Below are 72,089 nucleotides of genomic sequence, written 5' to 3' on the forward strand. Positions count from 1 at the left end.
CAAGACTATTGTTTATAGGAGTAGAAAGTCCAGTCTTTCTCCTGCTAGTGATTTTGAACTGCTGACCTTGTGATTTAAATCCCAATGCATGACCACCACATCAACAGGGATCCCCTATCTGCATGTAAAATACATGACAGTGTATTCATATAATGGAATATTGTTGTTGTTGTCAGCTGCTGGGCAGTGGCTTCTAGCTCGTGGAGAACCCTGTTGTGTTTAGTAGAGCAGCTTCATACGGTTTCCAGGGCTGTGTCCTATCAGAAGATCACCAGTCCTGTCTTCTGAGGTGTCTTTGAAATTGTCAATCTTTCAGCTAGTGGTCAAGGGCATCAGGGTGCCCACCAGGAGCTCTCAGTAGGAAATTATGTAACTGATATTTTTACATGACAATTTCTCTTCGTAATTTGCAACATTTCTAAGAAGAAAGTTGTGAAATAGTATTATGAGACCATTTGTATAATTACAAAAGGATAATTTAAGCATATAGTACTCTGGGATGACAACTATGAAGAATAAGAGGATTGTCACCATACTGAGTGTAAGATTCAGGATGGCATATGGGTAGCATTAAGGTGATGAATTCACCCGCCCTGCCAAAAATTTCTCTTTTGCACAGGGAGAGCAAGGATGGAGACCGTGGTGGGGGCGTCAGGTACAGGCACGCCACAGCAAGGGTCTCTGACCAAAGTTGCCGTGGAAGCCTCCTACTTTCCTTCTCCGACGGCCATCACCCCTACTCCAGGCCCCGCTTCACCGTTGACTGTCTCCAGGCCTCCCACTCCCCCACACCGACATGTGGGCCTGCACACCCGCACACCGCGCATTGCTATTTTTTCAATGATCATGTTTTATCCGGTAAATCCATATTTCATTTTATAAAATAACAATTTTATATACCAAAGAAAACCCCAAAGCAAGCTCATTGCCATAGAGTTGATGCAGATTCATAATGACTGACCATAGGGCAGTGTAAAACTGCCCCGTGAGTTTCCAAGACTGTAATTGTGTAAGGGAGTAGAAAGCCCCGTCTTTCTCCTGCGGAGACCTGGTGATTTCAAATCTCAGTCCAACATGTAACCATTCTGATACCAGGGGTTCTATATACCAGATAACAAGTTAAAAACGCTTAAACATTTTAGGCAAAAATTGGAGCTTCCAAATTAGTTGACAATCTGCATTTTGTCATTGGAGCAATACTTATTTTAGTATAATTTTACTTCTGGAAGATTTTGAGTCTCTCTACAAACTCCTCCTAATCAGATTACTTCCTTGTATGTTCATCGCAACAAATGTCTAGGCTCCCTGTTTTTTGAAAGTGTCAGTTGCTTACAATATTGTCAATACTGAAAGGCAGAAATTATAGAAAAAAATGGATATCCTAAATTATGGCGTTAAGTATGTATGGGCTGTATTAAAGAGATTTATAAATATTTTGCTATTTCATACAAAAATTTCAAATTATAATTGTGTCCTTTTCCTTAGTTTTTTTTGGTTTTTAAAAAATCATTTTATAGGTCTGGGAGGCTGGCCCCAGCACCAAAAAATTAAGTGGCTTCCTGCCCCTCCCCCTAAAAGAATTTGTTTCAAAGGACGACATTGATTCTAAAGCTTCGGGAGATGGACATATCTGATCAGAGCACATGGGAGCAGATGAAGGGGCAGGAGAAGAGAGTGGAGCACAGCCTGGCCCACCAGGCCGTGAGGATGAGGTTCCTGAGTAGAGCAGCCAGTCCACAGAGAGAACAACATGGCTGGCCCCACTATGAGACATGATGCCCCTCAGTGACTAAGGGCGATACAGGGGACAGCACCGGAGACACAGTGTGGGAATTGCACCTGACCTGATCCCACCACACTGAGGCAAAGCACTGGGGGAGTGCAGCGGAACAGCAAGGGAATGGAGTGGCAAGGTCCCCAGGGAATGCTGAAAGTGGACTTTGGGGCCAGGGCGTGGTGCCCCAACAGACTGGACTGGAAAACGCTCCTAAGGGCCAGCAAACGATCCCTGAACTAACTACAAGCTTTTCTCTTGTGAACTGTTTTGTTTTGTTCTTTGTCAGTGGTTTGTTTTTGTTGTTTTGTTGTCTGGTTGTATACTGTTGCTTTGTTTTCCTCTGTCTTGTTTTCGTGCATGTTAGTGTCTCCGCAGGTCTGTCTGAATAGGACAGGCTGGATGAACTATCTGGAGGAAAAACAATGGGACCGACAGTTCCGGGGGTTTTTTGGGTGGGGGCGGTTAGGGGGGTAAGGAAGTGGTGTCAACAAACACAGGGACAAGGGAACAACATGGTACCAAAAATGGTAGTGAGGGGGGAATGGCAGGCCTGGTGGGGAATGATCAAGGGTAAGGTTGCGTAGAGAAGAGGTATAGCTGTAGACCAGGTGGTGACGGAGCATGGTAGTACGGCAGGAGGAAAGTCAAGGGAGATGGAGGAAAGAGCTAGGAGTCAAGGGGAATTTATGGAGGTCTAGACAAAGACATGTACATGCAAATATATATATGAGGATGGGGAAATAGATATTTGTGTCTATACTTATAGGTTCAGTATTAAGGTGGTGGAAGGACCTTGGGCCTCTACTCAAGCACTCCCTCAATGCATGAATACTTTCTTTTATTAAATTGGCACTCTACGATGCTCACCCTCCTGACACAACTGCTGAAGCCAAAGTGGGTGAACAAGTAAATGTGGTGAAGAAAGCTGATGGTGCCCAGCTATCAAAAGAGATAGTGACTGGGGTCTTAAAGGCTTGAAGATAAACAAGCAGCCATCTAGCTCAGAAGCAACAAAGCCCACATGGAAGAACACACCAGCCTGTGTGATCGCGTGGTCCCGAAGGGATCAGTTATCAGGCATCAAAGAACAAAAAATCATGTCATTGGCTGCACACCTCCATGATACGATCGCTGAAGACAAACGGGTGCATAAGCAAATGTGGCGAAGAAAGCTGAAGGTGCCCGGCTATCAAAAGAGATAGTGTCTGGGGTCTTAAAGGCTTGAAGGTGAACAAGCAGCCATCTAGCTCAGAAGCAACAAAGCCCACATGGAAGAAGCACACCACACCAGCCGGTGCGATCACGAGGTGCCAAAGGGACCAGGTATAAGGCATCATGCAAAAAAAAAAATATATATATATATATGTGTGTGTGTGTATACCATAGTGAATGAAGGGGGGAGTGCAGAGTGGAGACCCAAGGCCCAAGTGTCCGCCACTGGAGATCCCCTCATAGAGGGGTTTAGGAGAAGAGATGGGTCAGTCAGGGTGTGATGTAGTACTGATGAAGAACACAGCTTTCCCCCAGATCCTGGATGCTTCCTCCCCCCAACTAGCATGATCCGAATTCTACCTTGCAGGACTGGATAGGGCAGAGGTTGTACACTGGTGCATATGGGAGCTGGAGGCACAGGGAATGATACCTCCGGGACCAGGTGGATGATACTTCCAGGTGGATGATACCTCCGGGACCAGGGGTGTGAGGGGCGATGCTGGGCGAGTAGAGGGTGAGTGGGTTGGAAAGGGGGAACTGATTACAAGGATCCACATGTGACCTCCTCCCTGGGAGATGGACGGCAGAGAAGGGGGGGAAGGGAGACTCCGGATAGGGCAAGATGTGACAAAGTAACAATCTATAAATTACCAAGGGCTCACGAGGGAGGGGGGAGCCGGGAGAGAGGGGGGAAAAAAAAGAGGACCTGATGCAAAGGGCTTTGGTGGAGAGCAGATGCTTTGAAAATTATAAGGGCAAAGAATGTATGGATGTCCTTTATACAATTGATGTATGTATATGTATGGATTTTATTAAGAGTTGTATGAGCCCCTAATAACATGTAAAAAAAAAGAAAGAAAATGATTAGGGCAAGGAATGTACAGATGTGCTTTATACAATTGATGTATGTATATGTATGGATTGTGATAAGAGTTGTATGAGCCCCTAATAAAATGTTTAAAAAATCATTTTATTTGGGGCTTGTACAACTTTTATCACAATCCATCCATCCTCCATCCATTGTGTTAAGGTGACCAGATTTTAACATTGGTAAAGCGGGACACCATTGATAAAACTCATATCCGGGTAAAATAGCCACATGGCAGTCAAAAACTGTATACCCTAGCTTGTTGTGCATTCTTTCAAAAAATCGGAACTTTTAAAAAATGCCGTGGGACGTAGGAAAAATTGGTAAAAATCGGGGCTGTCCCGCCAAAAGCGGGATATCTGGTCACATTTGTACACATGTTGCCATCATCATTCTCAAAGTATTTTCTTTCTACTTGAGTCCTTGGTATTAGCTTCTCATTTTTCCCCTTCCACCTGCTCCTTCCCTCACAAACCCTTGATAAGTTATAAATTATTGTTGTTTTTGATGTCTTACACTGCCTGATGTCTCCCTTCACCCACTTTTCTGTTGTCTGTCCCCCAGGGAGGGGGTTATATGTAGATTGTTGTGATCTGCTTCCTTTCTCCCCCCGCTTCCCCTTCCCCTCCTGATATTGCTACTCTCATTATTGGTCCTGAGGGGTTTATCTGTTCTGGGTTCCCTGTGCTTCCAGCTCCTATCTGTACCTGTGTACATCCTCTGGTCTACCCAGATTTGTAAGGTAGGATTGGGATCATAATAGTGGGGGTGTATGTAAGAAAGCATTAAAGAATTAAGAGGAAAGTTGTATGTTTCATCAGTGCTACACTGAACCCTAACTGGTTCATCTCCTCCCCGAGACCCTTCTGTAAGGGGATGTCCAGTTGTCTACAGATGGGCTTTGTGTCTCCACTCCGCACTCCTCCTCATTCACAATGATATGACTTTTTGTTCTTTGATGCCTGATACCTGATCCAATTGACACCTCATGATTCACCATTAGTTTTTATTGCTGTATCTATCCCATTTTTCTTCAATCCACATCAATTATCCCCTCAGTTATCAAATTATTGTACATTACTATGGCCCTGGCATTCATTTTTTTGTTCTGCTACAATGCCACCAAAGTCTTGGTTCGATGGCTGTCATTCTAGCTGAGTGACCATGCAGGCCCCTCTCCATGTGCACAGTCAGATTAGGCAGGCTGTGGTTCTGGTCAGCCATTGGCGAAAAAGCCATTTGTGAATTTTGCATAAGGCACTATAAGTCCCTATGTCAGGTAGTAGGCTCCTGAGTGGATGAATTCTAGGACTGTGGGCCCTAGTGTATGTTTGGGTAGTTAAATGCAAGTAGATACTCCAAACCAAACTCACTGCCATCAAGTCAATGCTGTCTGTGTGATCCTCGCTGGGTTTCTGCGACTGTAACTGTTTATAGGAGTAGAAAGCCCAGTCTTTCTCCCACGGAGCTGCTGGCGGTTTCGGGCTGATGACCAAACAGATCGCAGTTCAACTCATAACCACTGCACCACCAGAGCTCCTTAATAAAGATGACTAATCTTTACTAATGTTATCACTTCTCTTAGGATTGTCTTGCATGTGACAAGCGCCCTCTAGTGAATAAAGGGACTTATCAATAGTGAGGATGGCCCAGGCGGGGCAGTGTCTCCTTCTGCTGAACCAACTCTATGGCACCTAACAAAAACAACATAGAAGGACACAGGTCGCATACGTGTTGAGTTACTAACCACAATGTCAGTGGTTCAAACCTACCAGCTGCTCTGTAGGAGACAGATGGGGTTGTCTGCTTCTATAAAGATTCTATGAATCTCAGAAATCCAAAGGATCAGTTCCACTCTGTCCTACTGGGTCATAATGAGTCGGAATGAGTTGGAATCAACTCAATCACAGTGAGTGAGTGAATGTAGAAGGGCAGGCTGAGGAAAGATCTGAAGCCATTTAAACAATCTTCGACTGTATTAACATGCAAAGGTCCCGAGGTCTTGTGCATATGTGTGCAGGTAGGGTTGTTGATTTGTTCCCTTCTAAACAAAATCCAGTTTTCTATATTGCGGAAGTGGCAGTCAAATTTGTAGGTGAAGTTCAAATTAATCTCAACTTTGCAGTTGATCAAGGTCAATGGTGGGTCCTTGATCTTCATCCACTCTCTAAATGGGGAGACTTGATCTAATCTTTCATAATTACCAAAAGCTATCTGATACCCAAATTTGAAAATTCATAATTTCAATTCAGGAAACTTTCTTATGAGTGAAGTATTTGATATAGTTATAACTTCCTTCTGGGGGGTTAATTTTAAGAATAGAGCATTTTAAACATGATGGTTGCTTGAGTGATACAGGAAATCAGTTACTCTAAACTACCCTTTTGTCTCCCTACACTACCAGCCACTAACAGCAGTGCATATATCCCCTGAAAAGTATAAATTATAATCTACCAATAGATATTTATAGCCCTGGGTCCTCTTCAAAGAATCAGTAACCATTCTTATCCTCTAGGATGCTTCCCACATAAAATAGAGCCAAAGAATATATAAGCAAGCCAATTAAAAATTAAAAGTCACTATTTACATTAATCACAGAGTGTCAGAGGGCAGAAGCAACAACACACCTGATCAGTGACTTATAAGTGCAGCACCCTAAACCAACAAATAGAGAAAAGGTGAACAAATAGGTGACGAGATTAAACAAGAAGTAGGCAACATGATTAAAAAAATGAATAGGTGAAAGATTATATTGGACTAGTTTGTTTTATGTAAAGAACCATCAAAGAGTGAATTGTATCAAAATAATTTTTTAACATCTCAAAGTATTTTGAGGTTTCCTCTCCAGCCTAGGTTGCTTTTTGTCTCCGTTTAGATTCTGAACCCCTACATCGCCTGATTTAGCAAAATTACGTGGCTTTGATTTTATGTATATTGCACCGACAGAACACATTCAATTATTTGTTCATTTGTTAATGCGTACTTCAAAATCTGGTCTCCATTACTATTTGGAGGACAAACGTCCATTCAGCTATTTAGGTGGGTAACTCGCCTTGTGATGATGGAAGCATGCGTGCCTGCGGTTGGAGGCAGCACGAACACAGGGTTACGAAGGCGAATGACAGCTGTGGCCACGCAAGCTCCCTTCTCCCCTCTTCCGTTTCCTCGCACACATCCAGGTGGATGCACACATCCAGGTGGGAAGACAGCTTACGCCTCCGCAGGGCCCCGTGCTTGGCAGCAAGGCGGAGGGGCAGGAGGAGGAGGCTGGGGAGGTTGACCCTGAAAGGCAGCCAGGAGGACTCAGGTGGCCGGCTCCCGGGCGGAGGGCCGGGAGGAGGGGCTCGCGCCCGCCCGTCTCCCACCTGCCTTGCCCGCAGCATCCCTGCGCAACTGCGCGCGGACGCGCGGGCGGGGGGAGGGCCGTGCCCGCCCCCCGCCCCCCGCCCCCGCGCGCGGCCACGTGACGCCGGCGGAGGGGATTGGAGCGGCGGCGGCGCGAGGCGGCAGAGAGCTGCAGCGCCCGGTGCGCACGGCGAGACCTCCTCCTCCTCTCGGCATCCTGGACCAGCCCTTCTGCCTGGCCCGGCCTCTGGACGCCGCCACATCCCTGCCGCGGCAGCGCCCGGAGGAGGAGGAGGAGCAGGGGGAGGACCACGGCGACGACGAGAGGACACAGCCGCCGCCGTTAGAGGGGTCCCTGGCTCCCGCTCGACCCGCAGCCGTCGCCTCCGAAGCCGGCTCTCCGCGTTCCGCTCCCGTCGCCGCGCAGACCTGCCACTGCCGGGATGGGGCTCTTGGACTCGCAGCCGGGCAGCATCTTGGACGTGATGTCCACGGCGCTCAACGACACCGTGGAGCTATACCGCTGGACCTGGACGGTCACAGGTAAAGCGTCCGGCGTCCCCATGGCCGCCTAGCTTTGCGGGCCGCCGGGAGCGGGCAGCCGCCGGTCCCCAGCATGGGAGCGCCCAGGCCTGGGCACGGCCGGGCCGGCCGCGACGTGCGGCTGTGCGGATGCCGTGGGTCGGAGGAGGTGCCCGGGTGCGGGCCCGCGGTCGGCGCTGGCTGATCTGAGCTGAACGTTGAGCTCCGCCCGCCTCCCCCCTCCCCGCTCCCCCATTGCCACACGCAGGGTTTCCCCATCTCCCACCATCTCGTCGGATGCGGGAGCTGACGGATGAGACGCAGCCCAAAGCGCCCTGCCGGAGCCGCCCCATCACCTCCACGCCCACAGCTGCTCGCACCCACAGTTGCCCCTTATGGCCTGGCTTGTTTTTAACACGAGGAGCGCTCCCTCTGGCAAGCTGCCAGAGGGTGACTCTGGAGGTAGCTGTCATATTGTACAAGGCGAACACACCTCATTTTACTTCTTTAGTTTTCTGATTTCATGGACATTACCCGAGTGTCCCCCCCCCCCCCGATCTAGCTGATCTATTTATAGTTTAATTTGGAAAGAAAAGTAACACGGCCATTGTTTGGCTCCATACACGTTGACGGATGGTCGCTGTGAGGCTTTTTAACAGGGACTGTATTCGGAGTGATTGTCTGTAAGGGCTTGGCGCACTGCAGTGCAGTCCGGGGGAGGGGCAGGTTAAGCGCCAGGTAAGAAAGAAGTCGTCTCTAGGAAGGAATTGTCTGCAACAGCACCCAGAGGTTGTCCCCGAAGCCTACGTGTATATATAGTTTCCCGAAATGGGCAAACTTTTCTTTTTATAGCTTTTGTCCTTTATCTGGGGTGGGGGAGGGGGGCTGTTAATGAGTTGTCCTTTGTGCTGTTGTGGCACTCTGCTGTTTTGGGGTTTTCTCGTTTACTTTGTTACTTGCTTTGTTGCCTTTAGTTTCAAAGCGTTTTACATCCTCTGACCAAAATGAGGTGAAAGGGGTTTTAGAAACGATTTTATGATTTACATTTTCTAGTTCTGTTTCAACAGGACACTGTATTCCCGTAGAGGAATTTGATATTTCACATTACTTTACCTTTTACAAGCTACTCCCTTCATGGAAATACATCTCTCCTCCCCCAGCTTGTGTGTTTGTTGGTGTTAACAGTACATTAGACAGGGGTTACAGCATGAATACAGTAGGGTCCATGGAATATATGTTAGGAAGAAAAGGGTTTGCTGGGAATATTTTTCTTTCTTTCTTCTTTTGGGGGTGGGTGGGAGACAGCATGATTCTTTGACACTGATGTGGCTTTGACTTCGGCAGAGAGAAATGCTGTTTTATAGATGATCTCAAGTTTGGCACTCTGGGGAATAAGCATGTTAGGGAACCATTGCTGTTGAAATTCTAACATGGCAGTCTTTCATAGAGCCTTCCCTTTGAAAGTTTTCTCCATACCTCCTTTTAAATGGTTACACTGACTTTATGTTGTACCAACAAAACCTGGTAAGGATGCACCCTACCCTGCATCTCTGGCACATTGGCTCTTTACACATTACATCAGGGTTTCCCATTGCACAATGGTGCAACACTGAACATCAGACCAGCTCTTTGACAAGTAATTACACTTCGCATACTTTGGAGTTCAGGCGTTGTAAAGTCCTGCAATCTCCACATCACCAGAGTCACACCCAGGACTTCTCAGTCCGGTCATTCCCCTCCTCTCCCGGAGCTTTCCCCATCTTTTGAGTCCCAGAAAGAAAAATTGAAGGCAGAGGTAGAATATGCTTCTTCAGTGTTGGTTCATTCCAGTCTAATGATGTTGGTGTATAAATACCATGAATGGAATAGGGAAATGTGTGTAGTTGCCTTATGCTACTAGCCTTTAAAAGGCATATAAAATAATAAAATATGGGTCCCAAGGAGAAGAGAAATAGCCATTGGAACAAGTGGCCTCTCAGTAGCAGGGCAGAGGGAAGGTAGCTGCCCATTCTTTGGCTATCCACTTACGAAACCCGAGACTGCTTCCTTGCTTTCTGTAATGAGCTACCTGGGGTAGGCAGATGGTGTTTCTTAACCAGCCTAGAAGCTTAGTGGGATATAGTCTGTTCTCTACAAGGAGGACTATTTTCTAGGTTCAGGAAGAAAAGACCCGAAGCCTGTAATGTCTCTTTATCTCTCACCGCTTTCTGTGTTTTGTTAGTTTTTCTGATGTATTCCTTCTTCTCCTAAGTAAGAGAATCCTCTCCAGCTGCATATTTCACAAAAATCGGAATGTGGGCAATCAAAGAAGGAAAAGGAGCTTGTCAGAGGAGGTTGAGGTACAGTTGGTGAGTCAGATGTTTGGAAAGAGAGAGAAATAAGAATAGGTGGAGAGAAAATGGTCTTGAGACATCCTGGTGCGTGTGGTGACAGAAAGGATGCAAATGATTCAGGGAGAGCAAGAATTGAGCTAGCCTCCATGCCATAAGGGCTCTTGTTCCCAGGACTGTGGCTTCACGCTTCTCTCTCCTTGTTTGTTGATTAAATACTTTTCCCCACTCTAGCATCTTTGTCCACCTCAGTGTAAATAAACTGTACATTGCAGTATTATAACAGAAATACCTTTGTAGATTATGTTTAGTGGTCCAGGGGATACTGCTCTAGGGCTCACGGTATCTGGATAAGTTTAATTTTGCCATGTCACATCAGGCACCTGGTGCTATTTAATAATAATAAATACCCCAAGCAATATATGAAAACCTACAAACCATGGCTCATAGGGTATTAATACTGAAAGTGTTACTTTATCATTAACATAGTGTACATTGGAAATCACACGTTGAAGAGCTGAACTTTTAGAAGAGTACCAACCATTTTCAACTTTCCTAAATGAATTTTTTAGCACTTTAAACAAGTAAATTAATCTTTCAAAAAATTTATATAGGAAAATATAGAGAGATTGATGGGTGACTTTATACTGGCTGTTAGGCAGAAGGGCTCTGACGTCATTGTGCACATGTGTGGTTTGTAAGTACGTTAAGGCGAGCGTACTAGAATCAAAGTATATTTCTAATCCAGAAAAGTTACATATGAGTGTTTAAAACTCTTGACTATAAATATTCCCTAACCCATATATACCGAGTTACCACCATGATCCATGGTATTCATTTTCATTCCTTAAAACAGTGATTAGTATCAGTTTTATGTAACGTTTTGTGCAGAAACATCCTGGACCGTAGCCAGCACACTCACAGGGAGGCAGGTGTCTCTTGGACCACCATAGTTTCTTTCTTGATGGGCAGGTTTTAAACACCCACTGCTCTTAAGGGGTGTATGTGAGAGAGATAGAAACCGAGAGGGAGACGCTGTCAAGATTGTTTTTCATCTGCGATGTTATCTAAGGTAGATTTCTTTTTGTTTGTTTGGCTTGGCCTGGGATCCCTGTGACCATTGGAACTATTCCTTTGAGAAAAGATGTTCTTAGTACTAAAGAGCTCATTGGAAAGAAAGACGCCTTATCAGATCTTAAGGTGTGAGCTTGCTTGGTCGGTAATTTCAGTGAGGTTCTAGTTAACCCTCCTCTCAATGGTCCCAAAGCCAAGTTGGCCAGTGGTCCAAGTTGGCCATCTTTTGAGGGGTGGCTGACTTTTGACTTGTTTCTCTTGTTCTTCACTGCAGTCTGTGTTTTGGTGGCAGGTTCCAGGACCGGAAGGACAAGAGCATCCTCTTGTTCATTTCCTAAGACCAGCATGTAGCAAAAGATCCTGGTGCAGGTAAACACTGCCGATTCTGAAGAGCTAACTAGGGTCCGAACACGGGGTTTGTAGAGTGAGATTCTTGGGCTTAATAAGGGAGACAGGGCTTTTCAAAATTATTATTATTATTATTAAATCATTTTATTGGGGGCTCTTACAACAATCCATACATGAATTGTATGAAACACATTTGTTCATAGGTTGCAATCATCATTTAAAAAACATTTTCTTTCTCCTTGGTCCCTTGGCATCAGCTCCTCTTTTTTCCTTTCCTACCCTTCCAACCTTTATAAATCATTATTATTTTCATATTTTACACCATCCGCTGTCTCCTTTTGCCCACATTTCTGTTGTTCATTCTCTCCCCTGCCCCAGGGGGATGGGGGTGTTTTATGTTGGTAATTATAGTTGGTTCTCCATCTCTCCCCTTTCTTCCCCCATCTTCCCCCTACCTTCATGGTATCATGACCCTAATTACCACTGTGGAGGGGCTTATCTCTCCTGGATGGGAGACAAGGTTTTAAGAATCCTAAAGGTAATTATGTCAGACTCTTTTTGTGTGTGTGATCTTAAGGACCACAAAGTAGTTGCTCGTCCCTTTACATTTCAATTTATTTGTTTATTTTCCCCCCAGATGATGTGATAACATCACCTGTGTTGTGAATGAGTTAGCCCTATTAACAAAAGTACCTTTTAAAACAATTTATTGAGCCACATGTCATTTTAGAACTAGACCTATATTTGCAAATATAGAAGAGTTGTGTAAACAAGATCTGTCTTTTCTCGTTAAGGCTTTCTAACAAATCAAGATGCTATGTTTTTACTTTCCTGTGGAAGAGAATATATTGAAGGAAACACTATTAAGGCTTTGGACTTTTGGTAAAGGAGAGGGGAGGGACTACAGGGCCTTTTAAAGTCTGGCTCCACATCACCTTTCTCATTAGATCCGGCTGCATTCGTCTGCCTACAGACCTACCGCTCTGGCCAGCTTGCCAACTCATTGAGCCTTGCTTGAGCAAAACGTGTGCACATGTACCTTCGTGTTTCCCATTGCTCTGTGCCTTTATTGTTAGTGTCCTCGCCCCTCTCCATCTGCCTTTCCAGAGAGCTCTCGCCAGCACCCAGGACAGTCTCCTCCTCACAAAGCTTTCTGCGGCCTCTGTACCCTGGCGTAATTCAGCCCCTCTCTGAACCCAGTTACTAGTTAACTGCCTGGAACAACTCTTCCCTTTTGCCTGTGCATCTCTTCTGTGACTATTGTCTTGAACTATTTAAACTGTTATTATTATTTTCCTTTCACTTCTTTGTGCTTATCTCCCCCAGACTAGGGATGTTGTTACATATATTTGTTGATTTGATATATATCAAGAGATGACTCCTTTAATCTTGCAGACATTTCAAATGGTGACAATTCTGATTGCTACATACTAATGAGGTTCTGGACACTCTTTAAACTACATTTACAGGGAATATTTTGTAATGATCCTGTGATCACTTGATCATACATTTAATCCGTGCATATGCAATGAAGTTGGTTAAATGTAATGAAGAAATCAAACTGAAATCACTTATTAGCATAAGGTAGTTGCTTTCCAATGAGGTCAAAGACAAATAGAATTTTTTTTCTTTCTCCTGTTTGCAAAAGCACTGGGAGGGTGTGAAGGTGAGGAGGGCAGTGTGGTACGGTGAATGCAGAGCACACAAGTCCCCCAAATTAGTAGCTTGAGGCTGCGACTAATTAGCTGTAAGAGCTTGGAAAAGTCATTTACTGTGCCAAGCTCTCAATTTCATGTTCTCAATTTCATTTTATTTTTTTAATCCAAAATGTAAGAGGGCTGCATTAAGTAACTGGTTAGGTCCCATATGGCTCTAAAATTTTGGATATGTGCAACTTTGTTTCTGTTTGGGGTAGGTAGACCCAGTTCCAGCTAGAATTCAAAGGTTTCATTCTCTCACAACAGTTCAGATCAGTTCCATGAGCACTGTTGCCGGCGCTGCTCACACAGCACAAATAGCACATTAAGCAGGGCACGTATTTAACCCTTTTCCCTTCCGCCCCACACAAGTCGGTAGAGGGTAGAAGGTAAGGCTAGCGCTGTGTGAGCAGCTGCGTTGAAACAGCCCTGCCGCTGCCGTAGGACTCAGCATCCTTAGTGATCCACATATGCCTCGAAGAACCCAAATTGGCCATTTTGTCAAAAATGATGCCAGCAACATAAAAGCATAAAGTTTTATGTACTGTATGTACATTTTTAATGTAACATATAACTTTTAAGAATAGCTTGGTGTGTGGCTTTAGGTAAGTTATTCATGACTCCAAGAGGGTTGGATTATATGATATTCAAGGAGGCCATCTTATTAAATCCTTGTACTTCTTAACTCAATGGCTTAGAGGCCAGTCTGATCTTATTTGCTTGAATTGGTTTTCTTTGACAGAGAGTACAATATTTTATTATTTACATCATTACAAAAGATTTTCAGCTGCAGGATTTTTAAAATTAAGAAATCATTTTATTGGGGGTTCTTACAGCTCTTATAACACTCCATATATCAATTGTTTCAAACACATTTGTACATATGATGCCATCATCATTTTAAAAACATTTTCTTTCTGCTTAAACCCTTGGTATCAGCTCTGCTTTTTCCCCTCTCTCCCCACCCCACCCTTGTGATCCCTTGATAAATGATAAATTATTATTATTTTCATATCTTACACTGTCCACTGTTTCTCCATGCCCACATTTCAGTTGTTCATTCCTCTGGTGTGTGTGTGTGTGTGTGTGTGTGTTATATGTTGATCATTATAGTCGGTTCCCCTTTTTTCCTCCTTCTTCTCCCACATTTCCCCTACCCTCATGGTATCGCCACTCCCATGACTTCCTCTAAGGATTTATCTGTCTTGGATTCTGTGTGTCAAGAGCTCTTATCTATACAGTGCACATGCTCTGGTCTAGCCGGATTTGTAAGGAAGAACTGGGGTCATGATCGTGGGTGGGGAGAAAGCATTAAAGAACTAGAGAACTATTGTGTGTTCTGTCGTGCTGTGCTGGATAATGGCTGTCTTGTTCTTTCTTGTGATCATTCTGTGAGGGAATGTCTAATTGTCTACATATGGGCTTTGGGTCTCCACTCTGACTCCCATCATTTGCATCGCTGTATCTGTTTGTTTTGGGTCTTGTGATGCCTGATACCTGATCCTGTCGACACCTTTTGATCACACAGGCTGGTGTGCTTCTTCCATGTGGGCTTTGTTGCTTCCCTGCTAGATGGCTGCTTGTATAACTTCAAGCCTTAAGACCCCAGGCACTGTATCTTTTAATAGCTAGGCACCATCAGCTTTCTTCACCACATTTGCTTATGCACCCATACCCATTTTGATTTCAGTAATCTTGTTGGGAAGGTGAGCATCGCAAAATGCCAGGTTATTAGAACAAAGTGTTCTTGCATTGAGGGAGTACTTACGAAGAGATCCAATGCCTGTCTGCTACCTTAATACTTAACATTTAAATATATGTACACAGACCTATATCTCTATTGTTATATATTAATATATTTACCCATATCCATGCCTATATTTACACTTCTGGAAATGTCTTTTGCCTCCCAATTCTTTCCTGTATTTCTTTTTACTTCCTATTCCACTATCATGTTTGACTTTCATTCGCCACTCAGTACTTTGTCTCAGCTACATTGCACTTGATCAAACCCCATCAGGCATTCTTTGCCCTCCTTGTCATCGATTTTAGATCTCTTATTCTTCACTTGTCCCTAGATTTATTGGACCCCCCTCCCTTTCTCCCATTTCCTCCTCTCCCATGTCTCCCAGAGACATTGGCCCCATTGTTTTCTCCTTGGGATTGTCCTGCCTACCCTATATGGATAGACATGAAAAATAGGGGACGGGGTGGGGGGGGGAAGCCTATAAATAGTTCCAGGTCTGTGTGCTGACCCTTCTGAATGTTTTCCAATAGGATCTGGTGAAGTTCCATGCCCTTCCCACTGATTCCAAGGTCGATTTTCAGGATTCCTCCAATACTTCTATGCTTTGTTCTCCTTATTGCCCTGTTGTGCTCTCCTTCGTGTTTCGCTCTGGTGTAGAGGGTCAGACAGGGCACACTGCCCACACTGTCTTTCCACTGCTGTCCCCTGTACCCCTGTGGGTCAGTGAGGGAGTGACCTGTCTCGTGGTGGGGCCAGTTCCACGGTGCTCTCTGTGCATTGGCATCCTTGAGGCTTGGTGGGCTAGGATGCGGTTCTCTCTCCCTCTGGGAATGCATGCATTTGGTGGCTTTCCCTCTATGCCCCTGTGCTTTTTATTTTTTTAAGCTCACCTCAGTGGACTTGTGTTGTACTTGTCCTTTTGTGCTTGATTTACTTCACTTAGCATTATTTCCTCCAACTCTTTCCATGTGTCAATATGTCTTATGAGTTTATCACTGGTTTTTAGGGATGTGTAGTACTCCATTGTGTGTGTGTGTGTGTGTATTTAGAGTTTTTTAATCCATCAGTTGATGGAAATTTAGCCTGTTTCCAATTCTTTGCAATTGTGCATTGCACTGTGATGAACCAGCTACAGGCATTTTAACCTGGAGCATTTCTCATTTAAATGTGAAAGGATGGCTTAAAAGCTTAATGAAATGGCTAAGAAAACATGCTGGTCTTACAATAAGGGGCAAACCACAGCAATGTAATGGTCTTGGGCTAAATATGTTCCTATATAAAATATTAATTTTTAAAATCTTATTTTATCATACATTTGAATAGCTAATGCATTCTCAAACAAATGTTTTAACATAGTATTCTATATGTGATTAAATTTCCATTAGAGTGTAAGTCTTGGGATTCAAAAGGTAAATTTACTGAGGGCCTCATTTATAGTCAGATGTAATCACATAAAGGGATTGGGGATTTGAACTGGAGCATTTGGTCAACATTTGTTTTCCTGTTATTTGTTTGTTAAAGGAGGCGCACAGGTAGCTGCGAGTTGAACTGCTGACCTCAACACCAGCAGTTGGAGCCTCCCCGCCTCTCGGTAGAAAGCTGAGACTGTCTACTTCTGTAAAGTAGTCCCGTCTTAGAAACCCAAAGGGGCAGCTCTCCTCTGTCCTGTAGGGCCACTCGTGAGTCAAAATCGACTTGATGGCAGTGAGTTTGGCTTATCAAACTTGGGTCCAACTATGTATTGCTCACGAATTTTATATTTTAAAATTAATACAAGAACATCTCTAGAAAGGATCTACCTTTTGTGTTCAATAGTAACACAATTTACTCATTTATATTTTTATCTTTGTAATGAAATGAATGGATTTATAAAGACACTGCATATGTTACTTTTAAAAAAAGTATCCAAGTAGCTAGAATAAGGAAGACAAACTTGCCATCGCATTTTGTTGTACAGTTTTCACAAGAACTTCCCAACAACCCTGGAAGACAGGCCCGGTAGGCCTTGCTGCCCCCATGCATTTAGACATCACTGAAAATCACAGCAGTTAAATCACTTGCTGATGGTCACTCTAGTGGAAAATGGTCTATCCTCTTGTCCCGCCTCTTCCCATAGTGTTCTTGTCTCCCCATCACACAAGCCAAGAAAGAAAGCAATAACCAGGTCTCTGGTCTGTGTCTTCTCTTATTTTACCTTACCACACACTGTCTTATTCATAGAGTGCCACTGTTTAGAATGTTGGAACTAGAGAACTCTGGTAGACAATCTTCAGAAAGATGTGTGAGGCTGTTGTATGAGAATCAACAAAACGGATATGTATTCATACAAATGTGTAGATTTTATGCCTTGTACATACAAGTATATATATTTAATAAATATATTTAGCCTAGGTAGGTGAAGTTGACCTACTGGTATATGAGGTCAATTAAAAAAGTACACTCAAAGTTAATTATGAAAGGGTATCTCAAATATCACCATACAAGCACTAGAAACTGTCATTAGTAAAACAGATCATTAATTCAGGATTGGGAGTATTTACTTGAGGGTCAAATACTGGCAAAATCAAGAAAAGGTTTTGACCCAAATCACCATTAAAAACATGCACACTCCAGTGGATTTTTCATCAGTCTCTTTTGCTAAAGGTAAACCTCCTTAGAATTTTCAGAAAGCCTTTACATCATTGGGAGTATTAAGCAGATGTTTGACTTTGAACCTCCAAGCTTTGAATAGGGGCATGTTTTAGACTCACATTTGTTTTTCTTGAGAAGCCCAGCAACGTGTGGAGATTGGGCAGGAAGGGAATGACCTGTTTTGTGATCTTGCCTTTCAGAATATGAGGAACCAGTCTGGTGTGTGTGTGTGTGTGTGTGTGTGTGTGTGTGTGTGTGTGTGTGTTATTTCTCTCACCCAGCCAAAGCCCGCCTGTTGGTCCCTGCCTCTTTTGGGTTTGCTTCTCTTTCCCCTATGAATACATATGACTATAAACTCTGTAAACACTGTAATATGCGTTTTACATACTTTATATTATTTAATCTTCATAGAATCCCCATAGGAATCGCTTAGCCATTCTATAGATGTAGAAGTAGACCTAAAGCTGCACAGCGGGAAAGTAACTGCCGGCATCGAACAAGGTCTCTCTCATTCCCACGTCGTAGCCTTTTCATGGAGCGCAGCCTACCCATTACTTCAACAAAGGTTCTTCTACTGTCAGTAATAACAGGGAACAGTTATTGGAAGCTTACTACATAGCAGGTATTGTGCCTAATGTTTTATCATATTTAATTCTCCTATTCCTTTGTGCCGGGAACTATTATTACCTCCATTTCCCAGGTGAGTAGATGGACTTTACCTGGTTCGCATCCATCTAGTACTGATCCTCTCTAGTTCAACCTAGAGTAACCAGCTTTCAGCTGGAGTCACATATCGATTCACTTTGAAGGAATCTTTATTACTTTCTTTTCTGCCTTGCAGTTTCTGAATCCATCCGTGTTTATCTACTTGCTGTGATAAGCTTTCTGATTTCTTTCACGTCCTACTTTTAATAGCACCTCCATTCCAGCAAACTTGTAACAAAGATATTTCTGTCTCTTTAGAAGCACTCTATGCTTTAGACTCTGGGGGAACTTTTACACTCTTGGGTAGGGAAAACAAGTTTATCTTCTGCCCGGGTCTGACTGCTGCCAGTCTGCTTGTCCCTGCATACCTGTAGACATGCTTTCCCTTGCTGTTGAAGTCGTTGTTTTCTTCTGTCTGGACATCACATGCTGGCCTCGTGGTCATTTTTAGCCCAGCCTCTGTCTGGTTCTCTTCTTGATTTTTCAGGAGCTGTTTTTTCCTTCTGTCACTCTGATGAGGGCAGCCTGGTGGTACAGTGCATGTGCATGGGTGTGTGTGTGTGAAAGGCTTCTAATTGCGAGATTGGTGGTTCAGAACTACCAGTCCCCATCTTTCTCAACCCCCCCCCCCCCAGAGGAGGAAGATGAGGCTGTCTGATTCTACAAAAATTTACTATCATGGAATCGCGACTACTCTGTCCTATAGAGTTGCTATGAATTTACTGTATAGCAGTGGGTTTGGGGTCTCTCGATGTTGCTTTTGTTCTGTTCAAAGTTTACACTAATTTTCCTTTTGGCAAATGATGGTAAGAGTAGAAGCTTAGACTACTTGGGGAAGAAAGTCCATTCTGACTGGTGAAAAGACTGAGTTATAAATACCTGAAAAGTAATCCATCTCGGGGCGAGGGGGAGGAGTGGGAAAAAGCCATTAGAAATTTTTAAGAAAGTTGCTATAATAAAGATAGGAAGAATTTGAAGTAAGTAATAATGACAGTTGTTTATATATAAATACATAGATGTATCTAAAGGACTTGGGTTACTAGAAAACTACTGGATGACAAGTACTTTATTCTCTAGTAAGTTATGGTTTATATTATCTACCAAAATATTTTAAGTTAAAAACTTAGTGGGAAGAAAGTTTTGATCTGATTTTACAACATATTTTTTGTCTTTCCAGTACAAGCTTTTCTCCTAGGTCTGATTGCTATTTTTCTTGAACCAATTCATTTTATCCTCATTATCTACAGAATAGATTCCAGCTCCCTCAGCCTGGTTTGTAACACCCTCCTGGGTCTGATTTGATTTATCAACCACCAGAGCCATTTCTTCCCCTCTCAGTATGTGGGAACTCTAAAAAGTGTGTGGCAAAATTCTAATCCCAGGTGTCCATAAACTTCTTTGAAGCCCCCTGATATATCCTCTGTCTTAAGTCCGCTTAGTTTCCTAAATAAGTTCCTTATTTCTTGCTTTCAAACTGTCTTACACAAAGAGTCCTCTCTGCTTATTTTCCTGTCAGTCTGCTTGGCAAACTTCTTTCTTAGAGAATCAGTTCAACAATTTGCTCTACGAAGTCTGCCCAAAGCCCCTTCTCCTACTGTCCTTCTCGCCATGTTGTACAGCAGTTGGGTTTTCATGTTCGCCCTCCTCCAATTGATTGTAAGCTTAGAGACAGTAGAGATCCAGTAATCTGCCCAAGATCACTTCACTCCACAAGCAGTAGTGTCTTTCTTCAGCGTCTCTCCCGCTGTTCCGCCATGCTCTGTGATCTGAAGATTCAACTCAGAACAGCTACTAAAAGACACAGGCCTTTATTCCGCTGCCGTTGGCAAGTCTCTTGAAGACACGGGCATCATTTCTAGCATTTAATACTCTACGGTTATAGTTTAGTTGAATGTTTACATGAGAATATAAAGGTTTAAAATACATTCATACGTAGGCTCAAAATAAAAACGAAATCTTTAAAGCATCAATGCATAAATATTAAATTAATAGTGAAAATATGACAGTAGTTTTTTAAATGTACTACCTTTATACCATTATTAATTCTTCCCCCTCCCAATACAGCTTTTTAAAAGCAATAACATGCAAGAATGCTAAGTGAAACCCATTTGAATTTGGTACTCTTTGAGGACAGGGTTTTACGTAAGTAGTGGTAGTAGGAAGGACAGAATTCTAATAGTTATTTTGGTTGTTTTCCCCCCTAATAAATTCATGGATTATAGAGTCCCAGGCATAACTCTATAGGATTAGGATACTAGGATTTTAGGAACATACTATAAATGTATCTTTTGTTATTCTCATATATGATCTACATTATAACCCAAGTCAAGAGGGTTTAATTTAGCTTTGAAATAGGCTTATTCAAACATTTGACTTAATGAAAATCTGGAGGTTTTATTATTGTAACATATTTGGAAGTTACTTGGAATATATGAAGCTTCATTCAGTAATCATGATTGCCCTGTACTGTGTATTAATCCCCTTATATTTTTGGCTCAAGATATGGGGGGGACCTGTCAATAATTGACTTGATGGCAGCAGATTATTTAAGTGTATAGGATGTGTACTCAGTCCTTCTTAATGGCAGAGGAAACACAAAAAAGAAATGTACGATATTTGAACCTCGTCAGGGCATTAGGAGACTATCATGTAAATAAATACCGAAAGATTCAAATAACTGACAAAATAATATTACAGAAGCTATTATCTTGTCGCTCAACTGCTAGAAATTACCTAAACTTTCAAAAATGATTACAGGAGGATAGAAGGTGACATTGTTGAGAGGTCTCTGACTCTTATGAGCTGGAAGAGCTAATTCAAGAAGAATATGGTGTGAACTGTGCATTTTATACAGACCGAAAGCCTAGGGGTTTGTGAAGTGGTGGCGGACTGAGTCTGTGGATTGAATTGTTGGGACAGTAGGGATTTTTCTCTGGGGAAAGCAGTGGTATACAGGACAATCGAGCCTTTTACGTGGTGCGCAGGCGTTCACAAGCTACGGGACGAACACGTCGTTTGCTCGAGGCTGTGGCTTGACGCCGGCACTGGAAGGCCTGGGACGAGCAGCAGGAGAGTGTCGCTAACCTCCGCAGAAGGCTTTGAACCAGCAAGAGTGCACGCTTGGACTCCGCTGAGGGGACCAGAGAGTGAAGGGCAAATGCGAAAAACGATCTATATTTAAAATAAATGTTTAGCCCAATGATGGACCTTCTCATGCAAAGTGGAAAGGTCCAGCCCTGCCTTCGAGGAGGTTGTCCTTAAGGGTGGTCTCAGGACATTGTGAGGAGCATGGTACCAGACTAGAGACAAGATCAAGTACTGTGGCAGCGCCAAACAGGCCCTTGGCCAGTTAAAATGGCTTATTTTCATCATCGTAGTCTTTCTCAGCTTCCTAATTTTTTAAAGGAATAAATGTTTGTTTAAGCTTAAGAAAACCATTGGGGATTATGTTGTTTCTGGCTGTTCATGGAGCAGTGCAAGGGAGACTGGCCTGGCATCAGTGGGAGCAGCATCTCCCTAGAAATGGACCATGCCTGCCTGTTGATTCTCTCTCCAGGTGGTTCTCTGGCTAATTAAAGTTAAAGCAGCGTTCATCCAATGTACCCTCTTCTTTCACGTTTTCGGGATGAAAAAAGTAAGATTGCGTCCTGGAAGCCCTGCCTAGGCACAGTAGCAGAGATGGCATTTGGAAGGTGCCAGTTACTTCGTACCGGAGTCCTGGTGGCGTGGTGCCTTCCAACCATCAGCCGCTCTGGGAGAAGGCGGACGGAGGCTTTCCACTCCCTTAAAGAACAATCTTGGAAACCCAAAGGGTGCCGTCGCCCTGCCCTGGAGGGTTACTGTGAGTCAGCAGGGACTCAGTGACGTAGTGTACTTCATAATCGAGTTTAGCATGTTTCCTCGTATGCCTCGATTATTTCTTACGTACCCCTCCCCACCTTTTCCGTCTTCTAGCTTAGTTTTGCATGCCCTAAGTTCTCCAGTTTCTTACTGTGTGTCCCTTGTTAGTCCTCTGTTAAATTTCGCTGAGGAATTAGAGTGGTGCTGGGCACCACACTCTACATCCACATTTGTTTTTAATCTCTGCAAAAATTTGGGACTGATTTCTCTTACTTGCCATTCAGAAGCTCCTTTCAAATCAATAGGAATTACATATGTGTTGAGGGTAGGAAATAATTCATGATGTTGGGAACGAGAATCTCCTTACAGAGTTATTTTATGTTTCTTTATTTTTGCGTAGATTTCCCCCATTAATTGAGTACTTTTGCTCTCGTGTCAAACTCACAGGGAGACGGGGGTTTGCTCTACAGCTTACAGTGGGCGAGACTAGATGTAAAATGCGTTAGCTTTATTTAGTTTGCCTTAAATCTTTTACTGCAATACAGAAAACGAAGGATCTAAGATAAAGCAGCTCCTGTTTTCTTGGGGGGACTTTGAAATAGAGAGGGAGCCATGGTGGCCTAGGGTTATCTGTTGAGCTGCGATCCGTGTGCTGCGGAAGACTGGGAAAGACTGGGCTTTCTACTCCAGGGAAACAGTTACAGTTTCTGTAACCCATGGGGGCTCCCAAGGCGTCACCAGTGACTTAGATGACAGCGAGTTTGGGGTGTTTTTTTTTTGGTTTTTAAAGTACAACAATGTCAATATGATCTAAAGTTGTCATACTTGTATTTTTGACTCTTATTTTCTATTGGCAGCATATGGAAATAGATTAATCCATTTGTAAATAAGTTACTTTAAAACATTGACCGTTCTGCTTATATGACTTTAGTAAAGATGACTGTGTAATTAGCAATTAAGTTAAATTCACTTAGGCAAGGTTCCAAATAGGCTAAAAGTTAAGTGTGCGTATGTACACCTCTGTGTGCGTGTGTGTCGAGATCTTTCTTTATTTTGAAAGTACATTATCATTTCCCTGAACTAGGACAATAGGGACATTTTTCACAGTCAAGAATAATCTAAACACTAGATTCTGAACCTTCAACCTTCAAATGTTGTTTAATTTTTAGAATCATTAACACCTTTAGTGTATTAAGATGTGATTTTTGTTAATCTCTTATTTTATTATCTTTCTTTTAGAATTGTTCTACTTGTGGTAAAGTTATTTTATAGAATTCACTCAGGTTTACATATTTGAATGTTAAAAGCAATTCATTTAACTGAAGTAATTTATTGTAACATATATATTTGTATGTAGGAAAAATGATATTTAGATTTAGACAATAACATGCAAACTGGCTATAAAATAAAAATAATAGGCTGATGTTCTGAAGGAAAAGGTTAGGAAAATGTTTTTAATATAGTGGCTATTTACGTAGACTATAGAATTATAGTAATCTCCAACTTACTCCCCAAATAAAACTGTCTGCTACATAGTTCTTTTCCGCTTCAGGCATGGCCAGGGAGCAGTGTCTCCTTCAAATGTTTGCGTTTCTGTTAGTGAACTCTTTCTTTCACTTTTCATCTCAAGCTTCTCTTCTGCATCATTAATGAGCTTTATTTCCTATCTTTGTTCCGTATGTTCTCTGTAAAATGATGCACAGCTTACGTGGTGAAAATGAATTTCCCCAAGCTGCTCTCAGTAATCAAAGCCCTGTGTCTTTGACCACTTGTCCCATGTGTCTTTATTAGAAACTCAAAGACTAGTGATCTGTGTTTGGTTAAAATAGAAAATTAGGTTCAAACGTGGTAATTCCCACCATTTCATTTCATAAAGTGCTTTCCTATGTCATAAGTCTCGTGTAATTTGGTTCTCTGCAGATAAACGTGTGGAAGACTGGCCTCTGATGCAATCCCCATGGCCGACACTCGGTATAAGTACGCTCTATCTCCTGTTTGTGTGGCTCGGTCCCAAATGGATGAAGGACCGAGAACCCTTTCCGATGCGCTTAGTGCTCATTCTCTATAATTTCGGCATGGTTTTGCTTAACTTGTTTATCTTCAGAGAGGTAAGTTTGAGGTCACAATGTAGTAATTTTCCGGGGTTATAGACTATAAAATTATAATGTATAATATGTAAAAGTTGTTCTTGAAATATTGTATTCCAAGGTAACAGTTTTGAACTCCCAAACCGGCAGCCATCGAGTTGACTTTGCCTCATCCTGGCCCTCTAGGACAGAGCTCAACCAGCCCGTAGGGTTTCCAGTGCTCTAATCCTTACAAAAGCCGGCTGGTCATCTCTCTCCCAGGGCTGGCTGCTGGGCTTGAGCTGCTTTTTGGCTGGCAGCTGAAGGCTTTAGCGACTGTACGTCCATCCAGTACTCCGTCCTTGTATGTCTGTCGATGTATACACGCACCCACGCGTATAAAAAGGGATTTGTAAAAGCATACATAAAGTCTACGACAGTTTAAAATAGAATTTTGAAACAAACATAGACCCTTGTTTTTTTTTTTTTAACTTTTCTCAAACTCACTTTCCTCCTTGTAAAATGGACATATAATCTACCTTCACGGTTTTTAGGGCTCCCTGGTGGCATTTGGTGGGTCATAAGGCTGCTAATCCCAAGGTCAGCAGTCGTAACCCATCAGTCACTCTGTGGGAGGAAAATTAGCCTGTCTGTCCCTATGAAGATTTGCAGCCACACAAGCCCCATGAAGGAATTTTACTCTGCTCTTTAGAGTCAGTATGGGTTGGACTCAACTTGGTGGCAGTGAATTACTACTATTAAAGTTAAGTTCCCATGAAACTTTTGTGCTGAGATATCAACTCTACCTCATACTGAGAGAGACTGATGACCGTGACATACATCTGGGAGTCACCCTGCTTTCGCTGGTTCCTGTTAATGACCCAGAGTGGCCTGCATCTAGCAAACTGAATTAAAGTAGTCACATAAATTACAGTTTTTAAAAAATGAAGTACTGTCAGCTAAATCATCAAAGTTGTGCTTTGTTTTGTTTTTTGAAAGAGAGTCCCTGCTTATTTTCCTAACATTGTTGTTCTGTTCTCTGGGGCCATACAAAATTCCAAACTCTCTTCATGGATAATTTGCTAGGACCCAGAAAGCGCCTCAGTCAAATGGTGCCTAATTGTCTAACTTATTTCATTTTAATCCCAAACAAAATGCAATGACATTATGTAAGAGGATTTAACTTTTTAGCTGCATATTTTGATTAGTAAGCCAATCATCACAGTGCTGATCAAAAATTATAAATAAATTGGTTTTACTGTTAATTATTGAGTTATTTAATATGTGCCAAACATGATGCAAAAATTATCCTAAACTTTCAGAAATTTGGGTGCATTTAATTATGTTTGATGATTTGGAATTCTTATTCTTCAGAACATTAGGTGTTGGTTTGAGAAAATGCTGACTTTATAATATTTTGACAGTGAGTGCAAGGAAGAAGTAAAAATTCTAAAATTGTGGTAATGATTGTACCTCTCTTCTTGATGATTGAACTATTGAATTGTATGATATATGTGATTATGTGCCAATAAAATGATTTTAAAAAGAATAATTTGAAAGCATACATATTGTAATTTTTATTTCAATGCTGCATCTGTTAAAGCTTTAAATTTCTCCCCTCCCCCCAGTTATTTATGGGATCCTATAATGCAGGATACAGCTATGTTTGCCAGAGTGTGGACTACTCGGATAATGTCCATGAAGTCAGGGTAAGTGTGTTAGCAACATTGTTAATGATGTGAAATGGACTTAGTTTTAGAGGTGCCGTTTTGTGAATACATAAATGTTCTTTCATGGCACTGAAATTATACTGGGTTGTTTAGAGCCAACAAAGTTGTGTTTTACTTTAAAAATATACAATTGAGAATATGCTTTTATACTTCCGATATAATCTATCATTTTTCATTCGGGAAGTGTAAGAGTGAATGTGTGTCTGGTTACTAGAATGAAGTCCTTTTTAAAGCAGGGTAGATATTCAGCATATAGGTATTTTAGATGTTTGGTTTTCTTTTCGTTTTTTAAGCAAAGAACCCTATAAAGAGAGTCCAGTTTAAGGAATGGTAACTGGTTATCCACTATATAAGCTATAGTCAATTAAAGATAGCAAACTTTGTGTAGGTCTGAACTCAGAGGGTGTTTATGAGATTCTCTTGACATGTATATGTCAAATGCAAAATAGAATGTTAGTAGCCTTCTTTGGAAAAATAGCTCTTTGTCAAGAGCTAGCCAATATAAATAAGAGTATTCATAAGATTCAAGATAAAGTTGTGTGAATATATTCAATATTGTATGCCCATAGCTTCAATCCTTATTAGAAGAATTTTGTGCCGATGAAAAGCCCCCCCTTTGGTTATCACATTGGCTCCCCCTCTTCGCCAGATGTGGCTAAAGCCTCTTCCCTATGCCGATTCTGAGAGTCACTAGAGACACCGGTGAAAAGCCAGAGCCCCTCCCAGCTTTCACGGGCCTATGTTCTTGTGTAAGGAGAGGAGTAGACCATAGTCACGTGGCAGACGGTGAAGAAGAAAATAAAAGCTGGGCTGTGGTGAAGAGCCGGAGCCCTGGGGGCCTGGTGCTTATGGGTTGGGCTGCAGTTCAAAACCACCAGCCGCGTCTAGGGAGGAAGCAGGCGTTCTATCCCTTGAACAGCTGATCTGGGAAGCACACAGGGACAGCTCTCCCCTGCCTGTGGGGGCCTTGAGTCAGAATTGAGTCCATGACAGTGAGCTTTGGGTTGAGTGAGCGAGAGAGCAGGAGAGTACTTTGCTATTTAAATTGGTTGATGAGAAAATTTTTTTCTCCTAATAATCTGTGTTGCCAGAGAACCTCATTAGTGCAGAGCTGACTTCTGTGGTCTTGCCTGATTTAAGGGAGAAGGGAGGAGAGTTTGCTTTCAGGAAGGCATGTGCTTAGAGAAACGTTTACCCTCAGTTACAATGATAAATTATTATATATTTTTTTGGATAAAGACTTAAAAATAACATCAAAATCTCAGCAGCACTGCTTTCTTTATGCACCACTCTTAGGAGCCCTGGTAGGCAGTGGCTACGAGTTAGGCTGTTAAATATGAGTCGGAATCGAATCAGTGCAGTGTTTGGTTTGGTTACACTGTTCTTCACTGTGAACCTGCTTCCATGATCTATCTAAACTCTCAGTTCTTGAAAAAAAAATTAGATACTGTGAGTGCTATATGCTAGGATAAGAAAGAGCCTGAACTTAGCAGCAGATCAGATTGAAATCTTTTGTTCTCTCTTCTTCCCCAACTCTCCTTCTTCATCGCAACTCGCTCAGGGTGCGTCTATCCGCTCAAACTATACTCCATTTTGAGCAGCTCAGTCAATTAGGGTGTACCACATCTGATGAATTGCACCCTAATGGAGCTGATGAACTAAGATTTATAAGTTTAGCTAGTGGATTTATAATGTTGTCTTTATGAGCAAGATGGAGACTTTTGGAACATCATCATCTAATCACTAAAGAGTTATGCTATTGCATGATAGTTAGTTCTTGGTAAACCAAGTCGTGAAGGATGCATTTTATAGACATTTGTGTGCATAATCTCATTTTCTCATAATGCTTTAATTACAAATCAATAATGCCTCAGTTATGTTCAAATATTTTCCTCAATCTAAGTAAGATGTTATCTTACTAATAAAAATTTAAATACCTTATCATATTTCAAACCTATCAAAATAAATAAGTAAATATTAATAATGGATATTCCATAATATGCATTTAATCCCGCCCTCCTCTTTTTCCATGAAAATCTCTCAACAAACCCAAAGCTCCATTTTTCTGAATGAAAATTAACCAGAAACTATTTAAAGTAAAAGGATAGGGACAAGGCATGTCAGAAGTTCATTCCCTCTCCACTTTTCTGATGCAGTAAGAATGAGCAGTTCTAGAACGTTTCTTTCTGTTTGTTTTCATTTTAATAGGGTGCCTAAAGTTAGACAATAGAGATTTTGGTGAAATGTAGCCACAATTAATGTACCATGCACTCACACCGAATAAACAGTAGTCCTATTCAATTTTTTTCAGGATAGTTCCTTTTTTTTTTGCCCTAATCATTTTCTTATTTTACATTTTATTAGGGGCTCATACAACTCTTATCACAATCCACACATAAGAAGTAGAAGTGTGCTAATATCATGAAGTATTCAGTTTCAGAATAGAATTTAGTTTTTCAAAATGCTAATAATTATAATATTGCTTAGAGGTGGTAGAATGCATATTGTGTGTCAGGAATCTCTTATTTTTCATTCATCCCCTGTGTCACTTAATCACTTTCATGTATGTATCTCTTCTCATATATATAAGGTAGTTTCTAACATTAGGAAAATCATTTTAAGATATTATCTCTTTTGTCCAAGACCTTATCTGTCACTTTCTAGATATCATTTATTATGCTAAAATGGTTAGCATTACTTTATTTTTAAGTAGTAATAATAGTAGTTAATAATAAATGCATTGCTGTGAGTAGCAAACTATTTTATACCTGTTGTCATTTACTACTTGCAACAATATTATTCAAGTAAATAATTCTCAACTTTTTCTCGTTCCTCTTTACCCACACTTTAAAATCACAATCTTGTTTAAAACAACAACAAGCAGAGCAAAAGAAAAACTCACGACATCCAACAGATGTAGATAGAAAATAAGGAAGGCCTTTTTCAACTCTGAAACACCTAAGCCTGCCTTTTAATGAATCTGTGTCAAGCTCCTGGCACACAAAGATGTATAAAGGGGTTTCTGTAATTCTACCTCATTTGTTATTTGTTTGAACCTGGGGGTTTGTCATATAAAACATCGGGTATTAAAAAAAATAAGTTTAGGTTACTGTTAATAGTAGACTTCTTTCAAAATACTTGAAAACTTATCTCAGAGGTCACCTCTCCTGGACTCCTAATCTCAGAATGCAGTGTAATCTTTCTTAGCATCTGGCGTCTTAATGAGAGCCCAGGCCAAGAAAAGACTTAGGCATGTAAGCAGGATTATATTTATGACCTGGGAGTACCCAAACCAAACGCACTGCCGCCCAGGCGAGGCAGTCTCATAGCTACCCGACAGGGTAGGACTGGCCCTGTAGATTTCCAAGACTAACTCTCTACAGGAGTCGAAAGCCTCATCTTTCTCCCTTGACCTAGGAATAGCAAATCTTGAGTATTTTTGTTTGTTTGTTTTAATTTATCATCTTAAAGATTGTACCACTTAATACAAGTTGCTGCTGCGCCTGGCTTGCCAAATACTTTAAAGTGAGAAAGGGACAGACATGAACAGAGACCAGGTGCTGCATACATTTACCTGATGTTGTATCTCCAGTGTAATGTATACTAGGCATGAACCGCTAAAGTGTTTTTCTACAATAAACATCTCGGTTTTCCCACCAAATTGAAAGACATAGCAATACAAATGTGTTTACGAAAGACATAGCAACAGGAATGTGTTTACAAGTCTGTTTTTATTATTTTGAAATTATGTGATGCCTAGCTATTTCTCTGGATCATTGCCACCGTGTAAAGCTCTTCCTTTCCCATCTCTCCTTGCAGGTAGGTAATTGAGTTTCAAACCTACTTAGCCAGAAATGATTCCATTCTATGCCTTGTACATTTTGTACAATGAAGATAATTTTGGACTTCTTTACAGCGTGTAGAAAAACATGAGCGTAGCCTGGTGCTTACAGTGTGCCTTTCTTTTCTTTTTCTTTGCAGATAGCTGCTGCTTTGTGGTGGTACTTTGTATCTAAAGGAGTTGAATATTTGGACACAGTGTTTTTTATCCTGAGGAAGAAAAACAACCAAGTGTCTTTCCTTCATGTATATCATCACTGTACAATGTTTACATTGTGGTGGATTGGAATTAAGTGGGTGGCAGGGGGACAAGGTGAGTGCTCTCAGGACACGCTTGCTTGCATTAAAGTATGTAATAAACATATTGGGGAGAGTAATGGGAATCTAGGAATCTGACTGGTTCGGCCATTTAGCTTTTGTAGTTAACTATACTGATTCATTTCATCTATTTTTTTAATTTAAAGAAATCAAAACATTAGCTTTCAGCCTCTGACTGCCTCAATATTTAAAGATGTATGTCAGCAATGAGTGAAACTCAAATGTAAATAAGTGAGCAATATTGTGCTGTGGAGCAGTTCTGGGAATTCTGATCCCAGAGGGTACCAAGACACAGCCCTTAGTGTGCAGACTCCATCTGTAGTCCAAGCCCAGAGCCCCTCTCCTCCCAAAGAGGTCTCAGATGATCCTGCGGCTTCTCCTTCAAAGGGATCTCACAAAGCCCTGTGAATGCCAGAGAGGGTCTAAATCTACTGCTTGGCCTACCTGTGCTCCCACTGTTTCCAGGTGCCAATAATTTGAGAATAATTCACAAGAGTGAGCCACAAAAAAAAAAAATTCTCATGGGAACCCATGGAACAAGTCATATAGTATAATTCACCTTAGCCAGTGTCATATTATGGTAATTGGCAATTTAAGATTTCACACGAACAGATTATTATTCACTGCCATCGAGTTGATGCTGCCTCAGCGACCCGCTCGGAGAGCAGAACTGGCCCCCGTGAGTTGCCAAGGCGACTTTTCACGGCAGTGGAATGCCCATCGCGCCCCTGAGGAGCAGGTGGCCCTTCCACACTGCAAACCTGGCTTTTTGCAGTCCCCTCCCTTCGCCCCCCGCCCCCAGACCACTCTGCCACCAGCACTCCCAATAGACGATTCCTGGGACTCCAATGGAAAGTCACACAGTTGAACTCGTTTTAAAAAGAGAATTAGTAAATCTGAACTGACCTTTAAAATCACTTTATGACAAGGTTTATTTTTAGTATAACTGTATTTTGATATAACTCTTACTCACAAAAAAAAAGAATTCCATTGACTTAGGCTGACTGGACTATCTGAGTAAATTTGTATATACCAAATGAATCATTCTAAAAAAAATTAATTCAATTAAATAAAGCGCTAAGCAGAGCCCATTACTGTCAAGTTGATGCAGACTCTTCATGGCCCAATAGAGAGGGCCGAGTCGAGCTGCCCCACAGGATTTTGGTGGCTCTCCATCTCTAAGATGCACCCGTCACAACTGGTGCCATACCGGGGTCTTCAAACCCACCAGCCTCTCGGTTAGCATCAGTTAAAGACCTATTGTTGCTATTGTTGTAAATATGTATATTGACTCAGCTAAAGGCAGTAATGGAATAGTTACAAATCTACTTGGATGGTTACATGTTTGAAGATGACATTCAAACCCGCCCCCCATCCCCAACACAGACACACACACACACACACACACACGCACACACACGGATAGTGGAAGTGAAGGCAATATTGCAGTAGTTCTAGTATTAGCATCTACTTAAGTTCACTAGCACGTGCCCTTTAAAAGCTTGAAGCTTGTCACCTTGAAGGGCCTTTCTGTTTGAAAGACATGTGCTCTCTTGTCTGTATGATTGAAACATCTAAAGTTTTTTAAGCACCTCATTTGGTCTGAAGAGAAGGTTTGCTCATTAGTACTAGCTCCTTAATTCCATATCAATATTAAAGAGTAAATGTTAGAAAATTATGTAGATTCATTTCTTTCAGCCCACAAGGTTTAGGGTTTCAAACATTTTTCTGTATTTTGCAATCATCTACAGCATTTTTTGGCGCTCAGCTAAATTCCTTTATCCACGTGATCATGTACTCGTACTACGGGCTAACTGCATTTGGCCCATGGATCCAGAAGTACCTCTGGTGGAAGCGATACCTGACCATGTTGCAGCTGGTGAGTTAACTACCTTTAGAGATTTTTCTGGTGAAACACTAAAAATGCTTTCTGCTTAGCAACGGGGAAATCTTAAGTCATTTTATTTCGTTTTCTGTAACACCGTTAGCATTCTCTAGCCGTTTCTCTAGCTTTAGCGGTTGCGGTTGCATCGCTGTGTTAACCTACCTACTCATGGCTCTGAGTGGTCTGAGCCGCTTCCTTCTTTCAATGCCTGACTGCACACAGCACTTACCCTTCAAAGAGAAAAATTCTTTTCATCAGTCTGTGAAACGGATAATTAATTCCCAAAGTTCACTACAAAGCACATACATAGATCCATATAAAACTAGGGGCGGGGGACGACTATGTTTTTTACTCAGGTGATTTTTTTCTCAATCCTAAATTTTTTTTTTTCCAAAACCATTTTATTGGGAGCTCATAGAGATGTCATGTCATTCCCTGGTTCAATCACCTCAGGCAGTATTATACAATGGCTACCACACTCGGTTCCAAAATATTCTCTTCTTTGAATTCCTTGATATCGGATCCCTTTACCCCCTTCACTGTACACGCCCAGGGACCCTTATTCTGCTTGTTGTCGCTATAGATTCATACACCAAACCCAGGAAAACATATCAGAGATAAACCCCAATGTGAATAAAACAAAACAAAAAGAAAAACCCAGAAAATGTTGAAAACCTGATGGGTATTAGTGACAAGGTTTGAACCATTCAAGTCAGGTTGAACATTTTAATCCCTTACAGCCATGTCTCCAATCCTCTCCGTTGGGTAACCAGTTTCTTCCCATCCTCCATTATGGGAAGAGGGAAATCACTGGAGGCTTATTTTCTGTGTAGATCTCACAAATCTATCCTGGGCTTCCACTGTAGCCGTAGCCTTCCGTGAACCAGAATCTCACAGTTTAGGCTCTGATAACTATTTCTTCCTTTGACTTGGGACTACATGATTTATAATCCTGGGTCACGGATGTTGGTGTGCCTCTTCCATGTGAGTTGACATCGCACTTAGATGGCTGCTTGTTTGGAAGCAAGTCTTTAAAACACCAGGATGCTATTCTATCTGATATCTGGGAAGCATCCAGTTTCTTCACTACACTTTGCTATATAGCACTCGTGTCTTCTGTGTTCCCTTACTGAGCAAGGCCATTATGCAAAAACCAATTGCTCTATTTTTTAAAACGAATTGTTCCTAAGTTGGAGCTATAAATTCTAAAATTTTTATTATGATCTCTCTTCATCTTCTACCTGTTTAAATGTTTTGTGGTTTCATTTCTGTTTTTCAGTCCTCAACAGGTCCTCAATGTTTAGACGGTCAAACTTGAAAAGAAAGCACAGGGCCAAGCAGACAGTGATTCAAAGGGAGGGAAATGAGGACCAGAGAACTCTTCAATTTCCTAAACCCAGGCCTTACAGAGCAGCGTTAGGAATTCGAAAATGCTTATATTCAGACCAGACCATCTTCAGCACATCCTCCTCGTAGGGCTTCTTGTAGAACTCGGGCGTGTCAGTGTAACATTCAGAGATAGGCAGGCACAAGCCTATAATCAAACTGAAACATCTAAAAACAACCTGGTAGCTATTCTTCAAGACTAGGAATTTAATTTACCTTAATCATAGTGTGTACATAGCTTTATCAGTAGAGTCGCATTTGGAAATATTATTCATCTCTTGTTTTAAGTTGCTAAACAGCTGGCCAACCAAACAGGAGACACAACTTTTGTGGAATGCTGGGTGTGAATGATTCATTAGTAACTAAGATGCTACTGGATGCTTTCTTCACTTTTTTGTGCAAGTTGTTTATACAGTTGTGTAATCCATTTTCCCTGTTGATTAGTAACTAACCACAAGGGAAGAGATGCCCGAAATTATGTGAGTCATTTATATCTATTATTTTGAGAGCTTGTTCCTGGCTCTTCTGGAGCAATTCCCATACTCAATCTTATCCTCTTTTATAATGAAGTGCGTTCTAAGAACCATTGTGAAGCCAAGCATTTTTAAAAATCTGTATTTTGCCTTGGGAAATTAAAAAAATTATGTATCCTGATATAAATTTCTGCTTACATAGAATACATTATTTTAAAAATAATATTTAATATAGCAATTGATGTTGATAATACAGTCCTCAAAGAGAACTCAGTTCTCTGCTACAAGAATGATGTTGCTCTGACGAGGAAGCCAACTGGTTGTCAATGGGCTGATTCTTGCTCATGGTGACTCCCCCCATCCCGACTCCCCCCCTCCATGTGTCAGCGTGGAACCACCCTCACCCCAGGGTTTTGAGTGGATGTTTGTTCAGAAGTAAGCCAGTAGGTCTTTCTTCAGCAGTACAGGTGGTCTCCATCCTCCCGCTTTTACTTTCTCTTGACCGTTGATACTGTCCATCTTTAGAGAACATTGCTCAATAAATATCAATGGCGGCCAGACACTGTGCTGGAAACTTGGGAGTCAGCAGTGACCAAGGCTAAGCCCTGTCCTCTGGTGTTAACATTCTACTGGAAAAATGGGTAGTAAACAAATATAAAAACAATTTCAGATAACCATGACTATTCAGATCAAAGGAGAAAAACCACAAGAAGGCGCTTTGTTTCATTGGGATAAAGAGCGGGCCGTTTGCATAGAGCCTGGTGGTCAGGAAACCCTGGCCTGGGAGATTGCCTTGGGACTGGGGTCCCAGCGAGGAGGCTGGCCAGCCACGAGAGCCACTGTGCGAACCCGGGCAGTGTGGCACGTCTGGGCTTGGTCGATGAGCAGACGCTTCTGTCGTTCGGACAGTTACGTTGTGTCCGGTTAAGTGTGCCCGGTGGTTTTGTTTTTCAGGTTCAGTTCCATGTGACCATCGGACACACAGCGCTGTCTCTGTGGAATGACTGCCCCTTCCCCAAGTGGATGCACTGGGCTCTCATTGTCTATGCCATCAGCTTCATCTTCCTCTTCCTCAACTTCTACGCTCGGACATACAACGTGCCTAAGAAGTCCAAACCTGGAAAAACCGCCGTGAATGGCATTTCAGCCAACGGTGTGAACCAATCAGAAAAGCAGCTGGCGATAGAGAATGGAAAACAGCAGAAAAACGGAAAAGCAAAGGGAGAGTAAATTGAACTGGGCCTTACCCGTTGCTGCCAGTGAGGAACCTCCCATTTCATATCAATTTCAGGGAAGACAGAAGCAAATGAGGGCTTAGGGGTGGGGAGAGAAGGCACTGTGCTCTTTGTGCTGGGGCCTGCAGAGCGAGTCCGGTGTTAGCTACAATACCCGGGGGTTTTATTTATGAAGGTTTTATTTTAAACTTAATTTTTTTTTATGACGTTAGCCTTGATGTTGTCCAGACCAAAGCAATCATCATGTGACTTTGGACACTCACCCTCTCTGCTCCCGTCCATTTGTGTAATGGATGCGATTTTCCATGGGTTTTAGTACACATCCATTCTCCAGTCTGAATCTTAGACGATCACAGAAACAGTCATTAAGAATATTTTTGGCTAGATTACTCACTACCTATTCATTAAAATCATTTATATTACATGTTCTGGTCCAGAGCGGGAAACACGATCTTTAAGATGTATACTTTTCAATTCACTTGCTGGCCAGCATGGTTGACTCGCTCCACCTCTTGTCTGAATATACCCTATTGATTGTAATAGAAAACTTTTAAAATCTGCTCATCTCTGTAGATGCTTAGAGGTTTGATGATGATGGTATTGGTGAAAGTGAGGAAAAATAACAGTAAAATCCCGTCTGGTGAACAAAAAGTCACCATGACTCATGGCACAGATCACTGTGGGAACCAATTTTTATGATGAAATCTTGAGTAGCCTCGAGTACGCCTATGACTATCAGAAATATATTATGAAAAGTACGATTATTGTCTGATGGGAATATGAAACAGCTCCGGTCTTCATTGGTAACATCATAAGATAGGGACATCTATGTGCTGTTAGCAGAGAGTATGTTGATTTTTATCAGGCTTTCCTTGTTTTGATTTGTGTCTGTTATTAACTTTTCATTTGTGGAAATATACCTACCTCTTATGTTGGAAAGAACATCTAAAATTAAATAAATTTTCATTTTAAAAAAATCAAGGAGTCCTATAATGTAAATTTCAGTTGTATTTCACTGGAGTGCATTGGGGGGTGGTCTGTTCCGATTTGGTCTCATTTTGAAAATAGCACACACCCAACTTTTCTGTGAAGCCCTCCTTCCCTTTCAGCCGTTTCGTTTTGGAATGCTGCTTGCATTGTGACTGAGTTACAAGGACCGTATTTATTAACCGCGTATGAAGTGTAAGCCCGTTGTCGCGCAGTGTTCTTGACTCCTTGGTGCTAAAGACCGTCGAATTCAGTGCTTGACGTTACAAGTTGTGGAAACACAGAAATGACTAAAAGCGAAAGTGGTCAGAATGATAAAATTAACTTTGCAAATTCCCAAATGAAGTATTTCATGTAGTACTTGTAACACGTATGTGGGCACAACCAGATGACCGCTAAGGAAGAGAATCCGTACTGTGCTAACCTAGGATAACTCGCTAGACGATGCTGCCAGGGGTCACTATGGAAACAGAAAATGTGACCAAAAAGAAGCATGACTATTTCTAACTTTTTCTTGACAATATGATAAAAACTGCATGTACAGGATGGATGCTGTTTGTGCAGACACTCTCAAAAATTTTGTAAACTATAGAAATGTATTGTGCGTTGAAACTAAACAACTTTTCCCAAAGGCATGCGGCCGCAAGAACTGTGCAGAAACGTGCAGTGCCCACCGTAGGTTGGCATAAGAGGATCCACCACCTTTGTTTTTGCGGCTGAGTGTATAATAACTAGACATTTGTAAATCTTTGTGAACATTCTGTACTGGTTTCCGAGTGATTCATCCCCTGCTACCTGATTCAGCACAATAAATATTTGACTGTTGTGGGAAAAAAAAGATTTTTTTTATTAATCCGTTTCTTATTTAAATTGTCTGTGAGAAGAGTGTTTGAAGTGGTTGTTATATAATTCTGACTTTCTGTTACCAGTTTTCCTTTGTCGAAAAGACATGAAACTAGAACGTGAGTTTTTATAATTTCCTGGGAAAAGCAGATTTTTAATGGTAGCACAGTTTACTTGGAAAACCAGTTGTCTTGGGAGCAGATTTGGGACTCGGACGTAGCACATACATTTTCTTCAATAGCATTCTTACACGTGTCATTTCAAATGTGACCTCAGGTACAGTTTACTGCTGTGCTTTTTTTGGGGTGGGGTGGGAGTGGTGGCTGTCCCCAGACTAAAGCATGAGGAGCACATGTGCTCTTACATTTAGACCATTCCGTCCTTACTATGCTTTCAGGTTCTTTATCAAAGGTCGTTTGTAGATGGGATAAAGACAGCCTTTCCCACCAGCACTCTTAACGTCTCAAACATTACATCTACAGTGCATGCTTCAGATAGACAATCAGTGGCTGAGGATTATTTTGGGTACAGCTTTATAAGTAAAGTCATTTTTTCTTATTTATGAGCCAGGCAAGTCCTTGACTGTCTGCAATGGTGAGGGATGCGTGAGGCACACACTTCATTTTCCAGGTCACTCTGTGGCGCGTCCAGCTCACCTTCCTTCTCTTCCTGACACTCGCAAGTCCGTTCTACAGGTGGGACCCAAAAGACGATTAGGGTCAGTCTTAACGTTTTAAATCTCCTACTGTCTCGTCACACACTCTAGGCATTGAAATATTTGAATACACGGCACTCACATTTTCGAAGAGGAAAGCCAGCAGTACTGGGTATTTGTTAGGGATATTTCTAATACCTGGTTTCTTCCAAATCTGCAGTTTGGTTACTCTGAGGGGGAGTAACTGAGAATACCAGAAGGTGGACATGAGTTTTGCTACGTTATATCTATTTGCTCATATGACGACAATTCGGGCACCATCTAGGGACAACTAAGAGGGGGCTGAACCTTTTGATACCATCCTCATTAGAATGCGACAGATCCCACTGAGCTGTTTACACGCTGCCATGTGGCCTCGGGGAAAGCAGCTTGTCAACAGCCTTCATCTCCGTGATCTGTATTTGGAACACTTGAGAAAAACGACCACACATGGTGGGATATCCAGGGTCTTGCTCATGACAGACCTGCTGGCTTAGACTTAAGTGTCCTGCTGGGTGGGAAATAGGGCGGCAGAGTCCGAGAGGGAGACTCAGCACCCAATCAGAAACTGAACCTGCTTAAGGAGGTGGGTCCCCTGGCACTCAGCTCTTGTCGAGTGATTGTGACAAGAGGCCTTGGAAAGCAGCCCTTAATAATGGTATCTCTTAGGATCCATGTTTAGTCTTCTAGGTTGATAACTTTTGAGTGAGAAGAAACACAAAATCATTGATGAAAAATACCATCAATCACGGAGTTTCCTAATTCCAAGTACAGAGGAAAGGTAACGGCTGTGTGACTTGAATGGCACAGGATGTTTGTTTTGTTTTTTTAAGTAGACCGAAGAGATTTAAAGGTCTAACTGGGAAATTATAATTGGTACATCTACTACCAGATGAGAATTACAGGATTCTATCTTGCTAAAAGAGCCCTGTGATTTATGAAGGAAGTGGTTCATAGCTGTCATTAGACGGTTAAATAAAAGCCATTCTAGGTGGGCAAGTGATGGTTTGAGATAGCTCGTGGTATCTTGCTATCTCTTACACTTACAGGCCATGACCTGTGAGAAATGAAACACTTTCTACCTGACGGTTTTTAAAATACAAACAAGCCAAAACATTTGTTGGTTTTTTTTGAGAGGAGGGGAGTCACTTCCATTTTACTGTAGAAAAGCATGCATGCATGCTTACTCATAAGAAAACATTTTCCTTTGAATCTCCGCTCCGTGGAGAGCTGGTCTGAAATGAAACTTCACAGACATTTATGAATGTTTCCATTCCATTCTCAATAGGGAGGGTTTCTCAGAGAGCATTCTTTAGTCTTAGAACCTTTGAGAATGCTTGCTGAAACACAGCGCTTGAAGCCTATCCTGCATTGAATTGAGACACCTCCTCCCCACCCACTTACAAAAGATGGGTCACCTTAATTAGGCCATGATTAGCAGTGGTTTGGCAGTTAGTGATGTAATAACCATCCCCCATGATCTGATCTGACGTTTTTTAGCCAATTGGTTTTATGGAAAACAAGGTGGACCTCAACACTCTTCTACTCAGGTTCCAGCGCTGATCTGATGTGGAAAAGGTGCCCGGGCCTTTGAATTGCCTTTTATCTCAGAGAAGGCGAAACTGATTGCCGCCAAGACAGTCAGGAGGGAAGCATAGTCTTTGGATTCAGGGTCCCTAAGCTGAGACTCTCTCTTTTTAATCGTTTTATTGGGAGCTCTTACAGCTCCTATCACAATTCTTGCATATATCCCTTGTGTCAAGCACACCTGTACAAATGTTGCCATCACCATTTTCTTTTTTTAAATCCTTTTACTGGGGGCGCATACAGCTCTTATCCCAATACATACATACTTACCTTGTGTCAAGCACATTTATGCATTTGTTGCCATCATTTTCAAAACATTTTCTTTCTGCTTGAGCCCTTGGTATTAGCTCCTCATTCCCCCCCGCCCGCCTCCCTCCCTCCCTCATGGACTCTTGATAATTTATCATTGCCTTTTTCATGTCTTACACTGACCGATGGAAGCCTTCTTCAACTCTGGAAAGTTGGATGTTAACACACACAGGGAGATTTCCAAGTGATGCCAGGCCAACAGGTGTTGAAAGGAAACAAAGCCCCTCCTCCCAGAACCTAGAGCTGACAGAAAGCCTTCCCTGAGAGCTGACAGTCTGAATTTAGAATCCCCTCCTCCTTAGACCGGGAGGGGAGAACAATTCTGCTAAAACCTGCACTCTGGCATTTCTGTTACAGCAGTGCTAGATTACTAAGACATGGCCCATTGAGCCAATTAAAATAATCTCACGTGGCAATCTCTCATTGCACAGCCTCTTGTGAATCTGGTGTGCGTTTCTGGCAGCCTCTGTCAGTGTAATCTGACTAGCATTATCGGTTACTTCTCCACAAAATTTTACTTACAGGTGTTATTAATGATAATTTTTCTATAATTTTCATAGTTTTTGGTTGACCTTTCTTTGGAATCTGTACAAATACAGATCTCTTCCAGTCAGTTGGCCAACTAGCTGTCTTCCAAATTTTTGGCATAAACTAGGGAGTTAGTTCTTCCAGTGCTTCATCAGCTTGTTGAAACATTTTTTAAAAATCACTTTATTGGGGGCTCATACCCCTCTTATCACAGTCCATCCATCCATCCATGCATCCATCCATGTGCTAAGCACATTTGTACATGTTGCCATCATCATTCTCAAAACATTTGCTTTCTACTTGAGCCCTTCCTATCAGCTCCTCATTTTCCCCCTCCCTCCCCCAAGTTCCCTCTCTCCCTCCTGAACCCTTGATAATTTACAATTTTGGGGGAAACATTTCTGTTGACATTCCATCAAATTCCTTGTTTTTGGCTAATGCTTTCAGTGCAGCCTGGACAGATTTCATCAGTACCAGTGGTGCTTTATAATATGCTACTTCTTGAGCATGGGTGAGTGCTGACTAGTTGTTTTTTAATAAATCATTTTATTGGGGGTGCTTACAACTCATAGTAATCCATACAGCAGTTGTGTCAAGCACATTTGTAATATGTTGCCATCATCATTTCAAAACATTTTCTTTCTACTTGAGCCCTTGGTATCAGCTCCTCTTTTTCTCCTCCCTCCCCAACCCTCCCATCCTGTAAACCATTGATAATTTATTTATTTTCATATTTTGCACTGCTCTCTCCCGTTACCCATGTTTCTGTTGTTCATCCCTCCTTGGTTGGGGTATGTATGTTGTTGTACATTGATCATTGAGATCGATTCCCCCCTTTCCCCCTTCTCCCCCCACCTTACACCTACCCTCAAGGTATCGCTACTGTCATAACTGGTCTTGAAGGGTTTATTTGTCCTGATTCTGCGTGTCGAGAGCTCTTCTCTGTACCAGTGTACATGCTCTTGTCTAGCCAGATTTGTGAGGTAGAACTGGGGTCATGGTAGTGGGGGGTGGAGGGGGAGCATTAAGGAAACTAGAGGAATGTGTGTTTCGCAGGTTCGACTAGTTCTTTGGGTGCTGTGACTCTATTCATTCCATCTCCTTTGGATGTTTCCTGCATTGTTCAGTATTTTTCCCACAGACTCTTACAATACTGAAACGCAAGGCTTGCATTTTTCTCAACGTATTTCAGTTTAACACGATGTTAAGAGTGTTCTTCCTTTTTAGTTTTCTATCGCTGTCTTTGCACAACTCATTAAAAGAATTTGTCTTCTTAAGGTGCTCTTTGACGTTTTCTACTCAGTGCTTTGAAATAGTATGTCTTCCATGTTTTCCACAGATACTTTATGATTAAGAGCAAGCTGTAGTCTCTTCTGGCATCCACTTGGATCATTTGCTTTCTTGCCGTTCAAAGACCTTGTGCGCTTCCTGGATGCTCTTCCTAGTGTCATCCCATAGCTCATTGGCAGGCCTTTTGGATGTCCTCTACATTCAGGTGGGATAGACTCAAAGGTGTTATTTTGTCTCTTGCGTACTTATAATTTTCTTCAGCTTTACCTTGAACTTACATAGGAGCAGTTGATGGTCTTTTCTTACAGGTGGCCCTGACCTCCTTTTAGCTAATACTGAGCTTCTCCAGTGTCTCATCCCACAGGTGTAGTCTATTTGATTTCTGTGTGTGCTGTCTGAAGAAGTCCACATGTATAGCCACCTTTCTTGTTGAAAAAAGCTACTTGCTATGAACAAGTCATTGGTTTTGCAAAATTCTACCGTGCCGTTTCCAGCATCATATCATCAAGGCCATATTGTCCAACTTCTGCTCCTTCCTCTTTGTTTCTAACTTTTGCATTCCAATCACAAGTATCAAAGCACCTCGATTGCATGTTTGGTCAATTTTAACTGAAGATATTGGTCGACTCAGGGAATTTCTTCATCACTAGCTTTAGTGGTCGCTGTATACATTTGAATAATAGTTATACTGGCTGGATTTCCTTGTGTTCTGATAGATATTATTTTATCACAGTGGAACAACGGATATACTTGCTGATGTCATATGAATTTTGACTGAAAGAGAATACCAAAAATGTTTACTTGTGTTTCATTGACTATGGGAAAGAATTTGACTGTGTGGGCCATAATAAACCATGGATACCCCTGAGAAGAATGGGAATTCCGAACACTTCATTGTGCTCCTGCAGAACCCGTTCATGCCTTCAGAGGCAGTTAGGTGACCAGAGCAGGGGAATACGACATGGCTTAAAAGGCAGACAGCTGTGCTTCAAGGTTGTGCCCTTCCACAACACTTACTTTATACGCTGAGCAAGTAATCACAGAAACTGGATTATCTGAAGACGAATGCAGCAGCAGGATTGGAAGAAAGCTTATTAACAGAATAGGCAGATGATACAACCTTGCTTGCTGAAAGTGTCTGGACTTGAAGTGCTTGCTGATGAAGATCAAGGATTGCAGCCCTCAATATGGATTACGACACAACGAAAAGAAAGCCCAGATCTTCACAAGTAGACCAACGGATAACATCATGATAAATGGAGAAAAGATTGAAGTTGCCATGGCTTTTGTCCTGCTTGGAGCTACAGTCAGTGCTCATGGAAGCAGCAGTGAAGAGACTAAAGGACACTTTTTATTGGGTAAATCTGCACAGTATTTCTTTAAAGTGTTGAAAAGCAAAGATGCTACTTTGAGGACTAGGGTGCACTGACCCAATCCATGGTATTTTCAAGTGCCTCATATGTATGGGTGAGTTGGCCATTGGATCAGGAAGAGTGTTTAAGAATTGGTTAATTTTCATTACATTGCTAGTGAAAATTGCTGTTTAAAGCACCAAAAGACTGGACTGCCAAAGAACAAACAAATCTGTCTTGGAGCAAGTGCAGTCAGAATGCTCCCTGGAAGCAAGCATGGCAGGGCTTCTCAAGTGCCTTGGGCATGTTGTCAGGAGAGACCAGTCCATGGAGAGGGCCTGGGCCTTTAGCATGCTTGGTAAAGTGGAGGGGCAGTGAAAAAGAGGACGGCCCACGAGATAAGACAGATTGACACAGTGACTGCAACAACAGGCTCAGACGTAAAAACACTTGTGAGGCTGGACGGTCGTGTTCTGTTCTGTTATATGCATGCTCTATTGTACGAAACAGTGACTCATAGGGTCACTGTGAGTCAGAACCGAGCAGACAGCACCTAACAACAACAGCAACGCTGCAAATCAGAAGGCTACATTGTAATTGAACATCTATCCAGAGATGATATCTAACTTAAAAGACCTTTCTAAAACTTGAAAAAAAATTAGGAATATTTAACTAATATTTTTAAAAACTAGCCTGGAAATGATTGAGTGCTTCGTCATTTAAATAAAAGACTGTGATTTGGAGAGAATCTGGTCTTGCTTTTAATGAACCCATCCAGAACTGCCGTCAGTTCGAGACTGCATGAGCGTACGGCTCCATATACTTTCTAAGGATAGAAACCTTTACGGAAACAGACTGCCTCATCTTTTTCCCGAGGAGGGGCTGATGGCTTGACACCTCTCAGCCTAGCACTTAACCCACTGCACAACCAGGGATCCTTTTGTTGGAATTAACTAATATATTTCATCAGCCCATATGCATATTCCTGCCGCGACCATCAAATTCCATTCCAATTCAGAGTGTACAGGTTACAGATACACCCTGTAGGATATCTGAAGGTAAAATATGGGTGTAGACAGCCTTATCTATCTCCCTAGGAGTGGCTGGAAATTAGTATCGCTCACCTTGAGGCTAGCAGACCAGGCCTTACAGGCAGTCGCCAGGTATCCCTACATTTTTTGTGGAGTTTAAGGAACCAGCTAGTAGTTTCTTTGCTCAGGTTCATATTTTTTCTTTGTATTGTCCATAGGGACAAAGGAAAACAATCCTGTTGAGATTCATTCTTTGTCATTCATGATGCACTGTGTTTAAGCTGGGTTTCTCCTCCCTATGAGGAAACTGTCCTGAGAACCAGTCTTTCAAGAATAACGATTATCTAGCTATTTTATAATGAGAGGGTGGGTAGGTCATGAGTTTTGCATGGCATGTAGCATGTGTTAGGGACATTCTTAACCTTTGACTGTGATGAGTATTTTGAATTATATTGGTTGTACAACATTTAAGTTTCAATAAAGGTAAGATAGTATCAGTTGCACACACACATGAGTACAGTTGGATATCAAAGTTTTTCCATATTGTTTTCATAGTGAAAGACTTTTAAAGATGGTATATGATTATAAAACAACCACTTTTCAAAGTCATATTTTAAAATGTTGTTTTTAATATGTTTGAGTTACTACTGTCAGCCCTGGTAAGAGCGGTATCTGTTTTTCCCCCCAGCAATAAAAGGAATATGGAATTTTATTAAGCAAAACAGTATCCAGAGGAATTTGGGGAATATATTGCTGTTATCATTAGACATTAGACTTGAGACTTGTTTACATACCAGAGGATGTTCTAATTATTAATTATTTCAGAAATCCAGAGCCACTTTTAGGTTAGTTTGCCAGGTGTTTATTGATGATTCACACCTTTCTCTTTTTTATAGGTAATTATATTTTATTGATTGTTAAGATAATATGTGTGTTAGTATGGGTACATTAGAGAAACAAATCCACAGAAAATCATATGTACATAAGAGAGAGTTTTATATAAAGGGTAAGTGCACATTAAGAAAGCATCCTAACCCAGTGCTGTCCAAATCCATAAGTCCAACATTAGCCCATATGTCCAACATTGATCTACAAAGCCTTCCTCAATCTCACAAAACACATGCAATGATACCGACTGCAGGAGGAAAGCCAAATCAGCGAGTGTGTATGCATCTCAGTGCTGGCAGGGGTCTCTATGCAGCTGCTCCAGCACCCAGGACTGCATGATGGTAGGTTCATGTGGCTTCCCCTCCGGGATGTCTTGAAGGAAGTGAGCCTTGCCAGCTGAAGCAGGGAACTGGCTAAGGCAGCTGCACCCTGGTCCAACCATCAGAGAGCAAGAGACCTGACTACTAGAAAGATGAACCTCACTGAGCCATTTATCTCTCTGCCCTTCAATTAATCCTACATGTGTTTATCGGCCAGGTTGGCACAATAAACTTTAACTATTTCATATGTGTGTAATTATTTTTTAGCAATTTTTGTTATTAAATACTTTAATTGGGGGCTCTTACAGCTCTTATCACAATCCATATATTCATCCATTGTATCAAGCTCATTTGTACATATGCTGTATCAACTCCTCATTTTTCCTCTCCCTCCCCCACCCACCCTTGCTCATGAACCCTTGGTAAGTTATAGATTATTATTTTTATGTCTTAAATCGTCCTCTGTCACCCTTCACCCACTTTTCTGTTGTTTTTTTTGTCCGCCTGAGAGGGGGTTATATGTTGATCCTTGTGATCGATTCCCCCTGGCTCCCCCCACCTTCCCTTTATCCCCCTGGTATCTCTATTCTCATTGTTGACCCTGAGGGCTTTATCTATCCTGGATTCCCTGTATTGCAGGCTGTTATTTGTAGCAGTGTGCATACTCTGGTCTAATCTGATTTGTAAGGTAGAATTGAGGTCATGATAGTGGGGGGAAGGAAACATTAAGGAAATAGAGGAAAGTGCTGTGTTTCATCGGTGCTGTACTGCACTGACTGGCTCATCTCTTCCTTATGACCCTTTAGTGAGGGGATGTCCAATTGTCTACAGGTGGGCTTTAGGTCTCCACTCCATGCACCACCACCCTCCCCCAACCCATTCACATTGGGTATGATTTTGTTCTGGGTCTTAGATGCCTGATACCTAATCCCATCGACACCTCATGATCACTCAGACTGATGTGCTTCTTCCATTTGGGCTTTATTGCTTCTGAGCTAGATGGCCTCTTGTTTATCTTCAAGCCTTTAAGACCCCAGACTCTATCTTTTGGTAGCTGGGCACCATCAGCTTTCTTCACCACATTTACCTATGGACCCATTTTATCTTCAGCGATCATGTCACGAAGGTGAGCATCACAGAATCCCAGATTATTAGAACAAAGGGTTCTGGTGTTGAGGAAATATTTAAGTTGAGGCCCAATGTTCATCTGCAACCTCAATTCTTAACATATCTATAAGTACATAGATCTATTCCCTTGTTATATATAAATATATTTACATATGTACATGCCTGTATTTAGACATCTATAAATGTCCTTTGCCTCCTGGTTCTTTCCTCTATTTCCTTTACTTCCCTCTTGTCCTACTATCACGTTCAACCTTCATTTGGGTTTAGCATTTGATGCTACATTGCCCTTGATTAAGCCCCACTAGGCATCCTATGCACTTCTCTCCATTGATTTTAGTTCACTTGTTCCCTTGTCCCTGGGTTGGTTCCCCCTGCCTCCCTTCCTTTCTCCCACCTCCCCTTCTTCCGTATCCACCCCCACCCACCCAAATCATCAGTCCCATTCTTTTTGTCTTCGAATTGTTTTTCCCGCCTAGATAGACATGTAGAGACATTAATAAGTGCAAAACCCAGGCAAAACCAAATAAAACAACGAAGTCAAAACCAACAAACAATAACAACAAAAAAGCAAAACCAAAATAACGATAACAAAAAGAAAGCCACTGACAAAAATGGAAAAGCCTATAAATAGTTCAAGGTCTGTTGGCTGGCCTTTCCGAGTGTTTTCCAGCCGAGGCTGATGGGGTGGCACACTCTGTCTCCAAGTCTATTTTTGGTATTCCCAGGGATTGCGTCACTTTGCTCCCCTTGCTGCTCTCTTGCATACACTTAGTGTTTCGCCCCAGTGTGATGGGGTCAGATCGGTCGTGTTGTCTCCTGTAGTGCTATGGTTCAGTGAGGGTCATGTCTCGTGGGGGGGGGGCCCTATGGTCCTCTCCGTGTATTGTCTGCTCTGAGCAGGAATATTGTCCTTGGGGCTTGGTGGCCAGGATGTGTTACCCTCCCCTCCATCCCTCTTCGTTTCTCCTGTGTGCTCTCATCAGGCGTGCCCCTCTCCCCAAGCTGTAGCTTCAGTGTTGTTCTCTGAAGTGCATTCTTAGGGGGGGTGGGGGGGGTGAGGGACACTGTCCATATCTTAGGATTGGGGTCGGCCCCACAGACCCTTCTGTTGGTTCCCTGGTAAATGCTGGTATGTTGCAGTCACGTTTTGGCACATCGGGTTGAAGCCTGGTCTCTCTCTCCCCTCCTGTGGACATATAAGCAATACCCTCCCCTTGGGTAGGTTAGCGCCCTGCTCCCCACCCCCCCCCTGCTCTTTCCTTCTTTTTCTTGCCCCTCCTATTTAGTTGGCTGCTGTATGTAACCCTGGATTGGGGTTGTCCCCTGTCATAGTACCCGGACCTCACTGCAGGAAAGTATGTATATAGCAGCATTTCCCCTTTATCCCATTTTTTAAGAGCTTCCCTCAGGATCCACACCTTTCAGATGTTCTCCCCCCCACCCCCACCCCCCTCCTTCTAGTACTAAAGAGTCTGGAAGACTCAAGTTCCTCAGATTCTTATGTGATCAGAATTCTGGATGCAAATTCAGGCTTCGCAAACATGAGGCACACATCACAATGTGGGGATTAGGTCAGTTAAATAAAGGAGTCACAGACGCAAATGTTGACAACACTTGGCGCCGCCTTTTCAAAGGCAGGCATGGGAACGGTGATATCAGTGACTGGTGACAGCTCTGTGTGCAGATACAGTCCACGTGGACTTAAAGCCAAAGCTCGGGAAGGCCCCAGACTTCCATTCCTCCACACTACCCATAATCTATCAATATCTAATTCTTTGCATTTCACCTCTTACTGTTTGAGAAAGTAGCTGTGCTGACACAACCATTAATTGACACTTGGCTGCAAACCGAAGTTTGGTCATTTGAACACACCCAGGGGCCCCCTGGGAGAAAGACATGGTGGTTTGCTTCCATAAAGATGTACAGCCAGAAAACCCATGGGTTAGCGCTACTTTCATACGAATCAGATTCCACCGGATGGCACCAACAATTGCTCGAGCATGCTGATTAGTTCTTGGTTCATGTATAAACAAATTCAGTATTTGACACCCAAATTGATGCGGAACTACATCATCCCAAGATGATAAGATAGGACTGGCTCTCTGACCTAGGCAGTAGTGATAACTTCATGACAAGTGGGAAATTGGATATCAATTCCTGTGAAACATAACTACATTATATTCATTGTTATTAATAGGATATTGTTTTATAATGTCCCAAGGAAAACCAGCCTTGGGCAGACCAAGTGACTGCTGCTAGACACTACTGTTAGGGAGATAAGGAATGCCAAGACTTGAATGGGATGCTGATTCTGATTGAGTGACATCTTTTACAGAAATAAAACTAACTCATGTTTAAAAATCTTGGCTTGGGACAAGGGCAAACCATTAGCCCTTTAAGGTATCCTTAAACCATACCCAAAGTGGGGGTGATGGTATTGCAGATGAACAGAGGTCAAGTGGCAAATCTTAAATGCCAGCAACAAAGGGAACATGGTTATAGTACTGGCAATAAATCCAGGAGGGCTAGTAAAGTCACCTGGACCTTAGGCATCTGTTGTGGTGGCTAGTTTATTGTGGTATCCCTTACGACCGAAGTTACCCTGAAACCTGCAAATGTACTGTCTGATCTGCGTCACCTACTAAGTCTGGTGAACACAAGTCTGCCTAAGTCACACCATGGAGAGACAGCCCCTCACCAATTTCCATAGCTCAGACAATTCACAGGAAGTTAAATGGGATTTAGTTATAACAATGCCACAATAATATACCTCAAATTCGTCTAGTATCCACAAAAAGAAGGAAGGAAAAAAACCAGCAGACTTTAAGAGGATTACTGGAACACAAACTGGGAACTGATGCTAATCATCCGGGTGACAGTTCAAGTCTACTGTGCAACCTGGTGGATAAATACAGGTGGGGTAAATTGAAGGGGGAGGGAGAAATGGCTCGCCTTTTGAGTTCTTGGGTCTCTTGCTTTGTGATGGTCGCACCAGGGTGCTGCTGCTTTAGCAATTCCCTGCTTCAGCTGGCAAGGCTTACTTCCTACAAGACAACCCTGAAGAGAAGCCACATGGACCTACCCCGATGCAGCCCTGGGTGCTGGAGCACCTGTGTGGAGACCCCTGCCAGAACTGAGATGCTTACACATTCACGGACTCGGCTTTCCTCCTGCAGTCGGTGTCTTTGCGTGTGTTTTGTGAGATGGAGGAGGACTTTGTGGATTGGTGTCGGACATATCGGTTAATGTTGGACTTGTGGGCTTGGACAACACTGAGTGGGGATGTTTTCTTGATGTGCACTTAACCTTTATATACATGAGTTTTATACATATACTCTTTTATACATGAGTTTCTGTGTATGTTTCTCTAAAGTACCCAGACTAGCACATCAGGAAATACAAATTGCTCCTGTCATCACCAGTTAAAGTGAAGGTTTATGAAGATGAGGAGATAAATGCAGTTTGGGCCCGAGTCTATGTCATAGCGAGCCCAATGAGTTCCTAAACCTACATTCTCCAATTTTTGAATATATAATTTAGTCAGAGCTCTTGAAAAGTGTCCTCTCCCATTTAGAGTAGACCAATGACAGTGTCTCATTTTGGAGTCCGTGTCATCATTTAATGCCACCATCAAAGATTCAGAAGTTAAAACTCTATTATATCCCTATTTAGCTCTCCTAAGGAACCCTAGTGGCACTGTGGGTTAGGCATTGGATCACTAACTGCATGATCTGTGGTTCAAACCCACCAGCTGCGCTGTCAGAGAAAGACGAGGCTCTCTTCTCTCATAAAAATTTAGTCCTGGCAGTGTAACGAATGACAAAATAATAATTTATGAATGATGAAGGCTTCATGAGGTAGGGGGAGTGGGGAGGGAGGGGGGAAATGAGCAGCACATATTAAGGGCTCAAGTAGAAGGCAGATGTTTTGAGAATGATGATGGCAACAAATGTACATATGTTCTTGACACAATGGATGGATGGATGGATGGATTGTGATAAGAATTATATGAGCCCCCAATAAAATGATTTTTAAAAATTTAGTCTTGGAAACCCTATGTAGGTTTGCTATGGTTGGAACTGACTCATTGGCAATGGGTTTCTTTTGGTTTGGTATTTGACCTAGCCAGACATTGGATGCAATTTGAATAATGACATTGGATTATGATGAACTTAACCAAGTTTCCACTACTATTTCAAATGAAGTTAATAAGGCAATAAACCAAAATAGTTTTGGCACCTGCTATTCAATTAACAATAATGTTTAGGATTGTATCCTCATTTTCGATTAAGAACTAAAAACACATTCAAGTGGTAGGGAAAGCTGTATCCCTTCCCAGTCTTACCTCAAGACAAGGTAATAATTTAGTTTTCTCTAATAATTCAGTCCACAGGGGGAGCTTACTTGTCTCATGCGGCCATAATCCATCACTGGGGTCCTTTCAGTGGGTGGCATCACGCTGACTGGATGCTGTGAGTAGAAGATGGCAATGATCATAGAGTCCCTGGTATGTGTGCCAGACGTTGTGGGGAGAACCCGACAGGATGGAAACTCAAGGGCCTACAATACTAATTAGTAAAGTGTGTGGCTGCCCAATGGCTTGCAGCTGGTTGGGATATTCCCTCGACAGTGAATACAACTACTGTGCCTTGTTCCCCAACACGATTGAAGAGGCACAAGGATTGAGAGGTTTTAGGGGACTTTTGAGACAAAATATACATATTTGAGATTGCTACTTGGACCTATTTATCCAGTAAGACTGCCAGTTCTGAGTAGAGTCCAGAGTCAGATAAGGCCTTACTACTAGTTTGGATGCAGAATAAGCTACTCAGCTATTCAGACCCTGGGAGCCAACAGATTAAACGGTGCTCAAAAGGACTGGCAGAAAGCAATCTGTGGGAAGTCTGTAGCAAGCTTTGGTCGAATCAGAGGGTTTTAGAACAAGCTATGACTTACTCTTTAAATAATTATTCTTGTAAGAAATAGATCCTGAATTCCTTCTGGGTCACGAGAGAGACTTGTATCTCTGTCGAGCCACAGAACATCAAATGACCATGCTATCTGAGTTGCCCACTTTTGACTGGGTGTTATCTGAAGTAAAAAAATCACAGCCCAGCAGCGATCTTTCATCAAGTGAGGCCGATGAAAGCACAAGGAAGTGGGATGCAGAGCCTCAGACCGCCATTGCACCTACTCTTGCTGCATTGCTGATTCTTTCTCAACTCACACCTATGGCCTCAGGGAAACTCCTTTGAAATGTTACTGAGCTTGATGTTGGTTTTGTGTTGGCATATCGCTGATCTAGTCTCTACCCCATTTCATATCCTGGGGTGGCTTTCTTCCTAGCTTGGGAATTGGGTCCAATCAATAGAAGCTACCAACAGATGCTCAAAAGAGGGATAAACAAAGAACAACAAAGCTCAAACCCTTCACCGTTGCTATTATTCCGAGCTACATGGCCCTGTTGCCCAGAGTAGAAATACGACCTAGTATTTTGAGGCTATAAATCTTTATTGGAGGGAGAAAAAAGCTTTATCTTTCTCCTATGGAGAGTCCAGTGGGTTTACATGGCTGTTTAGTGTGTAACCCAGTACACCACCAGAGCTTCTCTTGGACAAAAAGAGGGAGCAGGAGGTCCCCTCGTGTCTTCTCCTTGTTTTGGTGTTGCATTGCTGACTGACTGCTTCGCTCCGCAAGCACAGCTCCGATGGGCAGCCAGAGTTCTCATTCTAAGATTACACCTTTTACTGAGCTCCAGCAACACTGTTTCTCCCCTTCTGTTCACCACCAGAGATGATAACAGCTCACACTTTTCCTTGTTTCTAAGAACCTCATCATCCTGTTTCTTTCTTCAACTCTGCCTGTACTTAAATCACCATGCCCTTCATTAAGATATTTTTATTTTAAACCATATGGGCTCAGTTTTCATTTATGCTGGGATCCTAATTGATAAACTGAAAAAGATCTTATTAATCACTCCACATACTCTGCTAGCACCGTCTGAAACACCCTGCACAGCATCACAGCTTTACTCAGGAGGACGCCGGAAAGATGTGTGCAAGGAAAACGCTTTCAGTGTCAGAGGCTGGGTATCTGATGACCTGTTTTTCCTAGGAGGGAAAATTGCCAAAATTAGGAATTCCATCATTCTTGGCCAGCTAGTGCTGGATTGGCCAGGCTTGAATACAAGGGAAGATGTGGTGGCAAGGAGCTCTGAGAGAGTCTGAATGTGACATTGTGTTTCACGTAAATGCTCGCAAGACACACCCACTGCAGAGAGGCTTTTAATAGACAGAGGGAGATGGCCTATTCTCTGTACTAGCTATCATCTTTTTCTATTTTAATTTTATAATTCTTTTATCCCTTCTTATGTCATGCACCTTGAAGTCTCTTTTGTCAGAGATTAGCATGGCTACCACTGTTTTTTTTTTAATTGCCATTAGCTTAATGATTGTTCACCATCCTTGACTCTCAGGCTATTTTTGGCTACACATTTCAGATACATCTTTTTAAAAAAATCATTTTATTAGGGGCTCATACAACTCTTATCACAATCTATACATACAATAATTTTGTAAAGCATATTTATACATTCATTGCCCTTATCATTCTCAAAATATTTGCTCTCCACTTAAGCCCTTGGTATAAGCTCTTCATTTTCCCCTCCCTCTCTGCTCCCCCTCCCTCACAAACTCTTGATAATTTTTAAAGTTGTTTTGTTTTGTTATATCTTACACTATCCCACGTCTCCCTTCACCCACTTTTCTGTTGTCCATCCCCCAAGGAGGAGGTTATATGTAGATCCTTGTCATCGGTTCCCCCTTTCTACCCTACCCTCCCACCACCCTCCTGGTATTGCCACTCTCACCACTGGTCCTGAAGGGATCATCTGTCCTGGACTCCCTGTGTTTCCAGTTCCTATCTGTACCAGTGTACATCCTCCAGTCCAGCGGATTTGTGAGGTAGAATTGGGATCATTAGAGTGTTGGGGACGGGAGAGCATTTAGGAACTAGAGGAAAGTTGTATGTTTCATCATTGCTACACTGCACCCTGACTGGCTCATCTCCTTCCCATGACTCTTCTGTAAGGGGATGTCCAGTTGCCTAGCTATCATCTTTCCTTAGCCAATGGGTTCAAAACCCAAAGGGGTTCAAGTACAGTGTCATGGGCTGAAAGATGGTCCTAAATCTATCAGGTCCTAATTTCTGGAATATGTAAATTTTATCTTATTTGGAGAGATGATGTTTTATATAAGTTAAGAATCTTAAGATGAGAAGAAAACCCTGCATTATTTCTTTAAGAGCAAGAATGCCTAGAAGAGAGAGATGGAGATTTATCACATACACAGAGGAGAAGGTGATGTAAAGACAGGGGCAGAAATTGGAGTGTTGCGACCAAGGACTGCTGGCTGCCACAAGTAGCCGAAAAATCTAAGGAATAGATTATCCCCAAGAACCCCCAGAGGGAGTGTGGTCCTACTGAAACCTTAATTTCTGACTTCTGGCCTCTTAGAACTGAGAGAGCGTAATTTTTTGTCATTTCAAGTCATCAGTTTCGTGGTAATTTATTACAGCAGCTACAGGAAACTAGTCGCTCCAAGAGAGGTCATGTTTGAGCACAAGCACTGTGGAAGATTTAGCTAGGCTGCTCTGCCTATCACCACTATGGAGTGCCCAGCCTGGTGCCAGCAGAAAACAGCACTGACCTGGTGACGTGGAATCATGCTTGGAATAGCCAACCATTTGATACCTCCCTTTGTGTTGAGGGCATCATTCTGGTCTGCTCTTAAAAGAATAACACTTATTCTAAGTCTGATTTACTAGCAAGATCATTCAAGTGTAGTCTTTTTAAAAAAAATTAAATCATTTTTTGGGGTCTTGTACAACTCTTATCACAATCCACACATACATTCATTGTGTCAAGCACTTTTGTACATTTGTTTCCATCATCATTCTTAAAACTTTTGCTCTCCACATAAGCCCCTGTTATTCACTCCTCAATTCCTCCCTCCTTTCCTGTCCCCCTGCTCCATGAACCTGATAATTTATAAATTATTATTATTTTGTCATATCTTACACCGTCTGATGTTTCCATTCACCCACGTCTCCGCTGTCCATCCCCCAGGGAGGAGATTATACAGAGATCCTTGTAATAGGTTCCCCCTTTCTCGCTCACCTTCGCTCCACCCTCCTGGTATCACCACTCTCGCCACTGGTCCTGAGGGGTTCCTCTGTGCTGGATTCCCTGTGTTTCCAGTTCCTATCTGTACCAGTGGACATCCTCTGGTCCAGCTGGATTTGTAAGGTAGAATTGGGATCATGATAGTGGGGGAGAGGAAGCATTTAGGAACTAGAGGAAAGCTGTGTGTTTCATTGTTCCTACACCCTGACTGGCTCCTCTTCTCTCCATGGTCCTTCAGCGAGGGATGTCCAATTGCCACAGATGGGCCTGGGTCCCCACTCCGCACTCCCCCTCATTCACAATGCTATGATTTTTTCGGTCTTTGATGCCTGATACTTGATCCTTTTGATGCTTTGTGACCTCACAGGCTGGTGTGCTTCTTCCATGTGGGCTTTGTTGTTTCTCAGCTAGATGGCCGTTTGTTTATTTTCAAGCCTTTGTTGAGTGCTTTGTTTAACTCCAGGATATGCATATGCTCCCAAATATAATTTTATAATAAAATAAATGAAGCAATAGACCCACATGGTTTGAATTTAATCTTTTCATGTACTAGGGAGACTGGGATAATTATATAACAAACAACTCCAAATGCAGTTTCCATGTGACACAATAACAACCAAATCCAACCCACTGCCATTAAACATAAAGCAACCCATAGCAACCCTGTGGGACCTAGTAGCTCTTCCCCCATACGATTTCCACGCCTGAAAGTTTTTATAGCCGCAGACTGCGACATCTTTCTCCCATCTATTCCCAGCAGCAGATAGGGTTGAACTGCTGACCTTTTAGTTAGCAAACAAGCAGTGAACCACTATACCACCTGGATTCCTTAATACCATATAATCATTTCAAACCTCCTCTTTCACAAGGACTGTCCACCGAAGTCAGCAGGAAAGGGTTGAAGACTGCTTCATGGAGTCACTCGGAGATCTCAATATTCCTTTCTTCCAACGACCGTGGGTATTCAGCTGCATAGATAGGGTTAGAGAAAGAGGTACAGAGGATTTCACATATAGGAGAAGGCTTGCTAATGGGCTAGGCTTAGAGATGACGTTCACCCAATTCAAATCATACGAGGACGTACCCCCCAATAAACGGAATATTTTTTCAAAACTATATATTTCATTTTTATTATTTTTTAACACAATAATCCTCTCACCTTCAAAGCACTCTCCATTACACTTAATACATTTGATAAATCTATGAGTTTGGAAAACATTTTTCAAACTCATTGGTTTGGATGGCTGACAGCACCTCCCTCGCTTGCTTTTTTCATCACTTCTTCTCCATCGACAAATTGCTGTCCTTTCATATCCCTCTTCATTCGCAGAAACAGAAGTCGCACAGAGCAGGGTCAGGTGAGTAAGGTGCATGAGGCAAGAGAGGCATGCTGGGTTTTTTACCCCAAATTGGTGCACTGAGATGTCTGTGTGAGTGAGTGTATTGTCGTGGTGGCAAACCCAGTCCCCCATCTCCTACAAATCCGGTCCTTTTTGTTGTACACGGTTGCACCATCTTTTCAGAATCCCTAAATAGAAAGCTTGATTAACAGTCTGACCTGGTGGAAAAAACTCTAGTCGACATTTTCATCCATTTGGGAAGCTGACAGACATCCAGAATGAGGCTTGTCATCAATAGAAATTTCACCTTTTTCGAAATGAGAAAACTACTCATATACTTGAGGTTTCCCCATCGTGCTGCCTTGTAAGCTGTGTTCAACATCATAACAATTTCTGGGGCATTTTTCCTGAGCAGGAAAAAAACTTCACAGCTGCACATAGTTTTCTTAAATTGGCCATCACAAAAATCAACGTTTGAATGAAACTGATTTTAAGAAAAAATTCACTGTCACCAGAGTGGTCCTTACCAGGCGATGCCACTGGGTGCACTAACTCAGAGTGCCCATTCTCACCAGGGGGACACATGTGTATTACAAAAGCTCCACTCCACCTAGCGTAATTCTAGTTTTGGGGGGTACCCCCTCATACTCTACTGTCAGGAATTCATTCAAATTACAGCGCGTGAAAGCAAGAGACATTGAGAAATATAAACTCAGTCTGTTCTCAGGAAGAGAGGACAAAGTTATGCTAGCTTCTAGCCAATATATGCCTTATACCTTATTTCTTTAAAGCATGTGATCTTAAAACAAACAAACAAACAAACAAAAAGGAGAAATGCTTTATGAAGACTGTAGTCACTGCAGCTTAGGAAAACAGTTTGGGAAATTAGGGGGCTTTCCTTCAAGATGCTGTACAAGAATGACTAAAGAAGTATCGCTACTCGGGTTTATTTCATACATACATGGGGTTTCTTCTAAACAAAATATATTTCAACATATTTCTGCAATCGGTGGTATACTTAGGGACCTTACATGGGAGCTCACCCAAAGCAGAGGCTTCAGAGGTGGTCCGTTGGGAAGCTCATTCCAGGCAGAATGCCTGTTTCAAAGGACACAGACCTTGTTAGCAAGATGTTTATGTAAATGGAAAACTTAACTGGTGGAAAGGAGGCCAGGAAAGTGGTGCCAAATACTTATTTTTCCACCAGAAAAATGTACCTTCTTATTGATTGACGATAGAAAAGAGCTGTCTTTCAAGAATCTGTTGGGAAACCTTAGTCCCATCCATTGTACACCTCTGTTTTTTGCACCCATAGAGACGCCTTCTTGATTCCCAAAAGGCAAATAATCTTTAAAAGGAACATAACTTGTGTACTGTCATTTTTATGTGGTGTTAATTGGAGACCACAGATTTCTTTGGGGGAATTGAATAAAGACATGGAAACATCACTTTCAGAAGTGTATAGAGTTACATGGATTGCATGTGAAGAAGCAAGAGCTTTGCATTTTGATTTTCTTTTTGAATAATGGTTTCTATGAATTTGTAGGAATTTTTTTTACTTACCTCCATCAATGTTCTAAAACTAGCCACAAATCTATGGTGCTATCACTTTCCTTGCCAGAGGTCTTGAATCTAAGAGCTACAGGATAGATGTGGCCAGGATACTCTCACATTTACACCAACACAAAACATGAAAATGTTTTATCTTGACAACTTTTATCCTAGTTGTTTAGAGATCTCAATTTCCCAAAATAGAATGTTCCCCTGAACTTGAAGCTGAAACTGTCACTTGGATTTTGGGGATCATATGTCATTCACAGATGGAACCAAATGTCTTAGACTGGATACTGTAGAGTAGCAAAATCAGTGAAGTTTGCTGATAACACTAAGAAATTCACTGAAAAAAATAATCATCATTATATTCCATTTTCCAATTAGCTTTTTGAAACTCTTCTGTATACATACAGAAATATTTATCTTAAGGAAATGGCTCGTATCATGGTTGAGATGACCAATTCCAAGTCTATGGGTCAGATGTTAGACTGGAGGCTTCTCCTAACTCACGTTTCTGCAGGCTGACAACCCCAAGGTGAGCAAATCAGATGACAGGTTGCTAGCTCAATTCCAAAGAACTGCGGATCAGATAATGAGTCAGGTGCCAGATCCAGATCTACCAAAAAGCAAGTGTGCTTTGCAAGAGTGTTCACCTATATCAGAAGCAGCCCACACCCCTAAGGAAATTCCTTTTCCATTGATTGGCTATTTATAGAAAATATCACCACGGAGGGGATGATACTATATTGGATTTAATTATGGGGAATTGCTGCATCTTAACTGCCAAACTACTGAAATAATGACCCCGCCAAATTTAAACACAACCTTAACCATCACATCTTCCTGAATTCCCTTCTTCCTTTGTTAATGGTGGTATAGAAAACGTTAGTTGAAAGACACATGATGGGATAAGAACGGAATGAGAGGAAATGACCACCATTCGTCTGTGCATGTGTCATGCTGTGGCGGTTTTCATGTTGCCGTGATGCTGGAAATTAGGAAAGGGGTATTTCAATGATGGATATGTTTCATCAGAGTTTCATGACTCACACGGGTTAGGAATCAGGAAAGGCTATCTGTTTTTTTAAACTGCCAATGAAACCTTATGAACAGCAGTGGAACATTGTCTGATCTGAATGCAAATTTTTGCTTTGTTTTAAAATAGAGAGTCCAAAGATGCTCCCTTGGTAAAGGTTTCTTTTTAAAAACTGGTGGGGACAGTGCCCACTGGGCCCTTGAGCCCAACCCAGGTATTAGGCGAGCGCAGGCAGGCAGGCAGGCTGGCACGCCGCCAGTGGGTGTCACCGCCACCATGGTTTGGAGCCCAGGGTGTCTCAGAGGACCCTCCAAAGCAGTGGGGCCACATTTCAACAGGCTACCCCACGCCCCTCCGCCTTTAACTCCTCCCTCTGCAAGTCATCCTGACGTACACCTATTTAAAGTATGTTTGTTTTCGGTAAACCAGCTACGACAATTTAGGCTAAACAAATTGAACTAGAACCCATTTGAACAGGTTTTAGATTTCTTTTCTTTTCTTCTTTTTTTAAAGTTTTATGAGATTTTATTTAAAGAGTATTGTAGGAAGCATCTGGCTGATCAAGGTGTTTACTAATGGGTGACTATTTAGTCCCCTGCGCCTCTGTGTCTCTGCAGACCAGATTTCTTTTCTTTTTTGGGTTATTATTTTTTTTCCTCCAATTTTCATGAAAATGCCCGACTGTGCTCAATTGTCAAGCCGCATGCATGGGAAACTGGCCAGCCCAGTGTGCCGGTCATGAGTCAACGATTCCTGAAGGATCCCACTGAGTGCTTCCTTATCAATAAGGTTCGTCCAAGTATCGATATTGTAAAACTGAAGTGGAGCTTGATCTTTAGGGGACAGGACCACCAACCAATACATGCAGGGGTGTGTGTGTGTTTGTGTGTGTGTGTGTGTGTGTGTGCATGCGTGCATGGACAGAAGGCATTTTTGACATTCAGTTTTGCTATACAGAAACAATGAATAAATGAACTTGTTTTTTTGCAAGAGTAAGTAAAAGATTCAATTTTATTCTTCTAATGGCGTGGGGGGGGGGGCGGCGGGAGAAATACAGGAGCTGAAAGAAGGTCTTCATTTTGCAATCATCATCTGTACGAATTCTTCATAGTTGACTTGTCCGTCGCCGTCGATGTCTGCTTCTCTGATCATTTCATCTACTCCTTGGTCTGTTAGTTTTTCTCCTAAGTTTGTCATGGCCTGGCGGAGCTCGGCCACACCGATGTAGCCATTGCCGTCCTTGTCAATGACTCGGAATGCCTCGTGGACTTCTCCTTCACTGTCTGTGTCTTTCATATTTCTGGCCATCATCGTCCACACCTCTGGGGAATCAATGGTGCCATTACCACCCACGTCCACCTCGTGGAGCACATCCTGCAATTCCGTTTCAGTTTGGTTCTGCCCCAGAGACCTCATGACAGTTCCGAGTTCTTTGTTGTGATGGTGCCGTCGCCATCTTTATCGAAGACGGAGAAAGCCTTCTTGAACTCAGCAATCAGCTCTTCCTTCGGCTGAGCAGCCAGGTGCTAGTGACGAGAGGACACACAGAGGGAGTGAGGGGGCTGCGATGGCAGGCGCCTCTGCTGCCACTGCTGCTGCGGCTGCTGAGAGCGCCTGGTGTGGTGTGCGCGGTACCATTGCCTCCTGCACTGCTGCCCACTGTTAGTAACGGCAACGCGTTCACGAGGCTCCCAGCACCACTGCCCATCAATATGCCTTTGTTAGGACATTGTTTAAATGGATGTACCAGCCACTAATGCCAAAGATACTGACACTGAAGCTTCTACCAACTTCTGCCGTCTAAAATTGATAACATACACAATCACGGTGCACTGACAGATGCTGTGGCTGGCACGCGAAAGTTGGGAACCAAAAGAAGGGTGGAGAGTTGGAAAGAAAGACTATGGTAACAGGAATGACACTGAGATCCACAACAATTTATTCATTGAAAATACCCTTTCCGACCTTGGGCCTCTACTCAAGCACTCCCTCAATGCATGAATAGTTTCTTTTATTAAATTGGCACTCTACGATGCTCACCCTCCTGACACAACTGCTGAGGCAAAGAGGGTGAACAAGTAAATGTGGTGAAGAAAGCTGATGGTGCCCGACGATCAAGAGATAGTGTCTGGGGTCTTAAAGGCTTGAAGATAAACAAGCGGCCATCTAGCTCAGAAGCAACAAAGCCCACATGGAAGAACACACCAGCTGTGTGATCGGGTGGTCCCGAATGGGATCAGTTATCAGGCATCAAAGAACAAAAAATCATATCATTGGCTGCACACCTCCATGATACGACCGCCAAAGACAAATGGGTGCATAAGCAAATGGTTCGAAGAAAGCTGATGGTGCCTGGCTTTCAAAAGAGATAGTGTCTGGGGTCTTAAAGGCTTGAAAGTGAACAAGCGGCCATCTAGCTCAGAAGCAACAAAGCCCACATGGAAGAAGCACACCACACCAGCCTGTGCGATCATGTGGTGCCATAGGGACCAGGTATAAGGCATCATGCAAAAATATATATATATATATATATATACCATAGTGAATGAAGGGGGAAGTGCAGAGTGGAGACCCAAAACCCATTTGTCGGCCACTGGAGATCCCCTCAAAGAGGGGTTTAGGAGAGGAGATGGGTCAGTCAGGGTGCGAGGTAGTACCGATGAAGAACACAGCTTTCCCCCAGATCCTGGATGCTTCCCCCCCCAACTACCATGATCCGAATTCAACCTTGCAGGGCTGGATAGGGCAGAGGTTGTACACTGGTGCATATGGGAGCTGGAGGCACAGGGAATCCAGGGTGGATGATACCTTCAGAACCAGGGGTGTGAGGGGCGATGCTGGGAGAGTGGAGGGTGAGTGGGTTGGAAAGGGGGAACCGATTACAAGGATCCACATGTGACCTCTTCCCTGGGAGAGGGACAGCAGAGGAGGGGGGGGAAAGGGAGACTCCGGATAGGGCAAGATATGACGAAATAACGATGTATAAATTATCAAGGGCTCATGAGGGAGTGGGGAGCCGGGAGGGAGGGGAAAAGAAAAAAGAGGACCTGATGCAAGGGGCTTAAGTGGAGAGCAAATGCCTTGAGAATGATTGGGGCAGGGAATGTATGGATGTGCTTTATACAATTGATGTATGTATATGTATGGATGGTGATAAGAGTTGTATGAGCCCCTAATACAATGTAAAAAGAAAAAAAAGGAAATACCCTTTCCAGCAATATAAATGGCAACTGTACACATTGGTCTGGCACAGTTCACATGAGCCATGTACATTTCACACTGTGCAAATTTCACATATGAGTGAAATCAGCCATGTCTGAGGAAAGAGATGATGGAGAAGTTTATCATTAGTCAGAACAAGATAAGGGGCCAACAGTGAAACACACCATCAATTGCTCATGTGTAAGTTCAGTCTGAAGCTGATGAAAATGAAAACAAATCCACAGGGGCAAAAAATAACCTGAAGCCTATCTATCTCACATCAATTTAGAGACCATCTCAAGATTGGACATGGCTCATTGAATACTATTGCCTGGAGACCAAATGAGTTCTGGGATGACATCAGGGCATCGTGCGCGAGGAAAGAAAAGGACATTAAAAAGACAGAGACTAAGGAAAGACCACACTGGATGTCAGAAGAGACTCTGAAACTTCTCCTGAACATAGGATCTTTACAATGAAATGGTGAAGTAAAAGAGCTTATCCAAATATTCCAAGGGCTGCTTGAGAGGACAAGGCAAAGTATTACAGTAAAAGGTGCAAATATCTAGAGCTAGAAATCCAGAGGAAAGAACATGCTTAGCATGCAGAAGACACAATCTGGCTTGCTGAAAGTGGAAAGAGATTTTAATGCTTAAAGATGATGAATAAAGACTTTAGTTATCAACATGGATCACACCTCAATGGAGAAGAACTGACTCGGCTTCTTGGGGCTTACACGTCATCAAAGAAAACAAACATTTTCACAACCAGATCAATATGCAACATCATGATAAATGGAGAAAAGACTGAAGTTGTCAAGGATTTTATATGAGTTGGATCTACAATCAATGTACATGGAAACAGCGAGAAATCAAATGACACATTTCACTGGGCAAATCTGCATAAAGTATCTAGAGTGTTAAAGAGGAAAGATGTCACTTGAGGACTAAGGTGTGTCTGACCCAAAAGACAGTCTTCAATTGCCTCATACGCACAAGAAAGCTGGATACGGAATCCCGAGGAACTACTGCATTTGAGTTACAGTATTTACGAAGACCACTGGACATACCATGGGCTGTCAGAAGAACAAACACATCTGCCTTGGAAGACGCCCTGTCAGAATGGTACTTAGCAGTGCCTTGGACTTAGTTTTAGGAGGGAGAAGTCATGGCAGGACATCACGGTTGGCCAGTGAAAAACAGGAACACATTCAGTAAGATACATTGATTATGAGGATGGTCATACTCTAGTTGAAGGTCCTTAACAGTAACAGCGGCAACAGAAGTGGAAGGAACAATATGAGTAGAGTGAATGGAATTTGGATTTTGTGTTTTAGGAGAGATGGTGAGATACGTTTATTCATATCAAGACTATTATGCAAGCTCGAGCCTGGCGGTTTGGCTTTTTTTTGGAAGGTAAACAGAAGATTATGAACGCTGAGTAAGTCAAAAGCAGACTGTGCAGATACTGTCCATGCCTTCATCCATACTTAGATCGCCAGAAGAAGTAGAAGGCTTAAAACACGTTCTCAGACTCTCTTCAAGCTAGAGGTTTGTATCTGGTTTATATTCTGCCACTGAAGTGAACTTGAGTGAGTGGATTTTTTTCTTTGAAGGCGGAAAGCAGTCAAACAGCTCAAACAGACTTATTCTTGCAGCTGGATCCCATATTCCATCATTGACTTAACAGCTTACCTCTTGAGGAGGTGTGATGTCATCAACGGTGGCTGCAGGGACAGAAATGAATGTGCTTTGCTGATTGGCCGCTGAGCCACAGCTGTGGTGCATTGGATTTAAAGGTACAGTGATGATATTGAGACTTTTCTGACTCTGTTCCCTGGGGCTTACACATCATCATTTTCCTTTATTAGGTTCTTTTCCACTCAATAACAGTAGTTTCTATTTCCTTCACCAAACTCTATTATATAGATGGTTATCAATGGATTTTGCAGGTAAAAAAACGAAGTACAGGATGATATGCTGTTCTAAGAATGTGGCAACATAGAGCCTAAAGCAATTGCTTCTTAAATGTGAATTCCCTCTTTCCGGCATCTCTTGAAAGTCTGTTCATTTCCAGATCTTATCTTTTTTTTCTTACTATACTTAAGGGGTGATAAGTGGGCTTGAAGAGTTTTATTTTTCTTTACAAAGTCTTTCTTCAAAAAGACCTCTGGAAAATTACTGCCCTAGGCTTTTTCTAATCACAGTGTTCCACATTTTGTTTTTATGTTCCTCTAAACCAAAAAAAAAAAATTACTATTCTGCGATAAAGAGGTAAACATCATCACTTATTTAAGTCAATATGATTTGGTCCATGTTTTCTAGTCAGGGCTTAAGATTTAAAATGGCTTTCCTATAATTAAAAAAGCGTCAAGTCCTTCTTGTGAGTCGATTGTATCAAGTATCTTAAAATTACATAATACACTGTAGATATAAAGTACTTAGTAAAGAATTCAGAATATTGCTACTTAAATAGCATGACTAGCATTTAATGATTTACCACCAGTTAGTTATAGTGATGTTCTGAATTTGAATACAATGCAACAATAAAATATCCAATACAGAGGGATAGCATCCCATGAGGGAATTATTGGAATGTTAATTGTACCTCTGCTATCCAGATAATGTTGATTGTGAATGAATGCTTATTATTTGAATTTGGGCAGAGAAAATCACTATAGGAAACAGTGTGATATCTTAACTATGTACTGAAGAACGTCAAAATTTTCTGAGTAGAAGAAAAATCTAAAGGAGAACTTTCTAGATTTGCTCTTATTGCTGTGTGTTAGGAATCAATTTGCATTTATAAGACCATGGTGGAATAGTTCTGGTTAGAATAGCAAGAGAGATCATCAGGAGAGTAAAGACTCAGGCACTGTGGTATGAGATCTTATAAATATAGATATTGATACTGTTAAGTCCAGGGGGCTTGCTATTACTAATTCCTAATACTCTGCCAGTTTTGCAGACATCTGTAAGTCTTCTGTAGTTTGAATGTACATGTTTCAGAAATATTTATTAATCATCTTTAATGGAATTAAGCAAAAGGAGATTTATTGCATTATTAAAGCTGCTGCTGATACTTGAACTATATTTCTAAAGTCACATTTTATAACATTCTCATCCCAAAATTTATTATTAATTGTATTTTTTTATTAAATCGCTTATTGTTCTTTGGCACATACAAAAGATATCAACTATATTCTAAATATAGCTCATCCTTGCTTCTTAGAGATACTTTATGATCTTAGAAGTATATTCAGTCATAACAGTAGTCCCCACTGTCATCAGCTGTATGCTACCCCAGGCACAGAGTGGAACTTTTCTCTTGGGTTTCCAAGGCTGACCCTGAGAGCAGAACTGCTGACCTTCCTTTAAGGAGCCCAATTCCTAACCCGTACACCACCAGCACGGCTTCTAACCAGTAATAAACTACTCTTACACCATAGGAGCTCTGGTGCTGTCATGGTTATGAGTTAGGTTAAAATCTGCTTGGTCGCCAGATCAAAACCACCAGCAGCTCTGTGGGAGAAAGACAGGGCTGTCCACTCCCATAAACAACTACAGTCTTGGGAACCTACAGGAAGCACTGTAAGTCAGCATTGACTCAGTGACATTAATTTTTAGGTTCCTGTGATCTCATAGTTTGGAATAATTCATATATATATATATATATATATATATATATCCACTCAATTCCACCTGACAGTGACTCTCTATAGAGTTTATTTACAGAAGCAGGGCAGCTTCATTTTTCTATTACAGAGCATTTGATGGGTTTGAACCACTGACCCTGTGGCCCAAATCTTATCTGACAGCATCACCAGGGTTATGATGCCATCAATCTATTGAAAGTGATTAGAGGGAGGGGGACGAGAAATTGAGGTAGCTTTGTTCTCCTCCTGTTTCAATTTCGTATTTACATTCGTTTCAGGTTCTCCACTTTTCTCTCATGGTTGCATGGACAGGAGGCAATGTTGTTTTCCTGCAAGTACTAATCTAACTAGTCTTTACCGGCATGCACTAATAAGTTCATTATAAATGACAACATATTTTAATAACATCTTCTGTAATTATTATCTCAATTAAATGATTTCATTTCAAAACACTAGCTAATAGAACCAAAACAAAAAATCTCACTCACATGTGTGTGGCAAAGATTGCTAATGTTCATCAACCTCCCTGCTTCATGGGCGCACATTTCCCAGCATGCTTACAATGGCTGAGTCTTGTTCAGCAAAGTGTGGGCAGTAATGATACATATCATTTCTGGTTTGAGTCACAATTCTGACCCCCAGGAGCCTCTACTATCATTCACCTCCCAGAAGTACAAGAGTACGATGTTGATATAGGTAAGATGGTGGAGCAGGAAACTCATAGTCACTGATGTAAAGTTACTTGCTTTCTGCAACTAAGTTGGAATTACTGTAAGCAAGAACCATTTGTTGTGACAAGTTGCTGAGATTTGGGGGTTCTTAGCTAATATTTGCTAGTTCGCTGGAGCTAGTTCAAAACATAAAAGCATAAAAGAGTAAAAATGGGGTGGGGAAACTATGCGAAAATTCAATTACCAATGAAACCCAAACCCATTGTCCTGTTGGACAAGAGTAGGGTTCTCAAGGCTATAATCTTTATAGCTACAGATTACCATATATCTTCCACTCCTGAGCCTTCTCCTGAGCCCAGGGGAAGATTCCAACCACCAACTGCTCAGTTAGCAGTGAAGTGCTTAGCCATTGTGTGCCAGCAGAGTGCTAAAACAATTCTTGATGTGTAATCAAGAAAACCACATCTCAATTATTTAGGCAGAAGATTTGCATAAGATATTAAAAATAATCTGTTGTCAATTTGAGACGGCTGAAGGGGTGGAGTTTAGCCTGTCAATCAGGTTTCAGTTTGATGACCTCATTTGGAGGCGCTAAAGAGATAAATGGCTCCTTCAAGGCCGGACACATACTTACTCCCTGCGAGGCATTTGTGTGGAGTAAACACAGGGAACGACGTTAGAGTCCTGGAACTGGAGGAGCTGCATAGTGACCCATGCCAGTGCTAAGAAGCTTCCACCGCCACGGGATGCAAAAGACTTTCCACCCAATGCCCTGTGATTTTCCTGCGTTTAGCGTCATTGCATGTGTTGTGGGAGTCTGAAGAGGAACTTACAGACTGATAATGGTCATACGGGCTAATATGGACTTAAGGATTTGATCTGAACTGGGCTGGGATATTTTCTTAATGTACAATTACACTCTCTATAAAGCTCTTTTAAAAATCATTTTATTGAGGAATCATAAGACTCTTATCACAATCCATCCATGCATCAATTGTATAAAGCAAATTTGTACATTCGTTACCCTCATCATTCTCAAAACATTTGCTCCCCATGTAAGCCCCTGGCATCAGCTCATTTCCCCCCTCCCTCCCCCCTCCCTTCTCCCTCATGAACCCTTGATGATTTATAAATTATTATTTGGTCATATTTACACTATCCAATGTCTCCCTTCACCCACTTTTCTGTTGTCCATCTCCCAGGGAGGAGGTTATATGTAGATCCCTGTAATCGGTTCCCCCTTTCTACCCCACCCTCCCTCCACCCTCTCAGTTTTGCCACTCTCACCACTGGTCCTGAGGGATCATCTATCCTGAATTCCCTGTGTTTCCAGTTCCTATCTGTACCAGTGTACATCCTCTGGTCTAACTGGATTTGTAAGGTAGAATTGGGATCAGGATAGTGGGGACGAGTTGCTACAGATGGGCTTTGGGTCTCCACTCTGCATTTCCACCCCCACCATTCACCATTCACAACGATATGATTTTTTTGTTCTGATGATGCCTGACCTGATCTCTTCGACACCTTATGATTATACAGGCTGGTGTGCTTTCTTCCATGACTTTGTTGCTTCTGAGCTAGATGACCGCTTGTTTACCTTCAAGCCTTTAAGACCCTAGATACTAGATCTTTTGATAGCCGGGCATGATCAGCTTTCTTCACCATATCTGCTTATGCACCGGCTTTGTCTTCAATATTGTGTCAGGAAGGTGAGCATCATGGAATGCCAGTTTAACAGAATAAAGCGCTCTTGCATTGAGGGAGTCCTAGAGTGTAGGCCCAATGTCCATCTGCTCCCTTAATACTAAACCTATAAATATATGTATATAAATCTATTTCCCTATCCTCATATATAAATATATTTACATATGTACATGCCTTTATTTAGACCTCTATAAATGCCCTTTGCCTCAGCTTTTTTCTCTATTTCTTTTGACCTTCCTCTTGTCCCACTATCATGCTCAGTCTTCAATTGGGTTTCAATAATTCCTCTTGGTTATATTACCCTTGATCATGCTCTACCAGGCCTCCTACACCCTCCTCACCACTGATTCAGATCACTTGTTGTTCCCTTGCCCCTGGGTTTGTTAACACCACTTCCTTTTCCCTCATCTCCCCCTCTCCCATGTTGTTCATCCAGCCTGTCTTATTTATATAGACCTGCGGAGATAATAACATGCACAAAAACAAAACAGAGGAAAAACAAGCTACAAAAGAAAACAAAACAACAACAACAACAAAAAGCCAATGACAAGCTTGTAGTTAGTTCAAGGATTATTTGTTGGCCTTTAGGAGTGTTTTCTCGTCAAGTCTGATGGGGTGCCAAGCCCTGGCCCCAAAGTATTTTTGGTATTCCCTGGGGACTTAGTTGTTCTGTTCCCCTTGTTGTTCTGTTGCACGTCCTTAGTGTTTTGCCTTGGTGTGGTGGGATCTGATCAGGCGCATTTCCCACACTGTGGCTCCAGTGTTGTCCCTGTAGGGCTATGGGTCAGTGAGGGATGTCGTCTCTCATAGTGGGACTGGTCATGTGGTCTTCTCTGTGGATTGGCTGCTCTGAGTGGGAGTCTCGTCATCAAGGCCTGATGGGCCAGGATGTGCTCCACTATCTCTTCCTCCCCCTTCATTTGCTCCCGTGAGCTCTGATCAGACATGTCCCTCTTCCTGAGTTGCAGCTTCAGTGCTGTCCTCTGAAATAAATTCTTCTGGAGGGAGGGGCTGCTGTCCATGGAGTTGGGATTGGGGCCGGCACCTCAGACCTCTCTACTGGTTCCCTGCTTCATGCCAGTATGTTGCATTCACATCTTGGAGCACTGGGTTGAAGTCTGGTCCCTTTTTCCCTGTGGAGATATAAATACTATCCTCCCCTTGGGTGGGTTAGTGCCCTGTTCCCCCACTACCCATGTCCTTATCAGCCCCCTTTTTCCTCTTTCTTTTCCCCTCCTTTTTTAGTTGGCTACCAAATGTATCCCTGGATTTGGTCTGGCCCCTGCCATACTACCTGGTCTTCGCCCCAGGAATGTTTGTATACAGTAGGTTTTTTCCTATGCCCCTTTTACATTTTTTTAAGCTTACTTTAGTAGACTCATGTTGTACTTGTCCTTTTGTGCTTGGCTTACTTCACTTAGCAGGATTTCCTCCAGTTCTTCCCATGTGGTAATGTGCTTCATGCGTTCATCCCTGCTTTTTAGCGATGCATAGTACTCCACTGTATGTATGTGCCACAGTATTTTAATCCACTCGTCAGTTGATGGAAATTTGGGTTGTTTCCAACTCCTTGCAATTGTGAACTGTGCTGCAATGAACATTGGCGCACAGACGTCTGGCCTTGGTTTGTTTCTTGCCTCTTCTGGGTATATGCCCATTAGGGGGATTGCTGGATCGTATGGTAACTCAATTTCTATCTGTTTTAGATATCGCCAGATCGATTTCCATAGTGGCTGAACATACCTACAGGTCCATCAGCAGTGCATGAGAGTTTCTGTCTTCCCACAGCCCCCCTCCCCCCCCAGCACTTGTTGCTTTCTGATTTTTTGAATTGAGCTATCTTTGAGGGTGTTAGGTGGTACCTCATTGTTTTAATTTGCATTTCTCTATGGCTAAAGATCTGGAATATTTCCTCATGTTTATTGGCCATTCGGATTTCTGCCTCTGTGAAACTTCTGTTCAGGTCCTTTGCCTACCTCCTCAGTGAACAATTAGTTTTTTTTCTTTTTGGAAGCTAGTAACGTATTGTAGAGTTTAGTAATAAGGCCTTTGTCTGATGTGTCATTGCTAAAGATGTTTTCCTAGTCCATGGACACTCTTATTACTCTCTTGAATTCTTTCTATGTACACAGGTGTCTTATCTTCAGTATATCTCACTTGTCAATTTGTGCCTCCTTTGTGTTTGTGTCCTTCCCTATTTCTGATAGCCTGTGTATTCCCTGTGCCAGAGTTCTCAAGTTGGTTCCAGTTCCCTCATTGATGGTCCTAATAGTTTGGGGTTTAACTTCAAGGTCTGTGATCCACCTTGATTTTATTCTTTTGCATGAAGTGAGATGAGGATCTTGCTTTATTTTTCTGCAGGTAGATATCCATTTTTTTTTCCAGCACCACTTGTTGAAGAGGGTATCTGCTTCCCATTGGATATTCTTTGGGCCCTTATCAAAGATCAGTTGTCTGTATGCTAATGATTTTATTTCTGTGTTTTCAGTTCTTTGCCATTGAATGTTTTTGCAGATGGATTTCTGAGTGGTTTTTTAAAAAAGATCATTTTATTGGGGGCTCCTACAGCTCATATAACAATCCATACATCAATTATATCAAGCATACTTGTACATATGTTGCCATCATTATTTTCTAAGCATTTACTTTTTATTTGAGCTCTTGGTATCAGCTCCTCTTTTTCTTCCTCCCTCCCACCCTCGTGAGTCTTTGATAAATTATAAATTATTATTATTTTCAAATCTTACACCGACCACTGTCTCCCTTCCTCCATGGTTTCTGTTGTTTGTCCCCCTGGAGGAGAGTGTGTGGTTATGTGTGGATCATTTCAATCTGTTCTTCATTCTTCCTCTCCTCTCCTCACCTTTCCCCCACCTTCCTGGCATCACTAGTCCCATTACCGTTCCTGAGGGATTTAGCTGACCAGGATTCCATGTATTTTGAGCACTTATCTGTACCTGTGTACGTGCCACAGTGCAAGGCAGGCTTGGCATCATGATAGTGGGTGGTGAGGAAGCCTCAGGGAACCAGAGGAATATTGTGTGTTTCATCAGTGCTATACTGCACCCTGGTTGACTCATCCCTTCCTTGTGACCCTTCTGTGAGGGGATGGCCCATTGTTTACAGATGGGTTTTGGGTCTCTGCTTCAACCCCATTGTTTTCAACAATATGTTTTTCTTATGTGTTTGCTTGTTTTAGGTTTTCTAATGCCGGTTACCTGATCCTGTTGACACCTCATGACCAGACAGGTTGATGTGTTTCTTCCATGTGGGCTTGTTGCTTCAAGCGTTTATGGAGAAGGTGGGGGTGGGGAGTGGGGAATGGGGACGGGAGGGGAAAAATGAGGAGTTGACACCAAGGGCTCAAGTAGAAAGCAAGTGTTTTGAGAATGACAAGGGAAACAAATGTACAAAAGTGCTTGACACAATGGATGTGTCTATCAATTGTGACAAGAGTTGTACAAGCCCCCCAATAAAATGATTTTTAAAAAGAATAAAATTCAAAATACCATAAAAAAGAAATAATTTCTTTTATTAAATTGGCACTCTACGATGGTCACCCTCCCGACACAACTGCTGAAGCCAAAGCGGGTGAACAAGTAAATGTGGTGAAGAAAGCTGATAGTGCCCGACTATCAAGAGATAGTATCTGGGGTCTTAAAGGCTTGAAGATAAACAAGCGGCCATCTAGCTCAGAAGCAACAAAGCCCACATGGAAGAACACACCAGCTGTGTGATCGGGTGGTCCCGAATGGGATCAGTTATCAGGCATCAAAGAACAAAAAATCATATCATTGGCTGCACACCTCCATGATACGATCGCCAAAGACAAACGGGTGCATAAGCAAATGTGACGAAGAAAGCTGATGGTGCCCGGCTATCGAATGAGATAGTGTCTGGGGTCTTAAACACTTGAAGGTGAACAAGCGGCCATCTAGCTCAGAAGCAACAAAGCCCACATGGAAGAAGCACACTAACCTGTGCTATCACGAGGTGCCAAAGGGACCAGGTATAAGGCATCATGCAAAAAAAAAAAGAATATGTGTATATGTGTGTATATATATATATATATACATATATATATATATATACATATATATATATGCCATAGTGAATGAAGGGGAAGTGCAGAGCGGAGACTCAAGGCCCATTTGTCGGCCACTGGAGATCCCCTCATAGAGGGGTTTAGGAGAGGAGATGGGTCAGTCAGGGTGTGATGTAGTACCAATGAAGAACACAGCTTTCCCTCAGATCCTGGATGGTTCCTCCCCAACAACTACCATGATCCGAATTCTACCTTGCAGGACTGGATAGGGCAGAGATTGTACACTGGTGCATATGGGAGCTGGAAGCACAGGGAATCCAGGGTGGACGATACCTTCAGGACCAGGGGTGTGAGGGGCGATACTGGGAGAGTAGAGGGTGAGTGGGTTGGAAAGGGGGAACTGATTACAAGGATCCACATGTGACCTCCTCCCTGGGAGATGGACAGCAGAGAAGGGGGGGAAGGGAGACTCCGGATGGGGCAAGATATGATACAATAACAATCTATAAATTATCAAGGGATCATGAGGGAGGGGGAACGGGGAGGGAGGGGAAAAAATAGGACCTGATGCAAAGGGCTTAAGTGGAGAGCAAATGCTTTGAAAATGATTAGGGCAAAGAATGTATGGATATGCTTTATACAATTGATGCATGTTTACGTATGGATTGTGATAAGAGTTGTACGAGCCCCTAATAAAATGTAAAAAAAGAAAAAA

The 72,089-nt window shown here is 42.2% G+C and overlaps 2 protein-coding genes across 2 annotated transcripts; one reads left to right on the top strand and one right to left on the bottom strand.

Annotated features, from left to right (window-relative positions):
* The first annotated feature begins 7,384 nt into the window (after nucleotides 1–7,384).
* On the top strand, nucleotides 7,385–36,838 carry ELOVL4 (ELOVL fatty acid elongase 4). The gene is made up of 6 exons (XM_075554850.1): nucleotides 7,385–7,745; nucleotides 24,017–24,204; nucleotides 25,791–25,871; nucleotides 29,874–30,045; nucleotides 31,802–31,929; nucleotides 34,749–36,838. Exons 1-6 carry the CDS (start codon nucleotides 7,646–7,648, stop codon nucleotides 35,022–35,024), a joined length of 945 nt encoding a protein of 314 aa, XP_075410965.1. The 5' UTR covers nucleotides 7,385–7,645; the 3' UTR covers nucleotides 35,025–36,838.
* A 22,334-nt stretch (nucleotides 36,839–59,172) lies between these two features.
* LOC142452856 (calmodulin-like) lies at nucleotides 59,173–59,514 on the bottom strand. The gene has a single exon (XM_075554038.1). It carries the CDS (start codon nucleotides 59,512–59,514, stop codon nucleotides 59,173–59,175), a length of 342 nt encoding a protein of 113 aa, XP_075410153.1.
* Nucleotides 59,515–72,089: the final 12,575 nt, after the last annotated feature.

This window comes from Tenrec ecaudatus, chromosome 7, assembly GCF_050624435.1.
Source record: "Tenrec ecaudatus isolate mTenEca1 chromosome 7, mTenEca1.hap1, whole genome shotgun sequence".
Taxonomy (NCBI): Eukaryota; Metazoa; Chordata; class Mammalia; order Afrosoricida; family Tenrecidae; genus Tenrec; species Tenrec ecaudatus.

Bases quoted from the DNA above. Each gene is read 5' to 3' on its own strand.
- ELOVL4 (XM_075554850.1), top strand. From the start codon at position 7,646: ATGGGGCTCTTGGACTCGCAGCCGGGCAGCATCTTGGACGTGATGTCC. The intron at 25,872-29,873 runs GTAAGTGTGTTA...TTTTCTTTGCAG, and splicing joins ATAATGTCCATGAAGTCAGG to ATAGCTGCTGCTTTGTGGTG. The intron at 31,930-34,748 runs GTGAGTTAACTA...TTTGTTTTTCAG, and splicing joins ACCTGACCATGTTGCAGCTG to GTTCAGTTCCATGTGACCAT.
- LOC142452856 (XM_075554038.1), bottom strand. From the start codon at position 59,514: ATGAGGTCTCTGGGGCAGAACCAAACTGAAACGGAATTGCAGGATGTG.